Source organism: Pyrus communis, chromosome 11 (assembly GCF_041283825.1).
Source record: "Pyrus communis isolate YQ-2024b chromosome 11, ASM4128382v1, whole genome shotgun sequence".
Taxonomy (NCBI): Eukaryota; Viridiplantae; Streptophyta; class Magnoliopsida; order Rosales; family Rosaceae; genus Pyrus; species Pyrus communis.
In genome coordinates, this window is record NC_142575.1 from 8666642 (window position 1) to 8738730 (window position 72089).

At 35.4% G+C, this 72089-nt stretch overlaps 3 protein-coding genes and 1 long non-coding RNA gene across 10 annotated transcripts; 1 reads left to right on the forward strand and 3 right to left on the reverse strand.

Annotated features, from left to right (window-relative positions):
- Positions 1-2119: 2119 nt before the first annotated feature.
- On the forward strand, positions 2120-6236 carry LOC137743336 (ethylene-responsive transcription factor RAP2-7). Of its 4 annotated transcripts, none has more exons than XM_068483210.2 (10): positions 2120-3093; positions 3271-3296; positions 3420-3450; positions 3570-3657; positions 3753-3898; positions 4140-4184; positions 4297-4391; positions 4510-4634; positions 4962-5078; positions 5668-6236. In XM_068483210.2, the coding sequence occupies exons 1-10, from the start codon at positions 2558-2560 to the stop codon at positions 5905-5907; spliced, it is 1449 nt and encodes a 482-aa protein (XP_068339311.2). In that variant the 5' UTR covers positions 2120-2557; the 3' UTR covers positions 5908-6236. The 4 variants fall into 4 exon arrangements, with proteins under 4 accessions (XP_068339311.2, XP_068339310.2, XP_088536491.1 ...); XM_068483209.2 differs by having other exon boundaries at positions 2125-3093; positions 4297-4400; XM_088680365.1 differs by lacking the exon at positions 4140-4184 and having other exon boundaries at positions 2140-3093.
- Positions 6237-10058: 3822 nt separating this feature from the next.
- On the reverse strand, positions 10059-19666 carry LOC137741661 (uncharacterized). Of its 4 annotated transcripts, none has more exons than XM_068481359.2 (14): positions 19517-19666; positions 18298-18396; positions 16951-17078; positions 16676-16829; positions 16464-16573; positions 15692-15775; positions 15564-15612; positions 15368-15459; positions 14646-14778; positions 14280-14359; positions 12714-14194; positions 11650-11763; positions 10809-11553; positions 10059-10387 (listed from the first exon to the last, which is right to left on the reverse strand). In XM_068481359.2, the coding sequence occupies exons 2-13, from the start codon at positions 18388-18390 to the stop codon at positions 10982-10984; spliced, it is 3090 nt and encodes a 1029-aa protein (XP_068337460.2). In that variant the 5' UTR covers positions 18391-18396; positions 19517-19666; the 3' UTR covers positions 10059-10387; positions 10809-10981. The 4 variants fall into 4 exon arrangements, with proteins under 4 accessions (XP_068337460.2, XP_088535441.1, XP_068337458.2 ...); XM_088679315.1 differs by having other exon boundaries at positions 12714-14197; XM_068481357.2 differs by having other exon boundaries at positions 14646-14784.
- Positions 19667-49986: 30320 nt separating this feature from the next.
- Positions 49987-50746, reverse strand: LOC148692846 (uncharacterized). The gene is made up of 3 exons (XR_015953191.1): positions 50541-50746; positions 50387-50454; positions 49987-50278 (listed from the first exon to the last, which is right to left on the reverse strand). It is a non-coding gene; the product is annotated as an uncharacterized LOC148692846 (long non-coding RNA).
- Positions 50747-61894: 11148 nt separating this feature from the next.
- Positions 61895-68334, reverse strand: LOC137709212 (uncharacterized). Its single transcript, XM_088679039.1, is given in 10 exon segments — positions 61895-62568; positions 62570-62625; positions 63044-63516; positions 63625-63678; positions 65497-65628; positions 66661-66810; positions 66902-67408; positions 67511-67600; positions 67741-68057; positions 68144-68334. Coding segments are annotated over 10 exon segments (2376 nt in total). The 5' UTR covers positions 68200-68334; the 3' UTR covers positions 61895-62027.
- Positions 68335-72089: the final 3755 nt, after the last annotated feature.

Genomic DNA, 72089 nt, shown 5'->3' on the forward strand with positions numbered 1-72089 from the left:
TGCTTCAAGTAACACATTGCATGTACATTAGATTTGATTAGTGGTCTCACCGTCCTCACCAAAAACCAATTGTCCTCCGTTTTTTCAGTCATCAATAGCCTTTGAGTCGAATAGGAGCAAAGTTTAACTGTTATTTTTTATCACGATGCGTCACAAATATATATTAACTACTCATGCCCTTTATGCAAAGGGGTCCTCATTTATTTTTTCAAAAAATAGGGATTATGTGTGGGACCCACTTCATATCGAATTTTAACGATCCGATTCATAGATTATCCTTATAAAAATTCAATTCAATCCGAAACCATTTGCCTATTTAATTATCAAAATAAAATTTCATTGTTTCTTATATAACAAGTATTCAATAATTTTTTTGAATCCAATTATATGTCTTAAATATTTATGATTTGATTAATATTTTGCAAGGATGATCTATAAGGTACAACTTGAAACTAGACGGTTCAGATCATTAAAGTTTGATGTGGTGTGGACCCCACAACTAATCCTTATTTTTATATAAAAAAAATGGGGATCCCTTCCTTAAAGGCTTCCATTAACTATTGGCATATGTCACGGGAATATTTTTTATTTTTGTTTTTAAAATGGAAATGAGAGAGGTAGAAAGAGAAAACGTAGAAATGGGGAGAGGGATTTTTCCTTTTATTTTTTTATTTTTAAATTAGAGATACGTTAGGATCACATATGGATAAGGCTTTAAACAAAAAAAAAACAAAATATAGTTTGTGCGAAGTTACTTTCCTACCCATGATTTTATTTTGTGATAAAAGACTAAATTGTATTTTCACCCTCTTTTGGTTGACAAATAAGGTTTTATTAGATAACAAATGCAATAATTTTCTTTTTAACGAATGATATTATCTATAATAAGGGGAAGGGGTGGGCTTAGCCTTATAATACGCTAGCGATAATGTGGTTTAAATTCACATTTGGCGAGAACCGAACATAAGATCTGTTACTTACAAGTAAAGATGAATATCATTAGACTGTAATAATAAGTGACAAAACTTTTACGAAATCATGTTTCTCAATGATATAAAATTACTCCAGCTACCTCTCAATCTAACTCTAAGAATTAATATTTCTCTTTCATAATATTAGACTAGATAATAAAAAGGGAACTTTAACGAAAAATTATATTTTTACACTAAAAAGTCAATCATGATACTATTCACTTTACTCTTTATTTTATCTTTATCGTTAAAACTTAAAGTTTTCATGCATTTTTCATTAATTTTCCTTAATAAAAATCCACGTGTCACATTCATTGACATTTAAACGACGTCAAGAATTGCCAATGCATTTAAGCTATTAATATGCACGCGAAAAGACGTAAACGTAAAAACATATATAGGCCCCACTCTACATAGTGTCGAATGTGGTTTTGAATACTTAAACTGTTAGAAAATAGTAAATAATAACAATGGTTCTTCAACTAAAAATTCATTTCCATTAGTCCCTTTACTCATCAAAACGTATAGCTATGGTCATTTTCTTCAACTTCGTCATAATTTTGTCAAAATGAGTTATGTTGGAATGACCATTGCTATAATTGAGTTATAATTGAGGGATCATTTCTCTAATTGAGTTAAAGTTGAGGGACCATCGGTAATGGATTTTTATTCGAGGGACTATAGATGCACGTTTTGATGAGTTGAGAGACCAATGGTAATAAATTTTTAGTTGATGGACCATTACTCTAATTGAGTTAAAATTGATGAATCATTGCTACAATTTACTCGTTGAAAAATAAGCAAACAATGCAAACAATCAACAATATCAACATAATACATTAGAATAACTTTTACTCTAATTAAACATGTAACACAATAATCGAATGCAATGTTCATAGAACAAAAGCACACATGGTAAAAAGCTATATATTTACTATTTACTATTTTAACGAGGTGGGCAGCGGGCAATGGGTAGTTGTTGGTTATTAGACTCGTAGACGGGTGTTCCCACGTATGAGACACCGGAACGATAGTAGAGAGAGAAAATATCTCTTGGCGCATCAAAGTGACCGGCCACCGAGGTAACCGGTTGATAAAAAAATTAAAAAATTGTTAAAATATATATCCCATCCGCTTAAAATGGGTCTGAAATGTTCCCTCACCGGTCCTATCAACACGCACTCTCTCTGTGAGCGTATGATGTTCTCAGACTCTATGCCTCTCTAGCTTATGGTTATGGAATCACAACACACACAGCTCAAACGACGCCGTTGAGATTTCCATTCAACCCCTCAATCGCCGCCGACTAATGGAAATTACTAGTCCACTGGCTTAGAAAACGACGGCGTTACCAGCTTCCTGTTTTACTTTCTCCGGCGATCGCCGACGCACCGTCGACTCTTTCTGTATTTCACGTTTGAGCTCCGATCACGTGCTTCCCGGTGTATTTTAGTGGTGTCTGATTCGGTCCATATCCGCAGTCCGATTAGAGTCGGTGATCGACGGTCAGCTGAGTGGGGAGGGCTGAAAGTGTAGAGCCGGAGCTAAATTTGGAAGGACCAAATTTGATATAGATAAGAGGAGCTATGTTGGATCTTAATCTGAACGTCGTCGTTTCGGGGCCAAACGACGTCGAGTCGTGCGGCACTCAAATGGACGAGTCGGGGACGTCCAACTCGTCCGTTGTCAATGCCGACGCTTCCAGCACCAACGACGACTCGTGCTCCACACGCGCCGCCAGAAACGACGCCGTCACAACCTTCAACTTCGGTATTCTCAAGGTCCAGGGCGGAGACGAAGAAGAAAACGACGACGTTGTCGTGACCAAGGAGCTCTTTCCGGTCACCGGAGGTTTGAACAATTGGTCGGGGCAGGCTCACGGGCATGGGCAGTCCTCTTCATCGTCGCTTTTGGTGAGGAAGAATCTGATGGAGCTTGGGTTCGATCTTGGCGGCTCCGGGGAGGTCAGGTTGGTTCAACAGAAGCAACAACAACAACCGGCTGCGCCGCCGCCGCAGCAGCAACAGGCGAAGAAGAGCAGGAGAGGGCCGAGGTCGCGTAGCTCTCAGTACAGAGGAGTCACCTTCTACAGAAGAACTGGTAGATGGGAATCGCACATTTGGTTAGTCCAGTTTTGATTTACTTTATTTGGGTTTACTTAATTTAATTTAATTTTTGATGGGTTGGTTCCTTTTGAGTTGATTTCTTCAATTTGAATGCAATTATGCAAATGAATTTTTCCACATTTGGTATTAATCCGATGTGTTAATTTGTTTTATTAAATTTTTATTGGGTGCAGGGACTGTGGGAAACAAGTGTATTTGGGTATGGATTTTTAACCTTGTCTATTTGATTGACTTGGATTAGTGTTACTAATCCCATTATTTGTCATGATTTTCTGTTTGGAATCTTTTTGATGAAAATTAAGTGTTGGATTTTGACATATAGGTGGATTTGACACTGCTCATGCTGCGGCTAGGTAAAAAGCCTTACTCATTTGTTTTGCTTGGATTTTCTTACTGTTTGGGAATTTAAATAATTTGATTATTGTGGGAACTGTTTGTATTATTGTTCTTAAATTGGGTTTTCCCAATTTAGAGCCTACGACCGAGCTGCGATTAAGTTCAGGGGAGTTGATGCTGATATCAATTACAACCTAAGTGATTATGAGGATGATATGAAACAGGTTGGATGATGAATATGTTTCTTTGTTAAATTTTGATTAATTTCGAATGGGGAGTGGGATCCGGTTTTAATCTTTTTTTCTTAACCAATGAGCAGATGAAGAATTTGACCAAGGAAGAATTCGTGCACATACTACGTCGGCAGAGCACTGGCTTCTCAAGAGGCAGCTCCAGATATAGAGGGGTTACGCTGCACAAATGTGGTCGATGGGAAGCTCGAATGGGACAGTTCCTCGGAAAAAAGTGAGGAATCATTTTTATGGAGTTTTCAATTTTGTACTGAATAGTTTGGGTCTAGACCTTATAAGCATAGTGGCTTGGTTTGAACTTTGAGCTGAGAATTGGTTTCGAATTAATTCTCAATCAGTTGTCAGTCTTCTCTTTTCGTTGTCTGAAAAAAAAGTCCAAGTGCATATTTCAAAGAAAAAAAATAAACATTGTGGGGACGGTGGTTTCATCATGGAGGTTACAATGCTTCATGCAGGTATATATATCTTGGGCTATTCGACAGTGAAGTAGAAGCTGCAAGGTCCTAATGTCATGAATTACACTCTACCTGATTGAATTTATTACCCTGAATTCTCAACCTCATTAAGGTTCCATCCAACACATCTCTCCCTTTTGATTTTTCTGGAAATTAGGGCTTATGACAAGGCAGCGATCAAATGTAATGGAAGGGAAGCGATCACCAACTTTGAGCCAAGCACATATGAAGGGGAGATGATGTCTGAGGCTGGTAATGAAGGTATAGTTTTACAAGTATTTTTGCAGTAGTTGATTTATTGTTGTCAGAAAAAAGTTAAAAAATTTGTCTTCGTGGGATTGTACTTGATTTTTTTGTTCCTATAAAGCAGATGGCAATCACAATCTTGATCTAAATTTGGGGATATCTCCCCCCTCATTTAGCACTGGTCAAAAGGAAGGCGAAGGGCGTCTTCAGTTCCACTCCAACCCTTTTGATGTGCACAATGGAAAAAGGGTAAGATATAATTAGTTTGATACATCAGTTCCCAAAAAAAAGATAGTTTCATCTTGAGAAGCCCCTAGTTCATAAAGTTCTTGAAGGGGCGGCCCTCTTGAAGGTTTTGAGGTTAGACAGTAAAATATCTTGTTGCCTATCTTAAACGTTTCTGAAATTCACTCGAATGAACTTGGAAAGTGAAAGAGGAGTTGTGATAGAGGTCATCTGTTTTCTTTCTCCTAGCAGTCAATTTTTGGCTCTCCCTTTCTAAACATGCTTGGTAATGCTGCAGCATTTCACCCATATCTTGATGCTAAAACTAAACATTCTCTTCTGACTTTGCAGATGGAGCACAACGTGAATGTAACGATGAGTGATCCACCTTTTAGAGGGCTAGTAATGACATCAGATCACCCACCACCATTGTGGAATGGTGTATATCCTAGTTACTTTCCCAATCAGGTGAGTTTAAATGCTTTGTCTATAATGACACAACTTAAGTCCGATTCGATTAGCTTTATGACTTTGTTTTAATCCTTGGACCCTACAGGTACCCTTTTCCAAATAACCATCGTAGCTCAACCTGTACATAAAATGTCATATTGATAGGTGAACATAACCAATGAAGTTACCAGAGAACACAACTTTGTAGCTAAGTTTAACTATGCTATTGTGCAAACATAGTATATAGTAGGTTTGGACGGTTTGTATTCTATGTTCTATAAGAGACGGTAACTAATAACATGGCTACAGCGTACCTGTTGTAAATGTTCATAGTTTCGTGGTCTATACAATATCAAAAACTTGGTATGGTAAATGCTGAACTGTCTCAACTGACGCTGCTGAAATAAGAATCAAAACTCTCTTTCATGTAAAGAGTGCCTTTTCCTGTTTAGGTCCTGTTTATGTGTGGCATGAGAGGAAGTTGCATTTCGTAATTGTATGAGATCTTATAGTAAATTGGGGAATGAGGATGAAGATATTTTTTCGTTACATAAAATATGAGGAAGTTTCTAACGAACAATTTGCTCTTGAATAATTTTTTTGTCAGGAAGGAGCAACAGAGAAGAGACTTGCATTAGGATCTCAAGGACCCCTCAACTGGGCTTGGCAAATGGATGGCCAGGTTACCCCAATGCCACTGTTCTCAACTGCAGCATCATCAGGATTCTCATTTTCAGCTAACGCTCCAGCCGCTGCTGTTCACCCCTTACAACCCTCGAACCCAACAGCCGTCAATCTCTGTTTTGCTTTGCCAGCCACGGCTGCCACCCACACATCTCAACAATAACATCACCAAGCAAAAGCCGCGGCAGCCTAAGTTCCCTTCAAATTCAGAGACCAACCATAACAACGGGTGTCCTTGAGATTTTTTGTATGATCCAAATAGAGATTCATACATACACTGCAACTCGAATTCTGACTCTCTTTCATGTCTTTACCACTCAGTTGGATATATCGGTTCTGTTCCGCTCCATTGATTTGTATTTGTTCTCAGAAATATTTGAACTAACTTGAGCTCTCATGTAAAGTATCAAGTGGTTATTGTGGTACTTAAATCTAAAACTACTCTTGTTGAGAAAGAGATTCTTAATAGTGAACTCTTTTAAGATTGTTGTAGTCCAAGGTTTGTAACTTCTCTAGCTTACAGGGATTTTTGCTACGAACAGTCGTCCACACGCCCTAAAGATGCGTGCACAGTCAAGATACCCTCTACGCCAAAAGTGTGATGGCGGTCTGTAGAAGTACGGCTTATGCATTGGACATTCTTAGTGATAGTTCTGTACATAATGCTTGATAGTGGGAAGAGGAACAAAATCGAGAGGGGGAATTATTTCCCGTTGCTTTGTGGTGAAAGCCAAAGCTTGTGAAAAAGTTGACATGAAACTTCAGCGCATCTCCTTTGCATATGCTTCTTCGTGAACTCTTTACAATTTACAACAATCCTTTGTAACAAATGTACATCTGGAGATGTTCTAATATAGTCTTGTCTCTTCATCAAATTGCTTTAGCATATGCTAATATATGTTGACGTGCGTACAACTTGGTTCGGTTGACGACAACAAAGTTCATTAAGTGTTCGATAAAATATGTCAGAGAATAAACTAAATTTCTTTTGTATGCTTGGTGCACTGTTTTTATCTAAAAAATTTGAACTTCCAACATTCAACTTTTGGATTCGCCACTCATCGTAACCATCTCTTTTTTGGTTTTTGGTTTTTTTTTTTTTTTTTTCCGTGTTTTGTTTAATATGTCTAGACAAAAAAGAAAAGAAAAAGAAAAAGTAAGTGGACATGCGAGTCACATGAGAAGACAGAAAATTGGCCATCAAAGCACATGTCGAATGATGTTGCTGCTGCAGCGCACAGGTGTCTGTCTATCCTTCAATGAAACTAGTGTTTTGTAAAAGACAACACACTTTTTGCAGAAAATGAAAAGACAACACTGCCCACCCCATATAGGCATATACTATGTAGTTTGGACAAAAGCAAAAATGAGCATATTGTTGTTATATTATATGATCATCATTGTATGCTTTGCGTTGGAAGCCCTGCCTCCCTCCACTTGTACAAGATAAGCATCCCATCTTCCTCTCCCTCACAACCACCAAAATAGCACCCCAAAACTCATTATCATTTGCATTTTAGTATAAGAACTTCGACATTAAATATGCTTTTTGAAAACCAAAAGCGTTTCTCATTGTGTTTGACAAAAAAACCTAGAAGTGCTCCCAAATTATACCTTTGCTTCCTGGAGAAGCACTTCTAACTGCTTTCCATGAAGTACTTGAATCCTTAATAGATGTCGATATTTTTTCAAAAAAGAGCGCTTATAAACAAAAGTACTTCTTATAAAAGCAACCTTAAATAGACTAGTTAGTCTTAATTAGTTACTGCTAGAGATGGCAATGGGGTAGATTGGGTTCGGATGTGCCATCCTCATACCCGAACCCGTAGAATCCCTGAACGGGTTTTCCCCATAACCGAACCCATCGGGTAATGGATTTTTGATCAGGGAACAGTTTTGCCCATTATGATATTTATATGTTTATTTATATTATTAACTAAATGATATTAAATAAATTGCTATCATTGATACAATTGATACAATGCATCTAATAAGTAATATTAAAAATTTATATTATTAAGAATACATTTACATTCTTAAAAATTATAAGCATATAATTCCTATTATTAATGATATCAAAGTAAATAATTAATTTCATATTTAATATTTTTTTTATTCATAGATGAAATGGTTCTGTTTCGAGTATAGGTTTGGGGTGGATACCCCAATAACCAAAATCAAACCCAAAACCGAAAATTTTACCCGACGGTTACCCATGATCATAAAATACTTGAAATTTTATACCCGAAACCGAACCATTCAGATCGGTTACTTAAGGGGATCATATTTGACGGATTAAATTGCCATCCCTAATTACTACAACGTGCTTACTGCTACAGCTAAGATCAAGTTTTTGTATCCATAAATTAGATTAGAATATCGCTTTTCAAAACCTTCATTTCTTTCTCACATCAAAGTTTGCGCCAAAGTGGAGGACCCAACTGGGTTCTTACGACTATGATCTACTGTCCCACCTAAATTTGGTCGATTTGAAATGTTGGGTTAATTGGCAAGTGACTTTTAACTTATTTGGCCAAGAGCATTTATCTTTATGTCTAAAATTATACGCTGTGTTCAACTTTCCTAATGTAGATATCTTATTGTTTGTTAGGAAAAAAATAAATAAATAAAGGAAATGTTGGGTGCTCTTAGACAAACACTAAATACGTGGCATTGAGTAGGACAACCCACTTGGTGGAAGACTGTCGATGCTTGTGGGGCTTGGTGGGTGAGATTTCACTTTCCAAAAACAAAGAGACCAAAAAAAAACGAAGAGCATACGTGCTGAGATCGTAGAGGTACTGTTGAGGAATAGTTAAAGTACATGTCATCTTTCTCAAAATTATCCAAAATGATTGATTGTGGTCCGCCTGCCACTTGCTAAATATACTCCAAGATACATGTGTGCCGACACAATTTCTAACAGTTTTGTACCTGCCAAAAACGAGTCTAATACTTAAATTATTACCGACATACCGTATAAAGAATAGAAAAGTACCAAGGAGACTCTCTCAAGGACTCTCTATAGACTCTTCGCCACCTCATACTTTTGACACACTTTTCTTGTTAACATTATAAAATATTGTCGCAAAAATATGCGATGACAAAGATTCTACGGAAAGTCTCACTTAAAGAGTCTCCTTAACATTTCTCTAATGAATATAATAAGAACAATTTAGTCTCTATAATTCTCTCTCGTTTCAATTTTGACAATTTGGTGCCTGTAATTTTCTAATTGTTATTAGTTAAATAAACAAAAGATTTAACCACAACAAGTGACCCATTGATAAGAGCGTGTATTCTGCCTCCTAAAAATACAAAAAAAACAAGGAGATCCTGGGTTCAAGGCTCTATGCTTGTAAGTCTTCTTGATTGTGGCTAGAGAGAGGCTGAAGTGCCTCTTTAAGTCTTCCCGACCTCCAAAAGAAGTGGATCACCGGTGGTTTTGCCACCAGTTATCCCCTTTAAAAAAAAAAAAAAAAAAAAAAAAAAAAAAAAAAAAAAAAAAGAAGAACAATTAGATTTAATCCCCCTATTTTTACAACTCCCCTTCCCTTCCGTTGATAAAACAAAATAAAAATCGAAGGCATCAACGCAAAATAAACAACCCTCCTTGTTCCACACACACTAGTATCTTACTCACCAAGCAATCATCTAACAGTCGAATACAGTCAGCAACAATTCCTAACAATATAACCGACTACTAACTAATCTAGCCATCTTGGCCGTACATTTGGACAACCCTGATGATGCCACCTGGCATCATAACATAAATCAGCGTTTATAAGTAGAGCCAAAGGCTTTTACTAGCTGGTTGATTACATGGGCAACACTCAATAACATGTCAATGAGCTTGTCCTCATTGTCCACACCTGACCACATCGAACGCCGAACGGCCACAAAGTGACTGAGGAGGCCGTCTCATGTAAAAATAGGCCACAAAGTAGGCAGGCTGGAAGAGAATTCCGACCAGTAGTTGTACCACAACCTCGAATCAGCCCAAAAGCTGCAGCACAAGCGGATCGAAGATAGTACCGCAGCTTCTAGTGACAAAAGGTACAAACACATCTATCTTCCATTCTAGATCACATGTACGGGAAAATATGTCGATATCCCAGCAACAAACTGCTGCATCAAAACCCACATCATGAACTAGAGAAGGAAAAGAAAGCTCTACTTATATGCAACTCAATCAACAAAATATAACTACAAAGCTTTCTATTTTGTTCAGAAAATCACCAACCAGAATAAGTTTATATACCGAATTTCGTTGGTAACCTTAGTTACAGCACACACCCCAAACTCGGAATATAATTGGACGAAACGAATTACCTTTTAATTCCAATCACTCATAATTTCTGGTCTCAACTTTGCAACACACAATACAAACAGAAAAGCAAAAGGAGAAGGAACAAATAAAAAAGGTGTGATTTATTTATATCCGTTTTATCATGTTAAACAGTTAACGCGGTATTAAACTCCCAAAAAGGGTCAGATTTCATCCATCCAGTTGTGAGAGCAACAATCAAATATCAGTACAGCAGGGAGTTGAATACTCATCATCGGGATGATCAGCCGATCGGAAATTGACCATATACAGCAACCCACAATACAATCTTAGCATCAAGCATTTATCGCCCCACCTGCAAAATGCATAGAGGGTAGAATCCAAACTCAATACAAGATTAACCAATCCACACCAATTTATAACGCAGCACTTCTACAAACAGAAACAAAGGCAGGCTTGCAGGCCACAGATTCTCACCGCAACAAAGAACGCGAGCATCTCTGGTTGCAATTGAAAACAAAGTGTAAAAGGAAACCACTGAAAAACAATAACAAAGTGTGCAGCAATTACCCTTTTAAAGTACACAGGGCCCTCTAGAATTATAGGTTACTATTTAAGGAAGAAAAAAATAGATGGACACAACCGACCACATAACCCTGCCAGCGAAAAATTAGTTCCATGCCCCTACTCTAGGTGCCCATGGTAACCAAGTAACCAACTAGTACAATTAAATCTGTTTAGATACCAAAAAAAAACCTCAAGTATTTAATTCTTACCTGCAGGATTACAGACCCCAAAAGTACGGGAGTTTGACCCTACATTACGCTGCGGAGAGCAAGACCAGTTATGAGTCAGTCCCATCCTTGAGCACAAGGTCACAACACCACACAGCCCTCGGTTCCTCCACTTGAACATTCCCCAAGCCATGGAAAGCTATTATTTTGCATTATTACATCCCAAATGTTCTGTTATACAGATCGCCTGAACTGGGCATCCGAAACTTTGATTCTTCATAACCAGAATAAAACTTGTTGAATCCTAGTCTCTCATTTCTCAGGAGCTCTGCCATACTTGCATTGCTTCGACCCTGGACCTCATTCCACCCATCCCAGTGGCCATTTGACATGACCCGGTTTCTGGACTGTTGGAGGGACATTTGAGAAAAAGGAGAAAGATTGCTAGCATGGGACTGCTCCAACAGCCTTGAGGAGATCCCATAAGAATCATTGACGTGAGAAAAACCATCCCCAAAATCAGGATATCTAAGGTTTTGTTGTGGGGCGAGTGATCTTTGCATCAATAGTTGAAGCCTTGCATCGTTTTCATACCCACTCAACTGCGAAGGAAAATTTGATCTCATTTCTAGGCCTGGGTTGTTAAGCCCACCTTGCAGTCTCCCCTTACCAACTGCCAATATAGCAGGATCCATAAACTCAATATCTGCAGAGCTCCCAATATTTCCATTTGCCTGAGGTTGATATGCGTTTCTCAACAAAGATGAAGTACCATACATATGATTCCCTGAGAAGTAGATAATGAGATCAACACTTAAACTGTTAAACATGTACAAGGAAATGCATTAGTAAGACTAAAACTAAAATGTATTTGTTAACCAACCAGACAGAGTGTCAAAATCCTGATCCACTCTCTCATGGGAAGTAAAGCCTGGAGGTGGCGCCTTGCTTGGCACAGAGAATCCAGGAGGAGCAGATATTTGAGCCCTTGAAACCGCTGAAAGATACAAATAGGGTCAGAAACCAAACTAAGCATTAGAATGACCTCGGGGGCAGCACAAAAGAACAAAGTAAAATAGAACCACAATAACAACAATCAGCACAGACAACTAAGGTTAAACCCAATTTCAAGTATTAGCAGAATAAAATAAAAAAATAATAATTTGCACAAAAAAACCAGAACTGTCAATCAACACCACTGACATATTAGAGCATGTATAATGTGTTGGGCAAGGGCTGGAGTCTAGAACCAAAATCTAGCCCCTCAAAATGATGATATAACCTACCAATATATTTTGGTTCTAGAATTGAAGGGCTAGAGACTAGGATTCAAAATGTTAAGTTGGCTCCACACTGCCCAAGGCTTGGGCTTGGGCAAGTTTGGCTTCACAAGGTGCTTAGGCTTCAATTTGACCAGGCAACTTTTGTTGGCAACTTGGGCTAGAAGTCGTTTTTTTTTTTTTCAATTTTGGGCAAGATTATCAATTTGCCTAGGCCATGAGGCTCCCATTAGATATGCTCTTAGACAATGCAAAGGTCTGAATATGGACTTTAAAAGAATTTCAATTGCTAAACAGTCAAGGATCTACTTTCTCACAACACTATTGAAGATGGAAACAATAGACCACACAATAAGTACAAAAGATAAACCAAAAAAGAAACACTCTCAGATATTAGCAAAAAGGACTTGGCCAGAGTGTTAGAAGGCGGGATAAAAATATATCAATGAGTGACATGGGAGAGCAGATGATGAAAGGGATCAATAACCATAAGATATGCCGACCCAACAAAATCTTTAACATTATATGAGGCACAAAAAGAAACACATGACAAACCAAATGAAAGGCAGCAAATAACGTAACAAACCAAATGGAAGGCAGCAAATAACGTGAAGCTCAATAAATATGAAATAGAAGAGAGTTTTCCATAAATCCAGACAATACTCACCAGAATGCTTGTTAGAAGAGAATGCTAAATGATTTCTGGCATGACTTTCAGATTCTTCAAAAGTACTAGATGGGAAACCATTACCAATTCCTAGATTATCCAAATATAGATCTCTATTTTCAGAAAGGCCCTGATGGAATGACTGGTTATTAGAAAACTGCCCATCAACATTCAGAGATGACTGTAAATCAAATGCTTGATTTTTAGCATCCTCCTGTCTTGCAAAAGAGAATCTGGACTGATTATTATTTTGTAGTTTCCAAGGACTTGACATTTTGAGCGCTCCAGACTGTCTATCAGTTTCACCCAACAATTTGGAGAAATGCTGTGGTGATGTTAGTGAGTCATCCCATGTGTCAAAGTCCATCGATAATATATTTGAGATTATGCTACTCTCTCCCTTGTCAGCAGCAGTACTGAAATCAGGATTTGCTGCATCATCCAGGAATCTTCCAGTGTGCTTCCCTGGGACTTCATTTGGAAGAGGATAGGGATGCTCCAATGGCCTCCCTGAACCAGAAGATCTGGTTACCATGTTTTCAGGGTAACCATTAGATAAAAGTGAACTATCCCTAACTTTGTTATCTACAAATAGACAATCAGCATTGGAATAAACTGCACCATATGCCTCATTATGCAACAAAGGGGGCCTAGAGTGATTTGGAGCATGTACTGTATTAGGCAAATACGTTGACCGACCCACTTCTGGATCCTTGAGTCTTTGATTGTCAAAAGACAGCACATCCTCCTCGACTTCAGAAGATGTACTTGGCACTAGTTGGGGTTGTGACTCTAACATCCAGTTGGATTGTTCCTTTGTAATACACACCCCATTAACCGATGTAACAGCTTTCTCACCAGTTGATGGAGGATCTCTAGACTGCTCAGCACAATATTGTTGGTCCTGAGGTGATTTAATAAAGGAGTTATCTGAAGGTGAACTATTAGATCTGGCTACACTGGAATTTTCAAACTTGGCATTTCTATCAATGCTCATTAAAGGGATATCAGAGCATAAGTTTTGGACCACTTCTTCAGTGGAAACAATGTTTTCTTTTTCATGAGAGGAACTGTATGATAGATGGTTGGTAGGATTGCTAATGTTTGGCTGCATGCTACTGCCTCTATCATCTTCCTTGGATACAGATGTCGCAAATAACTGGTTGCTAACAATCGCAGAAGCAGAACCTTCATCAGGTGCAGCAGGTACGTCAGACAGATCATTTTGACAATCCACACCACTATGCTGTTTCACAATCTTCAATAATTCTGGTTTACATTTAGCATGCAAAGTCTGACTTTCTTCATTTAATGCTGACCTCTTTCCTCCTTCACTATGCACTGTAGATAACTGAACAGAAGCACCAGTTGCTGCAGAATATGGCAATGTGCTTCTGACTGTATCAGGTTTCTGTTTAGAATGTCCATTTGAACTTATTATATGTGTAGCTGGTTGTTGGCAGTTTGAACCACGTGTTCCCCTGCAATGTGCATTCAGTACATTTAGAATTTTTTATTACAATCATAAAACAATGTGAAGGCCAAAAACAAATAACCAAATACTACCATGAGGCTGCAGCTGGGAGAGCAATAGATCTACCAGAGCTTCCATTTGGAGGAGAACCTCTAATAAGACTTCCGGTATTCTGCCAAGTTAAGAGAGAGGAGGGGAGATCAGAACAAGGAAATATGACTCAAACTTGCGACTTTTAACCAGCTATTACTGAATCTTATATATCCAAAAAGCCTAAACTTGGAAACTTGTCGAATTCACTACCCCAGAAACCCATAAAATATATCAACTATATCAAGATACACATGGATTTTCAGGTCAATCAGGATAAAAAAAAAAAAAAAAAAAAGCCAATAGTAATGATGCCAACCAGCTTATTATTACAATCCATAAGTTTCCAACGTAAATATGACACTTACACTTGATCCATTTTTAATAATTGGTCCTGCGGCAGTAGCAGAACTGGTGTTGCAATAATCATCTAGTGGTGGAGGCAAAACACTCCCCGAACGCCGTTGCACACTGTTTGCTGTACCAGTAATTTGTTGTACCCTACTCCTTCAAACAGTTATGCAATTATTAATCATCCAAGGAAAACACCATGTAAAGTTTATTCGAAAACACAGATCAAGAGAAAATATATATAAATAAAAGTTGGAAGGAAATGTTGGAAGCTATTAGAGCTATTTAAGGTATAATATATTTCTCACATTCAGTTCCACATATATCTTCAGTGATCATATGATGAATGAACTTTTGAATTTCAATGCAGTGAAAGAAGGGCCTATATCAATATTTATGGGATGGGTTTATATGTGAATGCTCATCATTCGTATAAACACCACGAAAAGCATTAAGCTAAATAAAGGCGTTTATGTACAAAAGAGATCGTAGATTAATATTCTAGACTTGTTGCAAGTGTTATAGCTTCAGAAGAGCATACGCATTGTACCCCACAACTTTTTTTAATGCCTCTTGAGGAAAAGAAAGATTTTTTAAGGCTCATCTCATCGATAACATACTTCTAGCATAAGCTTTGGAAAATTAATACAAAACTCTTCCAAAAACCTCTTGATAGACTATAAAATCAACAACGGCAGAAATTAACAAAAAAGATTGGTCAGGGTAGAGAACTAAATACCTAGTGTATGCAGAAATTATTTCATCTTTAGTGAAACTATCCTCCTGAGACCCAACCTCATGCAGATACAAACAATCAGGATTGGTGCAAGGCTGGAAATAACAAAAAGTCAATCCTCAACTAGATTGTTTCAAATTCAACCGAGTTACATGACACAAAATTCCATAAGACAGATAGACCAAGTAATGATTCATACCACATTCCTCAGCCATGCATGACAATATTTTGTGGTCCCAAAGCAAGCCCTGGAAAAAACATATAAGGATTAATATAATGCCAACTTGTTGAGAGAACAAATTTAAATTACTCTAAGCATGCATGTACCTCAAAGATCTACCATCCAAGAGGAACCCATGTACATTTTGAATACAACGAACCGCTTCCTCCTCTTTTGAGTATGTAATATATCTGCACATAAAGAAACATTGAGAAAAGACACTAAGCACATAGGCTATCAGAAGAGTGCAAAAACTCAATGCTAAATTGGAGATAGGACATCAAAAATCAAACATTACATCAGTTAAACCAAAAGACACTTGCTGAATGTACTTTACATCAGAGGGGAACTAACACTGACTGTAAACAAGCATGTTAACATAGCATTAAATTCAATTTAAACAAAAAATATTTTCGATATTAGGAATCGATCAGATTGTATTCACTCATTTAGTTTTAGGTAACAGTTAAATGTAAAACTGGAGACCAAAATACTAAAAAATTGCTATTAAAAAAAAAAAAAATAAATACCACTTTGTTTTCTATTAAAGGGAAAATGGTAAGTTCGGTTTTTGAAACGCCAAAAAAATTGTTTTAAGTTATTAACTGAAACTAAAACATAAAGCACTATTGATTAGACTAAAACTGAGAAGAGGATCGTTACACTTCCAAATTTCAATAAGTTTTTGTAACCTGCTCTAAATTTCTTAAGTAACAAGTACATCATTAAAAAACAAACTTCTGAGCTAACTGCAGAAATAGGAGGATGAGCTGTATAAACAAACTCTATAAGACGTGTGAATGGACAAAAATTAACCAAAGATCATTTATGCAACAAAAGTACTTTAGGGCCAGACATGATTAAAACAGGTTTACTTACACACTACATGTATTGTTTGGAAATTGCTGAATGACGCCAGCTGCTGTTCGAGACATAGAAACTTTTTGAACCTTCCCATACTGACCAAAATATTCTCTGCGCTGCAGAAGCTGCATAACAGATGCTTAAAAAATAGTGAGTCTTTGCAAGCCAAAACAAAGAAATGAGCTAGCAGCGCACTAACATGTCCAACAGCGAGAGAGGGAAATTACATCTTCATCTGCCAGATTAAGAGGCAACCCAACTATGTAAACGAGGTTCCGTTGAATCACTCGCACAGTAGTGAGCTGCTTCCGCCCTTCAGTAGATTTGACTTTTGCCTTCTGAGACTTCATCTTTTTCTCGCTGTTGATTTCTAAAACCAGCCTGTGGGCAAAGATAGATTGAGAAAGGTACAAGCAATAGAAATACAGATGTTTCTTATCACAATAAAATTGGAAGCAATTATCTATCTAATGAAATAAAAGATGCTTCCTGGATTAACAACCTCTCACACTTTCCAGCTGTTCCTACAATCTTTTCCTTGTCATAAGGATTGCGGCATGCAGGACACCGCCCATCTGTCTCATCCTTCTCAGCCATGTCCATTATGTGGTGCCAACACCAAACACAAATCTGTGATCAAGTAGAAAGTTTCTACATTATGCAATCACGAGAATACACAACGTGCAAAACTTACACCTCTCAAAGTACACAAAAAGAAACATAGATTCACAATTACAATTTCAAACACGCATTTACAATTCAGAATCCACAGAAGCAAAGCACGGCGGGAGGAACGGATCATCCAAAATATCAATGGCACAAATTTGGAATAGGTTCAGGCCTTCAGAATAAATAAATAAATAAAAACACACACTGACCAATCATACAAGTAAGGGGAAAGCAACCCTCAAACAGCCAAATCTGTCCAACTTTGAAAGGAAATGAGGAGGGATGGCAAAAAGCAAAGTTTGATACTTTAACGCTGTCCTCAATCCAACTACTCAAGAGGGTTACATAAGGTGAATTATATTTTTGTTCTTCATCCCCTTCCATCAAATTTCATCCCTTTATCTTCCCTAAGGTTCTATCCTGTACATCCATTCCAACAAACAAATTGTGAAAGATTAACTTTATCAAAAGAAACTGTTTACTTCTCCAACAGTGGAAAAAAGAGTTTCAAATATCACTGAATCAAGATGAAGGGTACACTGCATATACAGGAACACTCACATTACTAGAACTTCCTCCACTAAAGCCACGAAACAACAAAGACCACTTCTTAAGTTTGGAAAGGAGGGACCAACACAGATTCCAGAAAACGTTTCTACAGAAGCATAAGACATTTGTGGAACATAGCCAAATAAAAAACCCGAACAAATACTAAAGTTGGATAAACAGAATTTACACATTGAAGAACTGGACCCAATCTAGTGGGGTCAAATGTTTTTCATTAGTATTAGTGGTCGACTATACAGAGACTCAATAATGCCTTGCATCTCCATGTTCAGGAATTATCTTATAAATTCCTTCATCTTGCCACTAAACTTCTGAACTGGTAAACTCACATAGGGCTGTTATGTTATGTGGCAGAAAGAGATCACAATTAGTTAATCAAATAGATTAGAACTTCAAAAGCTTAAATGATTATTCAATCAGAAGTGAATAGTCAAATGACAATGAGTAATGATGCAGTTCAAAATCCATCAAAGGCACTATCTAGAAAACGGGAACAATTATCCCCCAAACCTCCCTCCAACACCCAGAGATATACACACACACACACACACAGAGAGAGAGAGAGAGAGAGAGAGAGAGAGAGAGAGAGAGAGTGAGGGTTAGTGTCCCAGACCTCATAACCACATTTGCAAGGCTTCAATTGCTGATCTGTCAAATCCATCTCCTCCGCACAAAGAGGGCAAGTCTTTTCTCCCTGGTCACTCATGATTACCTTAAAAATATTTCAAAACAGTGTTAGTAGAAAAACAAATGGACAAGACTCAATGCAACCATATCACAGAGACATATAATAGTGGGCATGCCAAATAAAAAGCAAAAGAGACATCAGAAATTGCAAATAAATTCAAGGGTGGTGCTACTTACACAACCCTCTCAATTTTCGGCTATTGGATCGAATTCATTCAAGTGAATTGAAGAAGATCAATGAACAAAAATTAATAAGGGTGTGTGGGAGGTAAAAGGGGGTGTTTGAATAACACTACTCTAAATTCAAATGTTTAAATGCAAGAAAAAATTAAGCAGAAGGTATGTTATAAATATGACAACGAGGAACCTGACAGAGAAGGACTCCACACAAACACAATTAAAAAATTTCCAGTAATTACTTTTCCAACCATGAAAAATGAAGCAAACGTTGAATGTAGCAGCTCAAAGTCACACATGCACATTATTTTACAACACGAGTTTGCATCGTGGTAGAAGAATCACTCACTCATTCATTTATCTGTATTCACATTGCGGACACAGCCATATACAAGTAGCAATTACTTAAACAAAATCAGAAAACTGGCAAAAACCTAGAAAAATCCCAATCACAGTAAACCAGAATAGCATAATTGAGCTCGCAACAGTCTGCAAAATCCCCAAACTGAAACCCTACAACCCGATTAATCCATCTAGCGCCATTTTTACATTAACAAACTCAAAATTCAAATCAGTCCCCAAAACTCAAATCAGATCGGAATCCACAGCAAAGCAGATCAAAATCCTGTACCAATTACAACAAAAAAAAAACACAAAATTTGAAAAACACTAATACAAACACACACAATAATCATCAAATTACAGAAAAATACACAATTAAAAACCTAATCGGAATCGTTGACATGCAACAGAAGGAAAGACGCAAATGGACATCAATCAGACAGCTATAGCCACCGACGAATCAACCAAACAAACTAATTTCAAAAGAAAAATCGAAAATTTAATCCATTTTTATATAAATGATAAAAACAATTAGGGATCTGGGAGATTGAACGGAATAATGATCAGAGGGAGGAAATTAGGGTTAGAGAAGAGAGAGAAAGAGCGAGCAGAGAGAGGAGACTTACAGTTCGGATCGAGAAGAAGAGGACGAATCTGTAAGGATGAGATTGTGGTGTGAGGATCGCAACGCAGCAAGAGAGGGAAGGGGGGAGAGAGAGAGAGAGAGAGAGAGAGATAGAGAGAGAAGAGCTTGTTTGGATGATGGGATATCTGGCAGCTCTGCGCGTCGCTGTCAATTAAATATTATCGAGTTCGGAAAAATGCCCTCGGATTTTGATTTAACTACCGACATTGACCTTTCCTTTGTTTCCTGGACCCCAACGTTGGCTTTTTGTTTTGCTCTTACTTTTCCGGTTTTGTCGAACTTTGGGTTGGGAACCTCCCTTCTTCTATTCATCTTTTTATTTTATTATTAATTTTTTAAACGATATTATCCACATTGAAAGGTGGATAGTGAGCTAGATTTCAAAAAAAATTAGTAACAATGTAATTTAAATTTGTCGAATATCGAACATAAAACCTCGCATAACAAGTGGAGAGAAAAAACAGTACTAAGTGGTTGTTCATCTTTTTATTTATTTTTTTTTCTTTTCAGTTTTTGTTTTTTTTTTTTTTTTTTTAATTAGGTTGTGTGTTGGATTTTTAGCATGTATGTATTTGGCATTTATCCACCCAATAAGATTCTACTTATTTTGTTTACATTTCTAGTTCTTTTGGTACGTTACAAAATGAAAATATGACATTTGGAATCCTTTCCTTCCTAACAAAAATTCAGCGAATTGAATCATCTCAAAGTGTAGAAAATGTTATTTTGAGATCTTCACTTATAGATGCATAAGTCATTTGTAAGTTACATATTACATGTACAAAGTAAACTTGACGTGCTTTGTGTTGACTGGATTTTGAACACGAGATGTGGCAGTTAAGTCTTCAACTTCATCACTTAGTTTGGTAGAACCGTAAAGGCCTCTTCATATATGTTCAATAAATGATTACTCATTCTAGCTCATTTTAAACACTCTGTCCTCTAAGTTGAAATAGTGGACTGACCATATCTCTAGTGATACAAAAACACGATTAGCATTAGTTTTATTTTGAAGGGAGAATCGATCTAAATCTAATCATGGGAGTTGTTATTAGCACTCTTTTGTAGATAATGTATAATATTGTCAACGTCTGTAATTTCAATTCGTTTTTTTAAATATTGAGTTTAAAGTGTTTTTCTACAGCTTGACTTAAGTAAAGACAATGACTTTGATGGGGTATGAAAATCTATCAACAATTTGGTGGCAAGGATTAATCCTCACTTTTAAGAGTGATTAGCTCCTTGATCTTTCAGTATAATTGAAGTTTTATGGTCCAAGATCTCAGTTGTCCCACTTCATCAGCATAGTATAACATTTTCACAAAATATTTGTAGAAATCTCATGGAATGCAGATTCGGCCGAAATGGTGTGATCCAAAACTCAAATTTTATGTATGGTAACCAAATTTCACCGGCCCAAAAAGGACGCTAAGGCCATCTCCAACCGAAGGCTGGCCAGAGCTCCAAGAAATTAATATTTTAATGAACAGTATAGGGCCATATTTCTTAGACCATCTCCAACCGAAGGATCCAAAGGGCCAGAGGGTCGAAAATAACTCGAAAACTGTCTCCAACTAAAGACCAGAGCAAAGGACTAGTGGACCCCACTGGACAAAAAATGGCCAACCGGCCTGCCCAAATAAGCCAGCTAGGTGGCCCTGGGCAGGGCCACGATTCAAAAAACCAAAGGTTAGCTGCTGACATCAGCTAGCCGTTTTTTTTTTTTTTTTTCAAATTATTTTAAATTATTTTTTTTTTCCTATAATTTCTCAAGCCATTATACAACATTAAATAACATTAACCAACATAAAAATTATACAACATAAAAAAACATTTAACAACATGAAACTTAAACAACATTTTTAAAAACATTTAACAATATAAAACTTAAACGCCTACTCCATGCTTCTTTTGGCCCAAAGATGTGCAACAAGATCCTATTGTGGGTACTTGTTTGTGGCACGAGAACATATCATCCTATAACGCCTCATATACTCATTTATAGAAATACTACTAGTTCTTGGATTGAAAGGAAAATTAGGTCCATCATATATTTTTCCACGAGCCTTTCTTGACCTATTTAGATCCTCTTGGTCGTTATCCAACTCTCCATCAATATACTCATCTCGCTCATCCTCCACAATTATGTTGTGTAATATGATGCAAGATATCATGATGGAGTCCAAATTTTCTCGACTCCACCCTCTTGCCGGTTTCTTGATGATCTTCCACTGTGCTTGTAGAACACCAAAAGCTCTCTCAACGTCTTTTCGATATGCCTCTTGGTGTAAGGTAAAACATTTTTTGGTGTCATTTTTAGGGTTTGAAATTGCTTGGATAAGTGTTGCCCACTTTGGGTAGATGTCATCTGCCAAGTAATACCTCATATTGTACTGATTGTTGTTGATGTAGTAATCAAGTTGAGGTGATTTACCTTCCTTCAGATTATTGAAGAGAAGTGAACGCCCAAGAACTGTAATGTCATTTTAGGATCCATAGACTCCAAAGAAAGCATGCAAAATCCATGTGTCATACGAGGCAACCGTCTCTAACACAATAGTTGGGTTTCTCAACCTTCCGCTAAAGCCTCATTGCCATCCGATGGGACAATTCCTCCAATTCCAATGCATGCAGTCTAATGACCTTATCATGCCCGAAAACCCACGGTCTTCAGTTTTGCAAATGAGCCAATCCAGATCTTCTTGATTTGGCTTGCGGAGGTACTCCTTTTTGTAAAGTTGAACAATTGTGTTGCATAATTCAGCAAGAGTATCAAGTCATTTATACATAGATATATCATGGGTTTCATCCATCGAATTAGCTGAGGAGGCATAGGCCATCATTCGTAGTGCAACAGTAACCTTCTGATAAAGTGAGAAACCAGGGCACCTTGCTCTGTCCAGCTTCTGTTGAAAGTGTGGATTAACCTGATGGACATCATGAAGTAAACACTCAAAGACATGACGCTTCATCCGAAAGTGACATTTGAAATCATCTTTTTTTTTGTACACCGAGTTGGGGTTGAAGTAGTTGTTCATCAGATTGGCGTGTGTCATCGCTTGTTTCGTGGTTTGTAAGAATGACCAACAATAGAGCCACCCCATTGAGGTTGTTCCTCAGTTAACTCACACATCATGGTCGCAGCCATGGCTGCCACATATTGTGTGCTACGCCATGCTTCATCTTCTTCATAAGACTCCCCATCTTCTTGTCTTATTTGCACCCATTTTTCTTCTAATTCAGAATTGGATAAGGACCCCCAATTGGAATTCGAAGAGGATCCAAAGTTGGAATTCATTGTAAACTTGAATTGAAAGAAATTGAATTGAAAAAGATTGAAATGAAATAAATTGAATTCAAAGGTATGTGAATTATAACCCAATATCCATCCTATTTATAGCCAAAAAAATTCAAATCCAACGGCTAACTGACGTCATGTTGACATCAACTAGCTGTTGGATTTGAATTTGAATTTTTTTGGCCAAAATTTGTAAAAAAATATTAAAAAAATTCTCAATTTTTTCCTATAAATTTAAGTTGTTGTAGTTTTTAAATTTAATTTGTATTTTTTAAATTTAATTTGTAGTTTTTAAACATAAGTTGTAGTTTTTAAATTTAAGTTGTTGTAGTTTTTAAATTTAAATAATAAATTATGTTTGGCCTTATGGCCCTTTGGCCCTCGGTTGAAGACGATTTTTTGTAACAGGGCTAAAATGAGAGGGTCGAAAATAGCTCGAAAATTGGCTCCAACCAGGGGCTAGGCTAAAGGGCTCGTGGGCCCCACTGGACAAAAAAAGGCCAAAGGGCCAACCGGCTAGCCCAACTCAACCAGCCAACCAGCTCCAGGCTGGGTCAGAATTTTCATTATTCATGTTGGTTATACCCGACAACAGTGTACTTATTCCTGTCGATTATATCTAACAAGAATGGTCGGCCAAAATTTCAAATACAACGGCTAGTTACTCTTGGTTTCAATTTTTTTTTTTTTTTTTTTTTTTGGGTCAAGTTTTTTTTTTTATTTTTTTTTTTATGAATTTAATTTGTAGTTTTTAAATTTAAATTGTAGTTTTTAAATTTAATTTGTTGTTGTTTTTAAATTTAAGTTGTTGTAGTTTTTAAATTTAAATAATAAATTATGTTTGGCCCTATAACCCTTTGGCCCTTGGTTGGAGACGATTTTTTGTGATTGGGCTAAACTAGTCCTATGGCCCTCGGTTGGAGATGGAGGCAAATATAACCATGTATTGTTCATTAAAATATTAATATCTTGGAGGGCCAAAGAGCTAAAACGAGCCCTCTAGCTAGCCTTCGATTGGAGATGGCCTAAGACCATCTCTAACCGAACGAGTGCCAGAGGGCTCGTTTTAGCCCTTTGGCCTTCCAAGATATTAATATTTTAATGAACAGTGCAATGTCATATTTTTTACCATCTCCAACCGATAGCCATATGGCTCGTTTTAGCACTGTCACAAAAAACCGTCTCCAACCAAGGGTCATAGAGCCAAACATAATTTATTATTTAAATTTAAAAACTACAACAACTTAAATTTAATAACTACAACAATTTAAATTTAATATCTATAATCTTCATGATCTTCATCATCCACCATTGTAGAAATATAGTCAGAGGTAAACAATTGTCTGGTCATATTTTCTTCTTTTTTACCTATCAAAATAGGCCTCACTTATTGGACTGTAATTTGAAGTGTTCATTTTCATATTCTTATCATTCATTTCTTCTTGTATTTGTCTGGTCGGTTCTTCATGCCTACGATTCCTTTCTTCCGCGGCAAAGGCATTTTGCTCCGCCATTAATCGTAATGAGGCCGCCACTTCCTGTTGAGCGTCTTAATCATCATTTTCCTTGCCCTTTTCCTATTTTGTTGCATAGCCCTAGGTATGGAACTTTCACCCGAAGACGGATTTTCTACCCTTGTTTGTTGAATGGTAGGAGATCCATCATCATCCATATCTACAACTGAAGATGCAGTTCTAAACACCGCCGTAAGACCTCCTTTATGTTGATGTGGATCTTCAAATAACACCCACCTTTTACAATTTTCCTAACAACTATGATGCTGAAAGGTTTTTCGAGCTGCCCTTCATATATAATTCCTCCGCTTGGCGTACCTAGAAAATATAATTATAGAAATTAAAGGAAATTAATTTATGAAATTAAATGTAATATAATTAAATATAAGTACAAAAATTAAAAGAAATTAGCTTATGAAATTAAAAGTAATATAATTAAATATTTAAAATAAATTGTGAAAACACTTACTTAGCCATAGTAATTGGCGCTGCTTTCTTGTCTACTTACGGCTACTAATAGTGCTTGATGCCATTTGTTCAAATTTGGTTGAAGATGTTTCTTTATTCTTGAAGAACAACTTTCGTGGTTTTAGGTATTCGGTGGAGTGGTGCCTTTGTAGAACTCTAAGTATTTTTTGGACACACGAGTCCAAACACCATCACTTGTTTGAGAACTCCCCCTTACACTATCTTCCGAGGCCCATCTATAAGCCCTGCAAAGAGCTTCATCTTCGTTTCAGGTCCAAGCCCTACCTTTCATTGCAGATGAAACCATTTGAAAATTATTGAAAAAATTGAAGGAAAGATTATTGGAAGAGGTAAGAAAATATGAGAATTGAAATGGTGTAGGAATTGTCACATCCTGGCCCAGGGAGGATCACTTCCCGGGCCCGCTCCACCACCGTAGCACTATATTGTCCGCTTTGGGCCCCGACCACGCCCTCACGGTTTTGTTTCTGGGAACTCACACGAAGCCAGTGAGCTCCCAAAAGGCCACGTGCTAGGTAGGGATGGGAATATACATTTAAGGATCACTTTCCTGGGCGATGTGGGATGTTACAGGAATGGTGAAAATTTTGTGAGGAATGATGTAGGAATGAATTAGGTATTTATAGGAAAAATGAAAATTTTTTAGAATTTTTTTAAAAAATATTGGCCCAAAAAAATAAAATAAAAAAACCAATGGTAACTAACATTAGCTAACGTCAACTAGCCGTTGGGGATTCAAATTTGAGCCCAGCCCGGGGTTAGCTGGTTGGTTCTTTGGTCCTTTGTTTGTCCAGTGGGGCACACGAACCCTTTGGCCTGGCACTCAATTGGAGACGGTTTTCGGGCCATTTTCAGCCCTCTAGACCCTTCAGTTAAAGATGTCCATCTCCAACCGAAATGACTAGAAAGCTCGTTTTAGCCCTCTAGCCCTCTAAGATATTAATATTTTAATGTGACACACCCCGACTCGGAATGTATATTAGGACTCTGAATCGAGTCGTGCTGGCCGACACCTGGAAGGTGACGAAGCCATAAAGTGTAGTGATATGGAAAATGTGAATAAACTAAAAGTGCCTAAATACGAGAGCGCACTGTGAGCGGAAATGAACCTGACGTCAGAGTATAAGTAAAGTACAGTAGAGTGGATTGAAAATCATACCATCGAAGGTAATCTCTAATACCAAGACTTGCCACGAATCCTTGTTGATACGAAAGCTCTGCTACTAGACATGGAGGGATAAAAACAAGAGTGAGTGGGGCAAAAAATAAAGCTTTAATAAAGACCTTCTAAACGATATAATCCCTCGCTATAATACCTGTATAGGCTCCAGGAAATCATACCACATATAAGTATGAAATCAAATATAAATCAACATTAAATCCAAGAATATTCTAAAATCATTACATATCGGCAACAACATAGTAAATCAAGTGTTCGTCAATCTATGAGAACACACTAGTCAAAGTTGCCTAACGCAACCTGTACGACTCATAAATCAATCCATGATAACACCTGAGTCAGAGTTGCCTAATACAACCTGTATGACTCATAGACAACATGTACGACAGTGTCGAAGTTACCTATTACAACATGTACGACAGTGTCAGAGTTGCCTATCATTGCAACCTATACGACAGTGTCAAAGTTGCCTATTATTGCAGATGCCTATCATTGCAACATGTACGACAGAGTCGGAGTTGCCTATTATTGTAGTTGCCGATATGTAGTGATTTGGAATATTCTTGGATTTAATGTTGATTTACATTTGATTTCATACTTATATGTAGTATGACTTCCTGGAACCTATACAGGTATTATAGCGAGGGATTATATCGTTTAGAAGGTTTAAAGCTTTATTTTATGGCCTACTCACTCTTATTTTTATCCCTCCAGGTCTAGTAGCAGAGCTTTCGAATCGACAAGGATTCGTGGCAAGTCTTGGTATTGGAGATTACCTTCAATGGTATGATTTTCAATCCACTCTACTGTACTTTACTTATGCTTTGACGTCACGTCTGAAATGGATTCAGTTCCGCTCACAACGCACTCTCGTATTTAGGCACTTTTAAGTTTAAATTTATTCACATTTTCCATATCACTACACTTTATGGATTCGTCACCTTCCAGGTGTTGGCCAGCACGACTCGATTCGGAGTCCTATTATACATTACGGGTCGGGATGTGTCATTTTAGTATCAGAGCCAATCTTTGGCCTGAAGTGTGCCAACGAGGATGTCAGGCTCCTAAAAGGGGTGGATTGTTAGATCTCACATCGCTCAAGGAAGTGGATCATCTATGCCTTATATGTACATACCCACCTTCATATAGCACGAGGCCTTTTGGAAGCTCACTGGCTTAGGAGTTCATAGGAACTCCAAAGTTATACGAGATTAGGTGACCCACTGGGAAGTTGGTCATGAGTTCCCAGAAACAAAACCGTGAGGGCGTGGTGGAGGGCCCAAAGCGGACAATATCGTGCTATGGTGGAGTCGAGCTCGGGATGTGGTGGGGTCTTGGGCCGGGATGTGACATAATGAACAATACAGGGTCATATTTGCCTCTATCTCCAACCTAGGGCCAAAGGGCTATAAGGCTCGTTTTAGTACTGTAACAAAAAACCGTCTCCAACCGAAGACTAAAAGGCTAGAGGGCCAAACATAATTTATTATTTAAATTTAAAAACTACAACAACTTAAATTTAAAAAGGGTGAAAATTATGTGAAAAATGGTGTATGAATGACTTAAGTATTTATATGGAAAAAAAAAAAGAATTAAAAATATATTAAAAAAAAAAAAGAAAATTTGGCCCAAAAAAAAAAAAAAAAAAAGAAAAAATGACAATATTGTCGGCTATATCCGACACTAAAGAGGACAATATTGTCAGATATATCTGACAGAAAATGTTAATGACAAATTCAGCTTGGCCCGAGGCTAGCTGGATTGGGCCAACCGGTTAGCCCTTTTGCCTCTTTTTTGTCCCATGAGGCCCACGAGCCATTTGGCCTAGCCCTCGATTGAAGACAGTTTTCGGGCTATTTTTTGTCCTCTAGACCCTTCAGTTAGAGATGACTTTACCGTATCCAACCGAGGGCCAAAAGGCCATAGGGCTCGTTTTAGCCCTATCACTAAAAATTATCTCCAATCGAGGGCTATAGTGTTAAACCTCACCCCCAATTATATGTATAATTTCATAAATTCCCAAAAACTTAATGGAATTATCAATTTAGTCCCTAGTTCATTACCCAATCCGGATCTAAAAGTGAGATATCATCTCCACTCACAAGCTGCCACATGGTAGCACCCTAACTCTCCCCATCTCTCTCTTCTTCCCTTCCCAAACCCTTTTAGATTTTTTTTTTCTATCTTTCTCTGCACTCACTCTCTATCCTTTTTTTTTTTCACAGCTTAACTTTATCTCTCTCATTCATCCCTGATATACATGCACACCCACACGCAGACCACCAACTCTCTCTGTTATTCCTTATACGTCATCACCTCTCTCATCCCTCTAACTCATCTGCAAGTGCAAACACCGGGATCTCTATCGCTACGATCGTAGGTCGATGAAATTGACAAGTTTCACCTATTTTCAGCTAGGTAAGCCTTGAGATTCCCTCTCTGTGTTTTAGGTTGATGATTGATTTCGATTGTTGAGAGATATACTCGTTGTTGTCAAGGTTTAACACGAAATCGGCTCGGGGAAGCTAAACCCAGATTTTCGGCATGAATGCCATGATTTCCAGGCAATTTCCGACCACCTCCGACATTTTTACGGTAAATCTCAGGTACCAACTCCTTCCTCTCACCTTCATTTTCATTTTGGCACCTAGATCGGAGCCTAGGGTTCACGTTTGCCATCAGCCGGAGCTAGGAAAACTCCAGAGTCCACCCCCGGCCAGATAAACCTTTTAGGCCAGTTCAAGCCCTTGGGCCTTAGGCCCGTTATGAACCCAGCCCAAAACCCATTTTTCCTTTTATTTTATTTTTAGTTTATTTTCCTAAAAACCTTAAGGCCTTTGGGACATTTTCTTTAGGGCCTTAGGCCCGTGCACCTTAAAACCCAAGCCTTTAAAAGCTTAAGGCCTTCGAGCTGTTTCTGTTCGCCACAGGCCTATGACCTTTGAGGCCAGGCCCTAAGCCCGAATTCCTTAAGCTTTTTTTCCCTAAACCCAACCCGCCTATTAACTACCCCACGGCCCAAACCTTTAGGGCCCGACCCGGTCCAACCCTAACCTTAAACCCGGTTTGACCCGACCGTTAAGTTTGACCTGGATCTTTTGACTTTGACTTTGACCATTGACTTTTCAGGTTGACTTTTTGGGTCTTCGTCTAGGACCCCTCCTAGGCTAAATTCGACTTCTTGGACCTGTTTTTAATGTTTGTTTTCCCAAATTCAATCGTTTAAGTATAGTTATGGTACTCGTACTCTTTATGCGCTTAGGTGAAATTAATAGCTGCGATTCCGCTATTACTATTTGTACGGATGTGCACCAACGGTGTAAGGTGAGTGGACCCCTTCTAAAATGCATGTTTTAATAGTAGAAATGCATACATGAAAAGCATGATTTAATGATTACATTTTATGAAACGTTTTATGAGATAACATGCTTATTGAGGCTAGTTTAAATTATTACTATTTTTCCTATAACCCGTGTTCCTTATAGAAAATTTGATGGATGATGATATAATATTTAGAACATGTTTCGAACACCTCTTTATAGTATAGATGATGGATGACTTTATACTATGAAGTTGCTTTTCAAATATATGTATGTTTAATGGTTTTGTACTTACCTAGTGGTTCCTATTCTGCTACGGGGCGAGTGATAGATTCCGTCACGGGCGAGGTTACAGTGTTGGCATATGCCCTGAAGAAATAATCCCTAGCTACGGGCTGAAAGACACGGGAAGCTGGCACGGGGCCTGAATGTGATTTTCCTCTGCCAATTGGCACATGGACGGGGAGCTGGCACGAGGCACGGAGTGAGATTGGACATTCACTAGCGATTACTATATATACGAGATATGTTTTGAGACATTGCACGGCATGCTAGGTTTCGGAAAGCCTATTTTATTTATCATGCTATATGTGTTTTCATAAAACCTGGGGGTTAGTATGTTGATAACCATTTTATTATATCTATATCAACTTGGTCCACTCATGTTTGTTTTGTGGCCCCTTCAGGATATAGGAACGAGGAATACAATCTGCGTTATGAGGCATTCCCCTACCAATGATATCGTGCTATATTCTCTCTACTTTGGCATCTATTGTGCACTTCTCTATCTTAAATTCCGCTTGTACTTTGTATTAGATGGATGCTCTGAACATGTCATGCATTATCTTAATAATTAATTGTTGTAATTATATCTTATTGCATCATGAATAGTCACATCCTGGACTCTAATCACAATTTTATGCATGTTTCACATGTTCTCAGCATTTGCATTAATTAAATGGCTTTTGTCACCCTTAGGTGTCGGCCAGCACGTGCCTATCCTGGTGTTCGTGGAATATCGGGATCGAGGCCTGTCATATAGGGCCAAACATAATTTATTATTTAAATTTAAAAACTACAACAATTTAAATTTAAAAACTACAACTAAATTTTAAAAAATACAACTTATATATTTCAAGTCAAATGTGAGAGGTTTTATTTAGAGTATAAAAAAAAAGGGAAGTGGGTGGGAGAGTCCCACATCGGCTGTGGGAGAGGAAGTAGAAGGAAAAGAAAAGAAAAGGAAGTGGGTGGGAAAGTCCCACATCGGCTGTGGGAGAGGAAGTAAAAAAAAAAAAAATGGAAGTGGGTGGGAGTCCCACATCGGCGTGGGAGGGATTTGAGCAAGCTCTAAAGCTTATAAAAAGAATACCAAACATACTTTCTGGGCCTATTATTAAACAAATTTTGTTAAAAAAAAAAAAAAAAGATTGTTAAATTTTTTTTTTTAAATAATGGCTAGCTGACCGTTGCTTTTTGAATTCTAGCCTGGCCCAGGGCCGCTCGGTTGGCCCTTTGGTCCTTTTTTGTCCAGTGGGGTCCACGAGCCCTATGGCCTAACCCTCGATTAGAGATGGTTTTAGAGCTATTTTCGACCCTCTAGCCCTCTGGACCCTTCGGTTAGAAATGGCCTAAGGAATGGACACTACTTGTAGGGCTCACTTTATATTGGATATCAACAACCAAATTGTCTATTCTTCAAGTCTTTGTTCATAGATCGTTCTAACGAAAATTTAATTCGAAACAATTTACCCATTTGATTCTCGTGATAAGTTTTTAATGTTTCCTAGAACATCACAATAAGATGCCTTAATCAGTTCGATAAGATTAATGTTTTTCAAGGATGCTGTAAAGTTAAATTTAAAAAATGGACAGTTCTAATTGTTGAAATTTAATATAGGATTGCCCTCAAAGTAGTTTCAATTTCTTCTAAAAATGGAGATCTCTTTCCTTAAATGAGCTAGCAAGATATAATTCATAAATCATGGAGTGACTCATTTTACATGTGGTCCAATATCCTAGCTGATAAAATGTTGGATTTCTACTCATGCGTTTCGAAACTCCCCATCTCCTAAATTATTGTAACAGTTTCGAACCATTCTCCTTCACCTTAATAATAATATAAATATAAAAACGAATGCAGAGACTCATTTTGCATTGAATCACAAATAATGTGGCATATGTAGTGTAATGGTCCTACTACTCGAGAGTATATACAGTTCTTGACCTAACCCCAAGGCCTTGTAGCATCATATAGAGATAAGCATTCATTTTAACTAATTTGGCTACGTCCACATCTTGCTAAAAATAGGTGTGAAAACCATTATTTGTTATGTACATGCATGTCAGTTGAAGATCCCATATATGGTCCATAGTTTCCAATTACAAAATCCAGAACAAGACCCCATGAAATGGATATTTGCAATCTCATCAAAATCGTGACATTTGGCCAAACCAGCCAAATTTTCAATGAATTAGGGATCGATGAGCAAGTCGCACCAAAAAACATGGCATTAATTGGCATACATGTTCACCCTTGGACTTTCGATTTCTCTGTGGCTGTAGGTGAGCAGTCGCCACGCATCACAGTATTGCCACCGAGGATGCTTAATTTGTCGAGACCATGCTTAACTTAGAATTCTTATCATGCCATGTTGGTTTCTTCGAAAGTCCAAGCTTCAAACCTATGATCACACAATGGTTGTGTTACTTGTTTAAGAACGTATTTTTGAATCTTGACTCATAAGAATAATGTTTGTGTCCTCTTACGTAGGATTAACGAACCGTTACCGTTTGAACATCCTAATCGGAATTATTCATTCTATTTATCATATATATAATAAATCATTCGATTTGGATATTTTTTAGCCATTCATATCAAGTTTTCAAATATTGATTTTTACAGAAATATTGATAGCTCAATTTACAGATATATCAACGGATATTTCGATGTCAATGAATATTTTGAGGAAGTGCTTTTTTATAAGAAACTAGTATATGCCCACACATAAAGTGTGTAAATTTTTTTACTTTCGTTGTTAAAATTGAAGGAGTGAGGAAAGAGGGAGATAGGGAGAGAGGTTGTTTTTTTTTCCTTTTATTTTTTTAAAGATGATAAAATTACATGTAGATGAGGTTTAAAAAAAAAAAAGCAAAATTTTATTTTGTGAAATTACCTTACCACCCTTAATTTTTTTGTTGCAATGGAAGACAAAGATGTATTTTCACTGTCTTTTAGTTGATAAAAAGGGTTTTATTAATGTAGTTTTAGATAAGATACCTTGCGTAAGAATTAGATGGTATGTGCATACTAAAAAGCATATGGTATTTCATTGGTTGAAATAAAAAACTGAAAAAATGTGGTATTCATCTATTAGAAACTATAGTATTCAAATCACAAAAATGGAAAGGCTTCCTTGAGATTAGTATAATACCTTACTTTAATTCTTGAGATTTAAAATCGATATAACTAATTCCAAATTTTGTTAACCATCAATCATTCCAGTCATATCGGGAGAAATCTCCGTCAAATAATGTGAAAATAACAAAAATACCCTTAATTTTGTCATATCCTTTTGGCCCATTTTATTAAATTAGGAGTATTTTTGTCATTTTGGTTTCTTATTTAACATAAAATCTTTATAAAATTACTAAAATGATTTAGATGAACAAAATTAAGAACTACTTCTATTAATTCAAATTTTAAAGATTAGATTAAAAACTTATGCTAGTCACAATAACGATTTTAACTAAAATGCCAAACGGAAAATAGAGTATTTTATTTTATTTTTTAATCGCCTAAAAGTATGAAAGTATATGTGTACTGGGTGTCAAGTCGTTTCAATAAAATGCCGGTAAGAAAAGTATTTTGCGTGTACCTCACAAAAAGTAAGAAAAGTATTTTATTTTACTTTTGTTTAAATCACAAGTCGTTTCATTATAAAAAGGCAGTAAGGCCCATTAGTAAAACCGCGTCGTGGGACTCAAATATTGAGAGAAGGTTTCCAAGTCGGTCTATTTATCGTGAGTTTATCTTCGGCATCCAATTTATGTACGATCATTTTGTGGTTGCTATCATTGATTAACATATGTTTATACATTTTTATTTTTATTGTCATAAATTTAACATGTATTATTAAATGATAGGTCACAAAGAGACCACACAATATAAGTGCAGAGTGTATTTTTGCTCATCATCATTTAGTGTGATGTATGCTCACTATACTATTTATCATTGTTACATGAGTTTGAATTTTAAGATTTGTGCTTATTCACTACACAAATCTCGAAATTCAAACTCATCTAACGATGATAAATAAGATGGTTAGCATACCCCACACTAAATGGTGGTGAACAGAAATACTCTCATGCAGAAGATTTGAACTCCTTCCTTGTGAGCCTCTACAACCCATTCTCTACATTTTCAGTAAATTTGTTTCAAACTTTTGGACATTCCCACTCAAATTTGGCCGATACATTGCCAATTTCTACGATAAATCACCGATTGTACTAATATTAATTGGATATGTGGAAGTATCAAAGACAGAGGGTGAAGAAATATGCTTCCTCCTATCTATCTCGATGGTCTTAAATTCTAATATATCAGCTAATATATTATCGAAATTAACGATTTTAAAAATCATGATTCATATATATAAAACAAATAGATAATTCATCATAAAGATACTACTTGTTATCAAAATTATTGATTGATTTAACATAATAGATGTTACTTGTTACCAAAATGGTTTACAGAACAACAAGAAGTAGTTGTTGCTGGCGGGCAACATCATTTCTCTTTTCGACAAACTTTCTTTTGTGGGTTTTACTATTTTGGATAAGTTACATAAGGAAAAGTGTTGAAAGTTGAAATAAGTTTTGAAGGTAGTAAGAGTTCAAAATTAAAACAAATGAAACTTTAGTGGTAATGCCCCATGCATATCTCAAACCTACGACCTTCGCGTTATTGAGGCTCTAACCAAATTTTTATTGTCATTTTTGACTCCTTCAGAATTTAGTAATCCGGTACTTGTTAATTTAATAATATTTATTATCATCCAGTGAAATTTTTTCTTAATTTCTTATTTTGTCTAATCTTTTTCAATGGCTATATGACGTATATATTGTCAAATACATGCAATATATTGTCAAGATTTCCCTATCGAAGGTCACATTTCATGACAAATCTTTCAATTTTTTATTGATATGCATGCCACTAAGGGCTAGTTGGTATTATTGAGCTTGAAAAAAAAAAAAAAACAGTTTATACTCTGTTGTGAGAATAAACAGCTATAAAATAAAACAATAAAATATTTGGTAAACTATAATTGTAAAAATGCTTTTCATAAAAAAAATAATGTTACAGTATTTGGCAAATATTTATGTAAAACGGCTGTAATTTGTAAAATGACAAAAAAGAAGCAAAAAATATATGGGCTTTTCTTTATTTTCTCCGCCTTTCTTCCTTTTTCCTTTTATCTTTTTTCCTTTTCTTTCTATCATAAGATTCTCGGCTTTTCTACCTTATCCTGTCTTCTCTCTCAGTCACATCTCGGACTGGTTCCGTCATAGCACGATATTGTCTATTTTAGGTTTACCATTTCCTCACGATTTTGTTTCTAGGAACTCAGTATGAAAACTTCCCAGTGGGTCTTCACCCCCTTTCTGTTGGTTAATGTGGGGTGTTACATCTCTCTTTCTTTCCCTCTCTTTATCAAAACGTTTTCAACCACACTCACTCCAGTTTTCATTTCCACATTTCAATCAGGCAAAAAAATTTTAACGCGCTTTCGTTGTGTTTCAAGATCGAAGAAAAACGTTTTCTATGTCTCTTTGCGTCATCCATGTTATGTCCCTGAAGTAGAGGGTCAATGTGTTGTTTGGTGTGATGGTCAACATTTAGCTTCAAATGACCCCTTAACTTTGAAAAAAAGCAGGTTTCCCTTTGTTTACCAAGCACTAAAGAGCCTTTAGTTTTTTTGGTACCTACTGTTTTTTTTTTTTTCCCTTTAACTGTACCAAACTGGTACCAAACATGAGGACTTGGAACATTGACTCATGGTCACCTATGTAAGTCACAGCGGATAAGTTTAGAAACGGCTTTTTTAGAAAACACGTTTACTCATAAACGTTTTTTTTTAAAGTGCCTTTATTAAAAGTACTTAAAAAAGTAGTTTAAAAATCCAAGTCTTCCTCAAAATACATTGAAAAGTTTTATTTTAGAAAAATGCTTTCATGACCCATAAGCACCTTAGCAGTATCTTCAACATTATATTAAGTGAGAGTGAGTTTTAACTTTGTATTTGACAATGAAGATCGAAGGCCGTTCTCCAATAGATCTTGAAAGATTACGGCCCCCTGACCAGTTGACACCGGTCTCAAAATTCAAGCGCCCAAATGGAACTCTCCGTTCACCACAAAACTCAACAATGATGCAAAAACCATTCTAGCTTTGATCAATATATTACATTGTTTGTTTGGTGCCAAATTCGACTGTTACCTCATAAAATTATCTGAAAATATAACTTTAGCCCTTAAAACTTAATTTTCTCTACATAAAACCCGACATAAGTTTTTTTCTTGAATAAAACCCATTAACTAGATTCCACATCAGCAAATTCATTAATTATATTTGACTTCACACATTAAAAATTTTCGGATGCCTAAAATACCCAATATTTTTTTTTATAAACCCTATTTTGAATGTTTGTTGTACATAATTAATGCCATGCAGATAGATGGTAAGGGAGAATTAATGATTTTACAGAAAAAAAAACAATAATGTTATAATTAAATTCATTGCCTAATATATAATAACATAAAACATGTCTAATATATGTTATTATACAAGCTTAATTAATTCCATAAAATTATATTTTACATATTAATGTAGGTAAATTATTTCTCACACACACACACACACATATATATAAATGCTTGATATATGCAAAATTCATGCAAAATAATTTACCTGCAAAAAAAAAAAAAAAAAAAAACAACATTTGATTCAAATAGTGCACCTACTATTAAAATTTTAAAATGTTAGATTGCTTAAAAAAAGAAAAATAATATACCCAGTATATGTAAAATACATGAAAAATAATTTACCTACATAATAACAAACCCATATATGCAAAATACATAAAAACTAATTTACCTTATAGATTCATTTTTTAATTTTTAAAAGAAACAATGTTTCTACTAGTTTATTTATTTATTTTTTCCAAAAAGAAAGTACCTATAATTCAATTTTTACCAAAATTGTGTACCTATTGTGTAATTTAAAAAAAAATAAATTACACATTGTTTATTTTTTTTATGAAAAAAATGTAACTATTTGTTTAGTTTTTTCAAGAAACAATGTATCTACAAGTTTATTTTTACCTGTTTTTTTTTTTTTTTTTTGAATTTTCACAAGTTAATGTATCTACTTTTTCAATAGAACGTATATTGAACTAATTAGATTTGGATTAGGCGATTTCACATAAAAGAAGAAAAGAACTTCTTTTTTTTGTTTTTTAAAATTAAAAGCAAAAAAAACTTGAATTAATTGAATGTTGTTGACAAACAAAAGACAATAAATTAAAAGTCTACAAAAAAACCGTAATAGCCATATTAATGTTGGTGGCATGGTGTTGTAAATAAATTTAAATGTATGGACATCTTTTATCTTACATGACATCAAATTTAAAATTTGGGTTTTATTTAGATATTTTAATATAGGTGGGTTTATGTCTAGAGTTCAATAGTTGTAAGGGGCTAAATCTAAAGCACCCTAAAATTATTGCAAAAACCAAAAACAAAGTTGTACAAGGCCGTAAACTACACCTTGTCAAAGCTTTTTGCTCAACCCGAGAATTCAAATGATGGGTTACAGGTAACATCCATGGTTGTCAATGGCCAAGCAGTATCAAAGTTCATGAGAAGGATCCGTTTTGCCTTTCAAAGACTCAAATTAATTTCATAATTCATCTTATCAATGACAACAAAGCTGGATCTACTTCATCTATAAACAGTAAATCAACTATCAATTCCATAGTTGATGCATCTGCAGAAAAACTCCTCTCCACCGCTGTTTATGTCTCATTGTTATTGATAAATCCTCGGATAAGTGCACTTCACAAAGTGATGATTAAATGTTGCTCCAAAAGAAATAATTTACTCTAATGAATAAAGAAAGCAACCATGAAAACGAAAATATATTACAAACATGAGGCTGTTGTTGTGCAAATGCAGTTAGCTTCTCCTCTTCATCTTTGAGTAATGTAAGTGACATCCCACATCACCCAGGGGTGTGATCCTTATATGTATATTCTCATCTCTACCTAGCCCGAGGCCTTTTGGGAGCTCACTGGCTTCGGGTTCCGTAGGAACTCCGAAGTTAAGCGAGAAGGGGGCTAGAGCAATCCCATGATGGGTGACCCACTAGGAAGTTGCTCGTAAGTTCCCAAATACAAAACCGTGAGGGAATGGTAAGCCCAAAGCGGACAATATCGTGCTACGGTGGTGGAGCGGGTCCTGGAAGTGGTCCCGTCCAGGTCGGGATGTGACAATGCATATGGTGGAGGCGCGAACAAGTCAATAGTTGCAGTTAAAGCTAAAAGGCCCAGTCCCTGCAAAGGGCTAATGTGTTCAACCACAAGATTTCATGTGCCTATGCCCCCCATATAATATGTACTGTCGTAGGGCAGCATTACTGTCAATACATATTGTCGATAAAGAGTATGTATAAAGTCGATCCATCACTATTATGACACAAACAATTGTCAGTACAACTTCTCGAATTGTTCTTTCTACACCAATCTTTCAATTAATATACAGTTGCTTCATGGTCAAAACATAGTCGATAAACTATCAATATGTTTAGTAAACAAAAGGTAAGAAAAGTCTGAAAATACTGAAGTGTACTGCCTATTACTGAAGTGTACTGCCTATTAGAAAAAGGCAGTAAGCTCATTAGTGAAACGGCGGGAGCTCAAATATAGAGTTAAGGTTTCCAAGTCGGTCTCTTTCCCGCAAGCCTCAGCAACCCAGTCCCTACGTTTTCAGTAAATTTGTTTGAAGCTTTTGGACATTCTCACTCAAATTTAACCATAAGTCGCCGACTTTATCGATATTAAGTAGATATGTGGAAGCATCGGAGACAGGGTGAAGAAATAGGCTTCACCCCTCCTATCTATGCCGGTGGTCTGAATTCTGATATCTCTAGTATGGGACAAATCTGTGAAGGAAAATATGCATGATTTGGATCTTGCTGGTTATATTTTTGACCTGCATTCAGCTGGGTTCTCTGGCGAGGCACAATCAAGGCGGTGATGCATCGTCGTCATCAAATATCTGAGTCCGTGAACTACAGATCACCGTCAGCTTTGTCATCGGCCTCTTTCGTTTTTTGCTTTCTCAGTTTGATTATGAAAACAAGTTGATATTTCATACTTCTTTCAGATTCTTACGATTTTTCCAATGAGTAATTGGTTTTGAATATTAAAGATATACTGTATCTAGAAATATTATTGATTATTCGAGAAATACTATTCGAATTCGCACGTATATTTGCCCTACTTCCACTACATATTCCAGGAAAATTTACCCTTAAGGTTAGCCTTAAAGATGCTAGTCAATAGTTTCTCTATGCCATTCACTAATTGCTCCGCTTCATATCTCGAAAGTCCGTCCCTCCAACCCGAATCCCATGTCCCGTTCACCACCTCAGCACATTATTGTCTATCTCCAACATCGAATACAGACTGTCTGTAAGCCTCTCGCCGGCATTTCTCAGATTGACGGTTTGCGAATCATGAACGCTTTTGTACTCGATGAGCTCGTTTGTGACAAGAGTATTGAATCCACCACAAATCTCTCCAACACATCTGCTGTCCAACCGTGGTCCCACCATTCTCTTCATATTGTTTTATGTAAATAATCAAGAGTTATTAGTTACTTTTTATCTTGCATCAATATGATAAACAAATGATCAAGAAATTTATTCATAATACACAACTGCTTCTCCCTGCTCTTCTCTTTCTGCCACTATCTATTTCTCTACAGTTTGCGCAACCTATAAATAGTCTTCTGTCGGATTCTCCAAAAACTGCAGATGGAAGATGTCTGTAAGATTGTAGAGCTATTCATGTTACAATCAAAAAGCTCATCCGCAAATCAGAACAGGGAATGTTACCCTCTTGTTTTCCTCATCAGCTTGGACATATTTAATGGTTTGAAAATGTTAAAACATTACAAAATCCATTGATAAATATAAAACATTGAAGAAGGAAATTACCAAACCTACTCGCAGCACCACCCACCCTCCCAGTCACCACAACCCACAACACCTCCACCCCTTCCATCCACCGCAACCAGCCCCAGTCCCGCATTCTTGTCTTGTCACTAGTTTTCGCAGCCTCATCGGCAACAATTCTTTTCGGCCTCTTATCTCTTTGGTGCGCAATATTGATTCTGTCAAGGGATCCATATATGGTAGGAATGGATGGGGTGGGGGCAAAAAAATAGTACACAGTGCATTCCTTGAACTTCATCCCGTCGTACTGCCCCGAAATCACCAACCCAAACACCCACCATTACCATTCCAAACACAAATATAAACCATCAACCTTCCCCAAACAAAACTTCGAAAAATTCAAGAGCATTATAATTTCACCCTGGCTCAATGCTTAATTAATTTTGAACTATATATCTATGTTTCTGTAAGAACAATAGTTAGTAAAACACGGGAATGGGTATAGTACGTGAATTATTTGGCAACTTTGCTATAAACTATTTTGACAAATTCGGCCTTTTTAAATTTTTCTTTATTTTTTTTTTATCAACAATAGATAAAAAGATATGTGTAGAATATGTGAATTTTATATATGTATTATTGCAAACGTGTCAAAACAACATATATTAAATGTGAGTAAATGTGAAAAGTACATATGTGTATGGTACATTCAATTTTTAAAGCTTGTAATAGAATGAGTCATTAAGAAGCGTAAAAAGAAAAACAAAAGTATTCTTGAAAAATACATATACATGTATAATACACAAATTTCCCGACTATGCTAACCTTCTTGAAATCCGTCTAAAGTTCGCACATTGAGTTTTTTTGCTTCAACCAAATAATATTCTTATTGAATATCAATTAACCATTGATTCCATTATTTTGAAATACAAATTGTGGTTTTAGCTGTGAAATTTGTTTGTAACTGTTTTCCTCTCCAATTTTTGTGGCTTTATCGGGTGGTGCGTAGAGCTCCAGCTCGGTGTTTACACCACCACTATCCCGTTGTTTGCTATTTTCTGCAATGTTGCTTGTGGGATTTCCCACTGGCTTCCTTTCCTTGGTGGATTCGGATTGAATCTTTGTGGTTCTTGTTACAGGTATATGGTGTCTTCTTCTTCTCGTTTCTGGGTGTTGCCTTGTTGGATCTTCGGCGTTTGCAAGGGAAGCTGGTTGGTAGTGGTCCAGTGGATAGTTGGTGCTCCAGCGGCGATAGAGGAACTGGCTACTAGGATTTGTTGGTTTTGTGCTTTCCTGTTTTGGGCTCCAAAGTTTGGGTGGGCTCATTTTTATGTTACTATCGAGGTTTATATATTTATTTTGTGCTTTCATTGTCTGCGTAAATGTCTCTGCTTGGTAATACAGTTTACCTTTGTTCACAAAAAATAAAAATAAAAAAAAGAGATAGGGAGAGAGATGGAAGGTATCGTTTGGTATACAGACGGGATGGGAAAGAAAGGAATGGGACGGGACGGGACAGGACGGAACGGAACGGAGTAGAAGCAAAGATGAAATTAGGAAGAAGAAGGAGATGGAGAGGTTATAATTTTGTGTTCCACAGATGTGGAATGAGTCGTTCCAGGGAGGTGAGGTGGAACGAAAATTCACCCAAAACTCGTTCCGTGGAACAGCTCGTTCCACCCGTTTTAGGCGCACCAAACGTGAGACGGAACATCTTGTCCCACTCTGTTCCATCCTGTCCCACGTACCAAACGGTACCGAAAGGACGGTGGGCTGTCCGCGTGGAAGGTTTGTGTAGCAAGAAGGGGACGAGAGAGACGTACATGGGGTTTTGTCGTTTTCTTTTTTACTTTTGCTAAAAATAATTAACATATTAGTTAGGTGCATGCAGACATTGAAATTGGAAGTTGGTAGAGAATTCTACCAAGGAATTTTAAATGTCTTCCTAGGTTCAATTATGGATGGTGATTAATGCATGTATTATGGCACTTGTGGGGAGAGATTTTTGAGTGAAATACGAGTTGATACATTACGTGTTAATGTGTTATAATGAATTCATTTCTTCAAATGTTGATAACTAGTAAATCATCTTCTTAAAGTCCAAATATTTTTTGATGTACTTGTAATTTTCAATATGATGTCTTTGGTTTTGGTCCTGTCATGCGATGGATTACCACGTCTTCTGGTGTTTTAATTGTTGACTCACAGTCCCTTTTACTGCTCCTTTGTATGCATGTATGGCTTAGGTTTTTTTTTTTTTTTTTTTTTTTTGGTGTGAAGGCAACGACTCAATTCAATATATTAATTTTGAAGAAAAGTCAGATACAAAATCAAGCTAGGAAAAAGACACCAACAGCTTAGGGCCTGTTTGATATCAAACTTTAGAATGGAACTCAAAATTTTGATTTTGATTTTTTTTAAAAACCCATGTTTTGATTTAAAAATTTTAAATTCAAAACCTTGTGCATCTTCTCAAAACTAATTCAAAACAGGAAAAATCAAACACCCAAGCCAGACCAATTTCCTAACCACCTCATCCCTCCCTTCCCCGGCGACCCCTTTTGCTATTTACCGACTCTTTCCTCCAACCTTGTGCTGACAGACCAAGGCTGGTGATGTCGGTGATCTCAAATTTGAGATCCAGCGACCTCCAAAACCAATAACTATTTGTTGTCGTCGATTTATCTCGGCTGAAGGAAGAAGGATAGAGGTGGTGGCTATGGTGGATGCAAGTGGGAAGAGATTGAAGAGGCAACATAGAAGAGAGTATGGAGAGAAAGGTAAGGGAGAGAGAAGAGAGGAGAGAGAAGAGAGACAGAGAGGAGAGAGAGAAGGAGAGAGAGGGGGAGCGAGTGGTAGAGAGAGACAGAAGGGAGTTTGGTGAATCCCAAAAAAAAAAAGGAAAAAAAAAAAAAAAAACCAAAAATGAAAAAAGAAGGTCTAAAAACATACCTTTTGTGTTTTCAACAAATAAGCTTTGTTTTCAAAGCTTGACAATCTTACCATTCCATAAATTATCATTGCGGGCAGCCCAAATGGACCACCAAATCATTAGGCACAGCTCGAAATTGTGCTGATTAGGGTCACTTGCCAAGGAACAAACCCACTCCAGCATAGAGAAACCCGCTGGACCAGGAGGTGGAGATCCAAGAGGGGATGACATCCACACATAGATAGCAAAACAGTATGGCTTAGTTTTGTTAGTCTCTACTTGTTGTTGGGTTATGTTTTTCCCAACTTGAGTTAACACCAAATATTGTCATTGTATAGTAGGGTATATAAGTTATTTAATATTAAATTTTAATGTGGAGTTTATTCAAAATTATGTGGGATGTTAATAAAAAAGCCAAAGATAAATTGAAGTTGGAATTTTATTTTAAAAGCACATACATAATTGTCAAATAGAAAGCGCATACATTGGCTTCTCCTTACAAGTTTCTCAAAAAGTAGCAAATCCAAACCTAACTAAAGATAAAATAGGAATTCAAAACAAATTTTTCTGCTTCCTATCAAATATTCATTTAATATTAAATTTTAATGTGGAGTTTATTCAAAATTATGTGGGATGTTAATAAAAAAGCCAAAGATAAATTGAAGTTGGAATTTTATTTTAAAAGCACATACATAATTGTCAAATAGAAAGCGCATACATTGGCTTCTCCTTACAAGTTTCTCAAAAAGTAGCAAATCCAAACCTAACTAAAGATAAAATAGGAATTCAAAACAAATTTTTCTGCTTCCTATCAAATATTCCCCTTCCAAAAGTAGAAATGAATAACTCAACAAGCAACAGAGATTGCATCCATATGAACGAGGTAACTAGAACACCCAAAATACTTGGTATAACAATTGATGATTTCCCATCAAACATAATGTAAAGGCCGCAAGAAAAAAACGATCATCATGGTAGTGATAGAAAAAAAGAGGGTGAAAAGGCCCATTATCATTTTTGCGGGCAAGGATTTGTAGAAATCATCTTTAGAATAACGTGACGTGAGAATGCCCAGAAACATGATAATTTAAGTTGTTGAAGAAAAGAGCAAGATTGCATTTGAAACAATAAAAGTTGTGAATACCTTTGGAAGACTTGTCTTTATATCATTTCCACCAAGAAATGTGAATGCTGCAGCAAACATTATGGTGATAATGAGTGCACCTACAACTGTACAAGAAGTTGTTGTATCCTTCATTGAAGTTTCTACCTCTTTCAAAATTTCTTGGTGATCATTTGCAAATACTTCTCGTGGTGTCATATTGTCTTTATTTACAGATTCACAATTTGCAATGCTTTCCACCTCCTGCATTTTTTGCAACAAAATTATTTATGGATGTGCCTATGAAATCTTTATCTCTTAATATAAATCCTTGAACTTTTGTCATTTGAGACACCACAAAACCCAAAATCATTAGTTAAGCACATAGGATCATGGTATAGTACGTACTTAAATAATAATGTTTTCCTTTTTTTAATTTTAATTTTCCCCCTTGTGCTTGTGCATGTCGACAAACTTTTTGTTTTTTATTTTTATTTTTAAAGAGAGTAATGTCTACATTTTCTTTTTATTTTTTTTCTTTGAAATTGAATAAATAAAATAATAAAAATACGTGGAGGAGTAAGGAGAAAATAAGGGTAAAATTATAGCCACAAAAATACATATAAACAACATATAAACAAAATATTTCATAATAGTTTTTTATTTTTAAAGAGAGTAATTTGTCACATCCCGGTCCGGAGCGGATCATTTCTCGGGCCTGCTCCATCATCGTAGCATGATATTGTCCGCTTTGGGCTTACCATTCCCTCACGGTTTTGTTTTTGGGAACTCACGAGCAACTTCCCAGTGGGTCATCAATCATGGGATTGCTCTAGCCCCCTTCTCGCTTAACTTTAGAGTTCATACGGAATTTGAAGCCAGTGAGCTCCCAAAAGGCCTCGTGCTAGGTAGGGATGGAAATATACATATAAGGATCACTCCCCTGGACGATGTGGGATGTTACAATCCACCCCCCTTAGGGGCCTGACGTCATCGTCGGCACACCACGACCAGTGTTAGGCTCTGATACCAAATTGTCACATCCCGGCCCAGGCGGGACCACTTCCTGGGCCCGCTCCACCACCGTAGCACGATATTGTCCACTTTGGAACTCGACTACGCCTTCGCGGTTTTGTTTTTGGGAACTCACACGAGAACTTCCCGATAGGTCACCCATCCTGGGAATGCTCTCGCGCGCTACTCGCTTAACTTCGGAGTTCCCATGGAACCCGAAGCCAGTGAGCTCCCAAAAGGCCTCGTGCTAGGTAGGGATGAGAATATACATATAAGGATTACTCCCCTGGGTGATGTGGGATGTCACAATCCACCCCCTTAGGGGCCCGACATCCTCGTCGGCACACCACGACCAGGGTTAGGCTCTGATACCAAATTGTCACATCCCCGCCCGAGGCGGATCACTTCCCGGGCCCGCTCCACCACCGTAGCACGATATTGTCCGCTTTGGGTTTACCATTCCCTCACGGTTTTGTTTTTGAGAACTCACGAGCAACTTCCCAGTGGATCACCCATCATGAGATTGCTCTAGCCCCCTTCTCGCTTAACTTCGGAGTTCATACGGAACCCAAAGCCAGTGAGCTCCTAAAAGGCCTTGTGCTAGGTAGGGATGAGAATATACATATAAGGATCACTCCCTTGGGCGATGTGGGATGTTACAAATTTCTACATGTTTTTTCTTTGAAATTGAATAAATAAAATAACAAAAATATGTGGAGTAGGGGAAAATGAGAGTAAAATTATAGCCACAAGAATACATATAAACAACATATAAGCAAAATATTTCATAATAGTTTTTATTTTATTTTTAAAGAGAGTAGTTTCTACATTTTTTTTCCTTTGAAATTGAATAAATAAAATAACAAAAATATGTGGAGGAGTAGGAGAAAATGAGAGTAAAATTATAGCCACAAAACTACATATAAACAACCTATAAGCAAAATATTTCATAATAGAAATATTTTCAAAATATTACATATAAACAACATATAAGCAAAATATTTCATAATAGATAGATAGATAGATAGATCATCACCTTAAACCATTGTAGTTCTCTTTACATTTGAAAAGCTACACCTTGAATGTCATAAATTTGTGACAATGGGCTAATAGTTGCCCCAGTAAGTAGCGTATTATTGCCAAAGTCATCTTTCTTCCTCACTATTTTCGACTTTTCTAATTTTTGGTGGACATGCATATTTGTTTTTTTTTTTTTTTTTTTTGCACAACTCATCGAGCACATATATAAGATTATAAACTTTGTGGTAACAGTAATCAGCGGTAACTTGGAACAAGTTCTAATCTTTTTCATTATTCCAGTCAAATACGGAATATGAGGAATCCTTAAGAAAATGATTAATACACAATATATACTCCCCATACCCTCGTTCTGCTGCCACCAACACTGCTTTGGTCAACTGATCTATTGTATGATTGTTGATATATTCTCGACGGATAGCTTTACACATAAGAGGTAGAAACTGAAGGACCCGCTCATGCATCAATTTCATCTCATATAAACGTTTGTTTCCTAAGTTCATTTAAAGCAAGTACAAAATTACAATCATTTAAAATTAATATTGACTATTAATAAAACAATCATAAAAAATAAAAAAAAATCAATTAACGATATGAATGTGTATCTGGCCTACCCAAATAGGAAATTCGTCATTAGTCCTCGGAATAAAAGCATTCCTGCATTACAAGTCAAATTTGGTGAAAAACAGAGAAAAAAAAAATTATTTACCATTAATATGATAATCTTCATACTATGTTAGTTTCTGACATACTCACGTATGTGTATTATTTTTCTTTTTTCTGTTTTCTTACAAATATGTTATTTGTATCATATTTTTCTTATATCACATTTGTATCAGCTTTCTAATTAAAATAAAACGCATTTGGAACACTGGGCCTACCTGAGCAATTGAGATGCCTTTGATTCTCTTTTGTCTGACAGATGCCCTTGATCACTTTTCTCACTTTCTTGTGTTTTCCTTGTTGATGAAAAGAGGTTTTATGCGAATAACTCCACAATGTCACAAACCAAACATTGTTAAACATTCCCAAGTAACTCAGCCCGCAAACCAAACATATAACAATGAATTTTCTTAATTAGCTATGGTGAATTTCTTAATTAGCTATAAATTATCACTTAATATTACGGTTTAGTGGTATTTTTTGTCAAAGTTAAAGGTTATATGTTCGAATCTCATAAATTTGTGTGAAATTACTTTTATATATGCTCCTTATTTTTTTTTTTTTTCTAATATCTATGACACAAGTAGATAAACACCACCGAATTCCACAAAGTTAAGAAGACTACCATTTGTGTTTCCTTTTTTTTTTCTTTTTTTTTTTTTTTTTTTTGAGAAGCACTACCATTTGTTTTGTAAAATATATATATATATATATATATATATATATATATCCTACCATTCCGTGCCATTCCCTTTCACTTTACCAACATGAAGTTTGAACCCAGCAAGCACCAAACGAGATTTCAAAGTAGCAGTGGTTTTGAAGGAGAAAGACGAACAGAAAATAAAAAACAAACTATGCAGACGAACACAAAATCAAAGTTTGAATGAGCAAATGATGTCAAGCAAGGGAGCTATAGAAGACAGAGACACCGTATTTTCTACGGGTGAGTTGAAATTGCGGGATTAGTTCAACTGTACAATTAATGAATTCGTTCAACTAGTAATCCTATAATTAAGGGATTATGTGCAGTTACACGTTTATAACAATTTATAATCTTGGGGGTATATTGATAGACCAATTTTTCCCATGATTTGAGTCACTTTCCACTTTTGAATGCAAAATGGTTACCGGCCAATGTTACTAAGGGGATATTCCCGTTGCGGTCTCTATTCATAGCCAATATTGGATAACGTTGAATCAAATCCCGTTCAATATCTATATATAATTTAACAGAACTGTAAAAAAATAACATTTTACGTACGCAGACAAATTTTTTAACAAAAATCACACTGAGAAAAATTGTACCAATTTTTTTTTTTTTGATAAAAACTGTCAGAAATAAGTTAAGCGGTATCGGAAACTTTTAGTGTTTCGGGTGGAGTGAGGATATAGATCCAGGCAGCCATTCGTTCCGCTTTTGTCGTCTCTTGGGCCACGACAACTAGAGGCGCACTGTCGCGAGGAGGTAAAATAGTAAGTAAATTGTGGTTCTTATTAACCATGCATTCAGCTACTTCAACCCTTTCTGGATAATATATTATTGTATAATAAAGAGCTGTGTAACCGAGTTTGTCTTGTATTTCTAAGTCTTCCCTTGCCATTAACTTCACCAACTCTTGTATAACGCGCACGCTGCAACTCTTCTCGATTGCGTAGTGAAGAGCTGTACCGCCATCCAATGGAAATCTATAACTTCCTGCCTGGGGATGATGGCGAAGAAACTTGATCGCCTTATCCCAATCATTAGACTTCACATATTCGGGGAAAGTTTCTACATGCCATGTTTGTTAATTTCTAAATTTCCCAATATATATATATATATATATAATTAAGGGAGACTCCACTCCTAAATTCCTAATGAAAATCACAGAGGTTTATCGGTGATATTAGTAGTTTGCTATACTAGACCTACAAATTTATCATTAATCACTATTAAATAGAATTATATACATATATTAATTTGTGAGGATACCTCCAAGGTGCCCATCTCCCAATGCCGGCTCTCGCGTAGTATCATGATCAGTCGGAGTTAGATACGCTTCATGATCTGAAAATGAAAATTTTGATGTTAAGATGACAGATATCATTCAGTTCTTAATTTTCTTTTTGCTTTTCCTGCATACAAATGCCTATTCTTGTGAAATGAGACTAATAATTACATTTTTCAAACCAAGTATAAAATCTCCTCGCCAACTGTCGCAAACTATCAAAGCCAGCGAAGCCTGCATGAACTGTCGGAGTTGAATGCGCTTGATGAGGGTCTGAAAATGAAAATTATGAATTTCAGATGACAGATCTTATCAGTCCTGCATGCCATGTTTGTTAATTGCTGAATTTCCCATAATTGCGTGAAATAATTGATACAATTTGAAAACAAATGGGAAAATTAATTGAAAATATACCAAAATAATCCTACATCGGAAAATATAACGAAAATTAATATACAAAATATGTGAAATAATTGATACAATTTGAAAACAAATGGGAAATTTAATTGAAAATATACCAAAATAATCCTACATCGGAAAATATAATGAAAATTAATATACAAAATATATGAGAATCCACCCTTAATAAATATCACAGAGAGACATCAATGATGTTAGTGGTAAGCAATAATGGACCTAAAAGTTTATCATCATGTAATTACCTATTAAATATAATGGGTGCATTTTTGCTCACCCACACTAACTATAGGTATGCTCACCACCCATTCCAATGCTTGTCATATGTAATCCACACTAACTCTAGTTAAGCCTTTTTTTTTTTTTTTTTTCTTCTTTTTTTGCTTTAATTTATAGGAGAGAGAATCCTAATTTTACTCATTTACTTTCATATATGTCCTTTCTTTCTAAATATTTTGTTAAAACTTAAAACTCCCATTTTTGAATACAAACAGACTCAACTAATTCCAATTTAAAAAACATAAACATAAACTTCAAACCCCAATGTCGATTACACCTTTGTAGTCGTTGTTTTCTGTAAACTTCCATGACTTGGATCTTTACTATTGTATGATCATGTAAGGAGTTTTTATCATAAATAGGATCTGTAACTAGTTGGAGATTATGGTAATCAAAATATGTGTAAATTTTTTTTTATGGTAATTAAAATATGCGAGCTTGATCTTCCATCTGCATATATGATTCTAACCTTATATGGATATACGAATCATATCAAATCACTTCGTCAATATCCAACAAAAACTAGTTTCAGTGACAAAACTAATAAGACAAATGATGTCATTCAAAATACAATTGTTTTAAAACTCGTCAAAATAAAATTGTACAAAAAGCTAGTCCAAAAAAATACAATTGTTTGAGATGAAACTCGTCAATATCCAACAAAATACAATTGTTTGAGATGAAACTCGTCAAAATAAAATTGTACAAAAGGCTAGTCCAAAAAATACAATTGTTTGAGATGAAACTCATCAAAATAAAATTGTACAAAGCTAATGGGATGAATATTCTCCACTTCAAAGGATGTCGTTCCAAAAATTTTCTGTAAATTCTATAACAACTTGATCTAAGATGTTGATGGATTTGAAAATTTCAGTTCATGAGTGGTTCCCAGAGGCATTCGTTGAATGTTTGATGTTGATGGATTTGAAAAATTTAGTTGAGGAGTGGTTCCCAAAGATAGTGGTTGAATGTTTTCCTGCAAATTAATAAAAAGAAAAAAATTACTTATGAAACTAGAGAACAAAAATATAGTACACTATATATATAGTACATTCAGTGAAGATACAAACCCGAGGATTCATAAATGAGTAATTGGACATCATGGGACTTATAGCTTGAAATCCAGGTTAGTGATTTTGAATCCCTTGAACTGGCTGCTTTTGAATCCCTTGAACACAAGGAACAATTGGAAATCCATAAGGAAAATGTGTGACTTGACTTACGGGTGCCATATTGAATTGGTTTTGACTCAGCATTCCAATATGTCCCTAGATACCAATTCCAATTGATCCATCAGAAATAGATTAAAACAATGCTAATGAACAAAAATATAAATAAATAAAACATCCATGACAAAAAATTGCTAAACTTTAAACCTGAGTTTGTGCATATCTTGTTGATGGTCCGTTCATCTCATATGCATTTGAATTGGATTCTTTAAAAGCTATTAAACAATTAAAATAATAATTACATTGACAAATGCAAATTGTGAATCAAATAGTAAATAAAAACAAGTCAAATATGTGCAACCTTTTCTCTTGTATGGATCTTTCTTTTTAGGTTGATTAGATTCCAAAGCACTCTTCATTCTACCTTTGCCCTGATCTTTGGACTTCTGAACTTTTGAATCTTGGATCTTAAGATTTTTCTCAGCTTCAGTCACATGCTTAAAATAATTTACATCATTTGTTCCATCATCTTGTTCTCCAAAATTGACATGCTTTTCCAATTTTTTCTCCAACTTTAACAACTCTGAATTCAAAAAACTACATTTTTGGCTATTTTTTGCACTTTTGCTATGATTCTTTGTGCTATATTAGATAGCTCGCTATATTGAACCAAGGAAGATGAGTCTAAATTACTCACAGCCAGTTCGCCATAAGAATCAAATCCAATACTACATTTAGCATCCTTGCTCCATCTTTTCAAATAATAATTGGATGGTATACTTGACAAATCTAAATCATAGTATAACTTTAGAGCATGTGCACAAAGAATCCCCTCAAACTCAAACTTTTTGCAATTGCACAATACTGTTTGATTTGCAAGGTCATACATAAGTGTTCTATTAATTCCTCGTTTTCCTGAGTTCATTACTGTGTATGTACGTGTTAGTCCATCATCACTTTCTAATTTTAGTGGCCTCAAATTTAAAACTTTCTTAACCTTGTCTTGGAAACAATAAAAAATCTTACTTGTATACTGCTTTGTTGTTTCAATCTCCACATTCCAATCAAAATACAAACTACGCCATTTCTGTTTAGTTGCATTTTCTACTTGCCTTTCCTTTTCTTTTTGATTCGTCACTGCTTTATCATATTGGATGACGAACTCTTGCAGAAGGAGGTTTCGAGCAAAATACTTTTTCAAAAACTTGTTCATGCTCTCAATTCTTTGTGTTGTTGTCATACCTAAGAAAAAAAATGGAAATTGATCACAATATAGTGGAAAAAGAAACTTGTGAATAATATGTAAAAATAATATAATAGGAATTGGTCAAGAGTAATACTTGCACAAAAGTGGTCTCGACCATAAACTTGTGCCCATTTCTCACATAATAGATATATCCCTTCTAGCCAATCTTTACCTCTCAATTCATAATCATCAAGTAACTTATTCCAACTTGATTCAAATTCTTCAACAGTCTTTGGATCATACATGCATCTTTTGAAATCCTGTGTAAATGATTTAAACTCACTGAAAACATGATTCAAGTTCCACGCAACATTCTGATATATGTGCCACAAACAAAGTCGGCGGTGGCAATTAGGAAATACTTCACTAATAGCAGCAGTGATTGATTAGGATTGATCTGTAAATATGGTTCCTGGTGCTTTTCCATCTATGGCTTGTAAAAAGGCCTTAGAACAACCACTCACATGCATCTGTTGTCTCTCCATCTAGCAAACCACATCCGAAAAGTATGGTTTGATCATGATTATGGATACCAACTACTGGGGCACACACCATATTATATCTATTCGTTTTGAATGTCGTATCAAAACACACAACATCACCAAATATAGTATAATCACGCGTCGAATTTCTATCACAAAAAAAACAACCACTTATTTCATTCTCCTCGTTTGTTTGAAGAGAATAGAAAAATGACTTGTCTTCAGTTTTCTTTTTCTTAAATAATTCAAGCAAACATTCTGAGTCGCCCTTTTTAAGAACCTCGATGTGCTTTCTCATTATCAAATTGTTACAATCAGACTGAATCAAAATTTAGTTTTTGAGACCTTCCTGCTTCTGTGGTAAAGTATGAGAAGATTTGAGATGGCTGTAGTCCGGCAGAATGCATTTGTTGATCTATCAATTTTTCTTGAGAAGGCTCTATTAATCGTTGTGACCTCAATAAATGGGAACTTGATGCCGGAACAAGAACATGACTATGTTCAGCAACAAAATTTGTCACAACAAACTTCCTTTCTAAATTAAGTTTGATTTCAAGCATTGCCTTGTAGCCACATCTTGTTTCTTTTCTTTTCTTCTTTGGAGTTCTTTTATTTTTATTTTTTTTATTTTTATAAAAACCTTCACAAGAACAACAAAATTGTTTTTTCTTTAGCACACCTGACCTGTCCTTATTCTCTCTGTTCTTTCTCACACTAAATCCAACCCTTCTACCATATGCAATGTAGTAATTATATGCATCATCCTCATTATCAAAAGTCATCCCCAGTGAAATATCAACAACTTTGCTTGTAAATTCTCCTTTTTCTTCATTTTGATCCAAGACTTCAAAGGTTTCGGAATCTAAATCTAAGTGTATACCATCAACTGATTCTTTGGCATCACTGGAAGATGGAGTATGAAACTCATCATCTTGGTGCTCCATTTGCATAAGTATCAAATTACTTAATATTGAATTAAATTGACACCCTGAAGTGATCCGTCCCGGGCCGGGATGTGACAAAGCATATATATTGACATCCTATAATAATCCTAAAAGGCAATTAAATGGGAGTTGCATACCTTTTTCTAGTTGGAGAAAAATGGCAGATGGAAAACCCAGAAGATGCGTGCGTAGGGTTGAGTTCGTTTGTATTTAAAAAGGGGAGTTTTAAGTTTTAATAAAATATTTAAAAAGAAATGATATATATGGAAGTAACTGAGTAAAAATAGGATTCTCTCTCCTATTAATTAAAGCAAAAAAAAAAAAAATTAGGCTTAACTAGAGTTAGTGTGGATTACACATGGCAAACATTGGAATGGGTGGTGAGCATACCCTATAGTTAGTGTGGGTGAGCAAAAATGCACCCAAATATAATTATATACATAGGGATGGCAACGATTTGGTTTTGTGATGAAAATGCAATATCAATCACCATAACCACAAAAATTAATCACATCCATAACCACAAGTTAACTATCGAGGATTATTCATAACCATATTCACCGAGTAACGGATTCTCTATCGGTTGATGGTTATATTCATCTTCGTAATACCAAAAATATATTCATTCAGTTGACGCATTATAATATAATAAATATTAATTTTGTTAATAAACCTTTATGCTTTTTGTAGCTGTTCATGATAAGCCAAATATGATAAATTGGTCCATGAAAAAAGAAAATGATGACAAAAGCAAATACATCAACCACTAAAGAAGAAAGAGAAAAACAAATTATCAAATAATTATAAAATTTGCGACATACAAAATTAGAACATTGAATTTAAAAATTAGAGCATTGAATTTAAAACATTGTGACGTTGGCTGATCTTTGATCTCTCCCATAAGCATCATTGAATTCTCATTGGTTTTTATTCCAAACTTTCACAAAATGCAACTTTTGTAATTCTCAAGGCTGAATATACATATATTATACAATTATATTATATATAATATTATTATTCGGGTCACATTCTGTGACGGATACGGATCGGAGATCCCTTTAACCATATATGAAATCATAACCGAATAATTTTTCCCCATATCCCAAACATATCTGAATTTTTATCCCCAAATCCGTGTCATTTGAACAACACAATTATCGGATTTAACGGTTTGAATTGTCATTCCCATATATACAAGTATTAATTTGTGAGGATACCTCCAAGGCGCCCATCTTCCATTGCCGACTCTGGTGTAACATCATTCCTATATACACAAGTATTAATTTGTGAGGTAGAGGTTTTGAGAGATGGACGGAGTAAAAAAATAAAAAATAGAAAAAAGATAAATAAGATAATTTTTTATTAATTTTTTTAAAGGTTATCACAAATTAAATTTTAATACCACTTGTCCGGACAATTTATTTTATAGGATGGATATAAACTTGGGCAATTACTATTCACTTATCTTCCCATTTTCCCATTTTTACTTTTACTCATGCAACGTATATTACACTAGCACGTAAAACTAAAATTTAATTACTTTTTAGTTGACAAACTAAAATTTTAATTACATTAAAAAAGGAATAAAAATAGTGAAATTTTAAAGTAATTAGTTAGAATCCCCTACATTATTTGCAAGCTGGAAAAGCAACAACAAAAAGCCCAAGGTAAAGTCAAAACTCAAGGTCCAAAGAAGATGATATTCTTAAGCACTAAAGCCGACCGCTGACTAACTCAGCCTAACTAGGTTATGTAAAGTGTTTCTCAACTATTAGAGGCACATGAGCAATCTGACAACTTTATACTATAACGTGAGGTTTTAGGACCGGCATACATCAATCAGGCCACATGACGACTCGCACGTAGGAGCAGAGACTTAGGGTAGGGCATAAAAGTGGTCGAGACATTGCTCGGATAGACATGGTTGGATAACCAAAGTTGAGCAAGCTACTTGGCACGCATTACTATGAAAAGGCGTGCCATTTCAACTGAGCACTTGTCACCTCATTGCCGAATACCCAGTTGATAGGTAACGAGGTTTTAGTAAGCTAGTCTCCATAGGTAGAGCATTAAATGTCTGATTGAAGAAACCCAAGGCTTCTGGTTCATTAAGGGCCTATATAAAGGGGTGAGATCCTCTTGTGAAGGGGCTAGACGACTGAGAATTTAAAGAGTTCATGTAATTAGCTAAACGCTATTTGTAGTATTGAAATCAATACAATAAGAGCAACAAGATAGATGTAGCCCAATGTTGAAGGGTGAACCATTTAAATCTTGAAGCCCATTTCATTTTAGTCCATATCCTAATTATTGTTTAATTTATTAGTCTGCAAGTTTTGAGCGTTAACATGACCAATTGTCAACTCAACACTTTTCTATTTATTTAATATATATCCACTTAAGCCGCTAGCAACCAATTTTCTACAATCTTGACATTTTAAATTCGTGGTTTATTTTGTTAAAAATGTTAATTTAACTAATTGCTCATTATCACTTAAAAAAAAGAGAGAATTTTTTATTTCTATTATTATATTTAATTAATCTCTTCCTTAAATTTTAAAAAGTCAATAATACTTTCATAAGAAAACTTCATTAATTTGTTAAATTTACGTATTGTTATATAGAAAAATGTATTTAAAACTTATGATACATTTGAAAATAAACATACCGACTTTACATTGATTCTACATATACCAAGAAACAAAATGTGATAGCCTGTTCTGGAATTTTCAAACCGTAAGTGTGAAATGACGATTTTGCCCCTAGTGTGAATTTTCGTTGTGTGGTTGTTTTTGAGCTTGGTTTGGCTAGTTGTGGACCACACACATTTCCCCACACACACCCTCACCCTTCCCTGCCCTGCACCCCTGTCCCAAGCCATTTCTCTCTCCTATTTCCATTCCCATTTGTACGGACATACCCCAATACCCTCCAAATCTTCACAGATCGAAGAAACAAAGTATATATTCTTGCTCATGAGGTCCGTAGAAGTTCAACCATACCCATTTCAAGTAAGGATGCCTTCGTTTTCACGTCGAACTCGGGATACCCCGATTTTGTCACTGTTCATGCACACGTTAATTCTTGTGTTTTTGGGAATTTCAAGCTTGTAGGAAGCTTGGTGAGGTCGTTAGGAGACTCGGGGTGGTTCGTTTGAAGGTTTTGGACGTCGGGATCGTGAGTTACAAGGTTGGCCGGAGTTGGTGGTGTTTTCCCAGCGAGATTCCATGGATTTTAGAACTTGAAAGTGGTATGGATTTGTTCCTCTCATTGTAAGCTTCATTTTGGTACCAATTTTGTGAAATTTGGTTGAAAAACGAAGAAGATATGAAGGTTTGAAATTTTTGCGATTTTCCGGCGCCAGCGACGGCGCCGGAGCCTTGCAGGAGAAGACGACGGAATATTCCGTCAATTTGGACGGAATATTCCTAACGGCGTTAATGGAATCCGTTAAAGTTAACAAAATATTCCTGACGGCGTTAACTGACGCCGTCAGCGTGCCTGCGCGTAGGCCTGGCAAACGGGTCGTGTATATCGTGTTCGTGTCATTTTCGTGTAACACCTGTTATCTTAACGGGTCGTGTCGTGTCACACCCGTTATCTTAACGGGTCCTTAACAGGTCGTGTCACTTTACCCAACGGGTAAAGTGACCCGACCCGTTATGACCCGTTAAGAAAAAAATATATTTTTTTAAAATTTGCACATACCACACATTGCCACATAAATATTACTTCAAAACATTAAAACATTTCTTGTTCAAGTACTATACCTACACTCGAAAATAAAAGCCTAATAAAAAAAATAATACATGCACTACTAATCTATTACAAATATTAAATGTGCAAGGATAAAGAGTTTTTGTTTTTAAGATTGTAAGTCTTTCTCAAAAGTTTACACCTCCATTTACAAAATCGTCAATTTACATCGAACTTAATGAGAGAGAACTTCTGTTTTTGAGTAATAGCCTACACAATGGACGGCTGAGATTAAATCTCAGCCGATCCAATGGTTATCAATTTTTTTAATTTAATAAAATATATATATATAATTATGTGAAATGGACGGCTGAGATTTAATCTCAACCGATCCAATGTCATCAATTTTTAAATTTAATTTAATATATATAATTATTATAGTTTTTACTTTTTAGGGATATAAAATTATTAAATTAATGTATATAATTATTAATATTATAGTTGATTCATACTTTTATTAAGTATATAAATTATAACATAAGATTTTGTGATATCCGCATCCACTAGTGTAAATATTTTAAATTGAAGATCAAATTCATTCTTTGTATTCATATAGGGTCAAGGAGTGTAGCTGTAAAAATTCATCAAAATCAGAGTTAAAATAACCGTTAAATCTTGATTTTTCGTTTATAACCGTCGAAAAGCTTTGTCCCGTTACTTGATCTCTGAATGTTTTTTTTTTGTGATTTTTTGCTGATGTGATCTCCAAGCATATACAAACAATTTTGACGGTTTGGATCGTTGAAATTAGTTTTGGAGAATTCGTAAAACGATAGATTGACTAACACTTAGAGTTTATTTATACTTTCATTAAGTATAACATAAGATTTTGTGGTATCCACTTGTGTAAATATTTTAAATTGAAGATCGAATTCATTCATTGTATTCATATAGGGTCAAGGAGTGTAGTTATAAAAAATCATCAAAATCGGAGTTAAAATAACCGTTAAATCGTGATTTTTCGTTTATAACCGTTGAAAAGCTTTGTCTCGTTACTTGATCTCTGAATGTTTTTTTTTTGTGATTTTTTGCTAATGTGATCTCCAAGCATATACAAACAATTTTGACGGTTTGGATCGTTGAAATTAGTTCTGGAGAATTCGTAAAACGATAGATTGACTAACACTTAGAGTTTATTTATATTTTCATTAAGTATAACATAAGATTTTGTGGTATCCACTTGTGTAAATATTTTAAATTGAAGATCGAATTCATTCATTGTATTCATATAGGGTCAAGGAGTGTAGTTATAAAAAATCATCAAAATCGGAGTTAAAATAACCGTTAAATCGTGATTTTTCGTTTATAACCGTTGAAAAGCTTTGTCCCGTTACTTGATCTCTGAATGTTTTTCTTTTGTGATTTTTTGCTGATGTGATCTCCAAGCATATACAAACAATTTTGGCGGTTTGGATCGTTGAAATTAGTTCTGGAGAATTCGTAAAACGATAGATTGACTAACACTTAGAGTTTATTTATACTTTTATTAAGTATAACATAAGATTTTGTGGTATCCACTTGTGTAAATATTTTAAATTGAAGATCGAATTCATTCATTGTATTCATATAGGGTCAAGGAGTGTACTTATAAAAAATCATCAAAATCGGAGTTAAAATAACCGTTAAATCGTGATTTTTCGTTTATAACCGTTGAAAAGCTTTGTCCCGTTACTTGATCTTTGAATGTTTTTTTTTTGTGATTTTTTGCTGATGTGATCTCCAAGCATATACAAACAATTTTGACGGTTTGGATCGTTGAAATTAGTTTTGGAGAATTCGTAAAACGATAGATTGACTAACACTTAGAGTTTATTTATACTTTCATTAAGTATAACATAAGATTTTGTGGTATCCACTTGTGTAAATATTTTAAATTGAAGATCGAATTCATTCATTGTATTCATATAGGGTCAATGAGTGTAGTTATAAAAAATCATCAAAATCGGAGTTAAAATAACCGTTAAATCGTGATTTTTCGTTTATAACCGTTGAAAAACTTTGTCCCGTTACTTGATCTCTGAATGTTTTTTTTTTTTGTGATTTTTTGCTGATGTGATCTCCAAGCATATACAAACAATTTTGACGGTTTGGATCGTTGAAATTAGTTTTGGAGAATTCGTAAAACGATAGATTGACTAACACTTAGAGTTTATTTATACTTTCATTAAGTATAACATAAGATTTTGTGGTATCCACTTGTGTAAATATTTTAAATTGAAGATCGAATTCATTCATTGTATTCATATAGGGTCAAGGAGTGTAGTTATAAAAAATCATCAAAATCGGAGTTAAAATAACCGTTAAATCGTGATTTTTCGTTTATAACCGTTGAAAAGCTTTGTCCCGTTACTTGATCTCTGAATGTTTATTTTTTATGATTTTTTGTTGATGTGATCTCAAAGCATATACAAACAAGTTTGACGGTTGGGATCGTTGAAATTAGTTTTGGAGAATTCGTATGCCATCAATCAAGTTCCGTGTGTGTGTGTGTGTATATATATATTTATTAAGTAGATTTAAATCTATTTATTTTGTACGTATAAATTATAATTGACTGACTGGTACACGAAATAGTACATACATCACGTGTCACGTGTGTCATTATAAAAATAGTGAGATATGTCATGACAGTTATGTGTGTGATAAAAGGTTAATAACTTAAAAAAAAAAAAAAAAAAAAAAAATTTCTCACCACTTCTATTAATTTTCATTTTTCCCTCTCATTTTTGTTTCCTTTTCAACTTTTTCTTATCATTTTCACTTTTCCCTCCAACATCTTTCCCTAATTCCCTCACTTTTTTGTTTCATTTTCAAATTTTCTTAACATTTTCATTTTCCCTCCATTTTTTTTTTTTCAAAAATGGCGGCAAGTTGGCAACGGCAAGAAATTGATTATTGAAATTTGAATGGAAACAAATCACATCAAATTTCAATGGATGCAAAATCATGCAATGCATCATGCATATTAAATTATTAATTAATAATTATTATAATTTTTATAAAATTTAATATATATATATATATAATTATTATAGATAGACTTAATATTTTGGGGGTATAATTATTATAGTATATATAATTATTATAATTATTATAAATTTTATAGTTAATTTAATATATATATATATATTTATTTATTATAATTTTTAGGGGTATAAAATTGTAAAATTAATGTATATAATTATTACAGTATTTTTTTAGGGTTATAAAATTATCAAAATAATATTCTGCTTATCGTGTATCGTGTTACCCACGTGTATACCCGAACTAACCCGTTATCTTAACAGGTGCTTATCGGGTTACCCGATAACGACCCGATTCGTTATCGTGTCGACCCAAACACCTGTTAATTTCGTGTCGTGTCGTGTCGGGTTATCGGGTCGTGTCAGAAATTGCCAGGCCTACCTGCGCGTGGCCGGCGCTTGTGGCTGTGCCTTGGCCGACGCGTGGGGGCGCGTGCGACGGTGGAAATTTTTTCTAAAAATATGGGGATGTTCCTGAGGTTGAGTAGATCACGTTGGTGTATTTATACACCCCATTTGAGCATTGTATGAGAAGTTATTTCATAAGGTTGGTTATGTGCTTTAAAATTAACGTTTTTATAGTTGTTTCGCATATAGGTGATACCTATCCCGAGGACGAGCGCGGTCACTCGAGGCAAGGGGTTACGACCCTTCTACATACCAGTGAGTGGCTTTTGGTTTTCCGTATATACCTATATACTTATATTTTTCCCAGAAATTGATTTGAAACGTTTATACGTTTATATGTCATGCCTATTATTTGCCATTTAGTTACGCATTATGAGTCGCATATGTTTATATATGTTTGGTGCTGCGGACGCACAGGTAAGTGCCAGGTAAGTTATGATTTATGTTTACGTTCAGTAGTGATTTGAGATGCATAGAGAGCTCATAACCTGCACCCCCGGTGTTAGTGCTCCAGCCCAGAGTTGGGCACAATCCTTCACGTGATGTTCACCTCCCGCACCACACGCTCATCTTGGATCCAAGTTAGGTGCACAGTCCTGTCGTACAGACCACTTTAGGTGGTTCCGACTCGTAGGTGACCCGCGATTATTCGCCCAGCCTTCACGTGATCGTAGCACTTGAGCGTACTTATATTACACCCAGTCCTGTCGTACAGACCACTTTAGGTGGTTCCGACTCGTGTGCAGGTATAGTTAGAGAGATGGAGATTTGAGCTCTAGATTCAGCCGTACAGGTCACGTTAGGTGACTCCGACTGACAGCTTATATGGCATTGACTTGATATTCCTGAGCACTTGCATTCTATTTAGAGACATGTGACATGGCATATTTTGGAGCATGATTTTTATATATATATATGTATGTATGTATGTAAGTATATTCTATTTTTCTGGGAAGTATACAGGTTTTACGGCGAGGGGTTAGAATCTTGTTTATGAAATGGTTTTTGAAAAGCTTTGTTTTTGCCCACTCACACATTTTGTTTTGCGCCCCTCCAGGTTCTAGTTGGCTAGCACTCTTGGTGGCTTCCCGGAGGATTTCCCCGACATGTCTGACAGATTATTACCAGTGTAGGACTACCTTCGGGTGTGCTTTTGTTGTGTCGTTTCCTCCCGGACTACATTAGGTCTTCGTGCTCTGAACTTTGTGTTCACACTTACGTTTGCACATGTTTGTTATTACTTTGTGTAAAGCTAGATTTTATTTATACGTACTATTTTATTATTATTATTTTATTAGCTTCCGCACTGTGCACATGGTTACGTCACTTCCACGTGACGGCTAGCATGCCCTGATCTTGATCGGGGTGTGTCACAAAATGTATCAAAAATTCAAATGTACCATAAAACTTAATGTCAATGAACAATATTCTGCTATAGTATTCCAACCTTATCACTTGTCCATGCTCTACTTGTCTTTCATGTTAAGTGTTATGTCGGTAGGAAAACTTCTTGATATCTTACATTTCTCTGCTCACGTCTACCTCCCATATTGTTATTTTCAAGACCTTAAAACTCATAAGATAACTAGTCGTTGTGAAAGAATTGGGGTTTTCTATATTTTGACTATAGAGGATATAGTTCTTTTAGGTTCAAGTAATCATCAAATTCTAAAAATGTAAAATAAATAATAATAAATTTCGGAACAAAATATCATACAAACATTGTTATACTTTTCCGCTTTTTGGCTTGCTTCAAGGAATTCATTTTATTGACCAAAACATAGAGCCTATGTAGAGAGTTTGTTTTAGTCACTAACTCAAAATACAAATCCACCTAAAAAGAAAACTCAAAAATATAAATTGAAGCTCGAATTTTCTTTTAGAATTGAAAGCGAATATATTATTGTCAAATAGAAAGCACATTGGCTTCTCTTTACAAGTTTCTTAAAAAGTAGCAAATCCAAACCTAATTAAAGATAACATAGGAATTCAAAACAAAATTTTCTGCTTCCTATCAAATATTCCAGGTCCAAAAGTATTAATGAATAACTCAACAAACAATGGAAATTGCATCAATATGAACGAGGTAACTGGAACACTGGCAAGCAAAATGCTTGGAATAACAATTGATGACTTCCCCTCAAGCATAATGTAAAGACCTGAAGAAAAGACAATCATCATGGTGGCAATGGATAAAAAGAGGGTGAAAAGGCCTATTATCATTTTTGTGGGCAATGATTTGTAGAAATCATCTTCAGAATAACGTGACGTGAGAATGCCTAAAAACATGATAACCGAAGTTGTTGAAGAAAAGAGTGAGATTGCATCTGAAACTATAAAAGTGGTGAGTACACTATTAGTCAAGAATGTACGACGACCTGCCTTTTCATCATTTTCACCAGGAACTATGAATGCTGCAGCAAACATTATGGTGACAATAAGAGCACCTACAACTGTACAAGAAGTTGTTGTTTCCTTCATTGACTTTTCCGCCTCTTTCCCCAATTCTTTGTGATTCTCCATAAATACTTTTCTTGTCTTTGTTTATAGATTCACAATCCTTAGGATGTACAATGCTCTCCACCTCCTGCATTTTTTGGCAACAAAATTATTCATGGATGAGACTCTTAAATATTGTCTCTTCATATAAATCCTTGAACTTTTGTCGTTTGAGACACCACGTAACCCAAAATCATTAGTTAAGCATGTAGAATGATAATATATTACGTAGTTAAACCATAATAATTTTTTCCTTTTAGTTTCATTTTTTTTTTTCAATTATGCTTGTGCATGTTGACAAACTTTTTATTTTTATTTTTTTTATTTTAAAGAGAATAATTTTAGTATTCTCTTTTTTCTTTGAAATTGAATAAATATAAAGTAACAAAAATATGTGGAGTGGGAGAAAATGAGGGTAGAATAATAGCCAGAAAAATTATATAAACAACATATAGGCAAAATATTTTATAATTATAAGCTATATAGATAGGTAGATAAGTAGTCACCTTAAACCATTGTAGTTCTCTCTGCATTTGCAAAGCTGCACCTTGAATGTGATTAATTTGTGACAATGGGGTAATACTTGCTACCGTATGTAGCAAATTATTGCCAAATTGATCTCTCGTCCTCACTCTTGCTCGTATTTCATCGGCATGATCGAGGCCAGGTATATTTTCCTTTTTGCGCAACTGATTGGAGACATGTATTAGATTATAAATTTTGTGGTGACGACATTCAGCGGCAATTTGCAACAGGTTCTGGTCCTTTTTGTTCGTAACTAAATTTATAGGATATGATGAATTTCTAAGAAAATGAGTAATATACTCCACATGCCCTCGTTCTGCTGCTACACACAATGCTGTGTTCAATTTCATTCGTTGATATTTACTCATATCTCCTTCATTCGCTTTAAACATGAGAGGTAAAAATTGCGCAACCCACTCATGCACCAATTTCATCTGATATATATGATTGATTCCTACATTAAAAACAAATACAAATTTACAATCATTTAAAAATAATATTCACTATTAATAAAACAATCATAGAAAAATCAATTAACAATATGATTGTGTATGTGGCCTACCCAAAAGTGTTTGGAGATTTGACACTAGTCTTGGGGATAAACCCATTGCCATTCCTGCATTGCAATTCAAATTTGATGACAAATAAATAAATAAATACACACACACACACCATAAATGGGCCATTCTTCGTACCATGTTGGTTTTTGTCAAACTCACGCATGTGTATTACTTAGCTTTTTTTATGTTTTCTTTACAAAATTATTACTTTTCTCACATTTTTCATATTACAAATTAAAGTGAGATATATTTATATCAATGAGCTTACCTTTATTAAAGAGATAGTACCAGTAGCCGAGCCAGGTTTTTAATGTATCAGCCGATATAGAAACCAAAGGGAAAAAAACTCTCAACTTTTTAACCTTGTAGAAAAAAATCATAAACTTGTATTTATGGAACAACAAAATTCATATTCTATATTATGAAAAAAAAAAAAAATCATATTTTATGCACAAAACATATAACTCATTGTTAAAGAAACTTCAAAATTTAATAACTTTTTGAACAATGTAAAGGCAAAATATTATAAAAATATAATTTCAACTTACCAGTAACTAATTCAAAATTCTGAGGCAAGTAATAATTAGAAAACGATTTTTCCTTTGGTTTTCCTGTGCTGTAGTGCGAACTTCTTGTTGAACTTTAGTACTTTATCATTAGCTGAAGGATATACATTTATTTTTATTTTTATTATGTTCCTCGTTTCCTGCCTTTTTTAACCTTTATAATCATATTGGTGGGGTCACTTAATACTATGGTTTGTTGGTAATTCTCTTCATTCACTTGTAAGTGAAATACATTAGGTTTGATTGTCGTCATTAACCAATTCGAACCAAATTATTATGGCTAATCCATTATGAGATTTAGTCCACAATATCTCCAAAAGAAGCTATAAAACCACTAAGGAGGTTATTTAATTGAGATTTTGTGGGATTTTAATTCTTTTAATGAATCTAGGGGCATTCAATCAAGATTTTAAGTGATTCTCTAAAATTCAAATTGTACTCAATCAAAATTTTAAGTAGTTTATTAAAATCATTAGAAATCTGGGTGTATTCAATTAGAATTTTAAAGAAGTGTATAGCATTCCAGTGTATTCAATTAGATATTGATTTTAAAGAAGTGTATAACATTCCATATGTATTCAATTATAAATTGATTTTAAAGAATTTGAAAAATTTTAAGGAATTCGAGAAAATAAAAGAGATTTCATAGCGTATTTTAAACATCTACAAATCTCTTATCCACATGTATCCTCTCTCTCCCCTTCCTCTCTTTCACACCGCAATAACAGCCCATTAGAGACGAGCCCTTATCTATTTCGGTTTTAAGATTCACTATAATCTGCCCATTTTGTTTATGTTTTGTGTTTTAAGTATTTTGTTAAGGGGTGCATTCAATTGAGAATTTGAAAGGTTTTAATGGTTTTATCATTTCCCTCGAAATCTCATTGGAAAAGATGAGATTTGTGGATGCATAAAATATAATACGAATCTCCAATTCCCTCTAATTCCTCAACTTTTTCAAATTCTTTAAAATCAATTTCTAATTGAATACACTTGAAATGTTATAATTTTTTTTTCAAATTTTAGTTGAATACACCCAGATTTCTAAGAATTTTAATATACTATCTCAAAATCTTGATTGAATACACTTTGAATTTCAGATAATCCCTTAAAATCCTGATTGAATACCCCTAGATTCATTAAAAGAATTAAAATCCATTAAAATCTCAATTGAATACACTTTCCTAAATCAACGTGACTATATTTAATATAAAATAAAGATGTTCTTATATTCTTGTAGTAGCATTATGGAACAAATTTATGATGGCATTAACAAAAACCAAATTGGATTGCAGACATGTAAATTACCTGCGAAAATGAGATGCCCTTTATTCTCCTTTTGGTCTGAGAGATGCCCTTGATCACTTTGGCCACTTTTATGTTTTTCAACATTTATATGACTATCCTTGTTGATTGGAGGAAGACGTTTTATACGTATAACTATCAAGATAAAGAGCACAAGCTCAGTCCTTAATAAAAAATACTCTTCTCAAGTTTTTATTTTTATTTTATTTTATTTTTATTTTAAGTTATATTTCTCATGTTAATTGTTATCAAATCATTGTTTTGTACCATACACAGAAATAACTAAATGTCTTTTACGAGTATCATTAATGAGAGGGAGAAGTTTTCTGTTAAATCATTTTTATGCCCATTATTTTACTTTTCTAATATCTTTATTGAATTGTGAATAAAGGATTAAATTGTTCACTCAAAAGGTCTTTTGGTTAACCAAGAAAGTTTTGTTAATAAATAACTAATATATGCTCATACAGAAAGTGTGTATGAATTTTTTTTAGTTTAGTTTTTAAAATGGAGGGGAGAGAGAGAGAGAGAGAGAGAGAGAGAGAGAGAGAGAGAGAGAGAGAGAGAGAGAGAGAGAGAAAGAGAGAGAGAGAGAGAGAGAGAGAGAGAGAGAGAACGTGAGAGTGGGGAATGGAGAGAGGTTTATTTATTTTTATTTTTTTTATGTTTTTATTTTTTAAAATTAGAGAGGTTAAAAGTACATGAAAGTGAAGCCTAAACAAAAAAAAGAGTAAAATTTTGTTTTGTAAAATTATGTTACTGTCCTTTACTATTTTGTTGGAATAGAAGACTAAATAATCTTTTCACCATCTTTCGGTTGATAAAGTGGATTCTATTAATATATAGTTTACATATAAGTATGATAGATTAATAATAATATATATATATATATATATATATATATGATACAAGTAGATAAACACCAACGAATGCCACAAAATTAAGAAGACTACCATATGATTTTTAAGAAGAAAAAAAAAAAAATGTAAATACTGCCATTCCCTGCCGTGCCCCCTTTCAGTTTACCAACATGAAGTTTGAACCCAGCAAGCCCCACACGAGATTTCAAACTAGCAATGGTGTTGAAGAAGAAAGATGAACATAAAATAAAAAACAAACGATACAGACCAACACAAAATCAAAGTTTGAAGGAGCAAATGTACTAACCATAATAGATCAATTTTTTCCATAAATTGAGCTGGCTTCCACTGAAGAATGCAAAACGGTTATTGGCCAATGTTACTACAGGGATATTCATGTTGCGGTCTATAGCCATTGCCAACTTTGGATAACGTTGAATCAAATCCCACGCAATATCTATATATAATACAAATGTAAAAAAAGAACATTGTTAGTATACAGACAACATATTAATAAATAAAAAATTCTTACACGGGAAAAAATCTACCAAATCTGTTGTGATAGAAACCGTCAGAAATAAGTTGAGCAGCATCGGAAACTTTTAGCGTTTCGTGTGGAGTGAGGGAATAGAAATAGCGAGCCAATGCTCCCCCTTTCGTCCTCTCTTGGGCCACGACAACAAGAGGCCCCTCGACCCAACGAGGTAAAATGGTAAGTAAATTATTGTTCTTTTTAACCATGCATTCAGCTGCTTGAACCCTGTCTGGACAATAATTTATTATACAATAAAGTGCAGTGTAACCGAAATCGTCTGTTATTTCCAAGTCTTCCGTTGCCGTTAAATCCACCAACTGTTGTATAATGTGCACGCTGCAGCTCATGAAATTTTTGCTTGCATAGTGAAGAGCTGTACCATGCCGCACAAATGGAAGTCTGGCTTTTCCTTCCTGGGGATATTGGCGAAGAATCTTGATCGCATTATCCCAATCATTATGCTTGACATAGTTGGCGAAAGTTTTATGGATATCGTTGGCATTGCTCTCATGATCATGTCCTGCATGTTAGTGGTTAGCTACTGGACCTAAAAGTTTATCAGCATTTCATTACTATTAAATAGAATTATATACAAGTATTAATTTGTGAGTATACATCATACCTCCAGTGTGGCCTTCTTCCATTGCCGACTGTGGCGTAGCATCATCATCATCAGTCTGAGTTGGATACGCTTCAAGAACTGACCTCGTCTCTGAAAATGAAAACTTTGATGTTAAGATACGTCTTAATCAACACATCAAATGAGACTAATAACACGGTACAACCATACAAACACTGCCGTATGTTTATCAGCTTTTCTTTTTTCCTTCAACTTTTCATGTATATACGTACCTTTTTCATCTGGTGGTTCATCTGGCTTCAATGTTGTTAACAAAGTATACCATGCTTCACTGGCCGTGGTTTTGTCCTTGATAATTTGATAAGTATCACCCCTGCAAGAACTCTGGATTGCATATAAGGCCTTGGCATCCTTCTTCCCCCAAGCCTTATCATCAATTTTACCGTCTTCTCCTATAGGAGATTCATAGGTGCCATCGACAACGTCCCAAAGATCTTCGGCCAACAAGTAGATATGAATCCGAGAACTCCAATCATCATAGTTCTCACGGTCAAGAACTACAGGAACAACTGTAGCTGTCATGTTCACCCTGCCCATTTATTCAACGAGATTTTATGTTAGTCGAGCATATGTTAAAAAAAAAAAAAAAAAAAAGTCAAAGCTGTCTAACACCACTTGAGGAGGACTAGTGCCTTAGTGGAAATCAAGCACCCCCTTGTGGCCCTCCTCATCCAAATTCGAGGCTCCCTTTTCCCCTCAAGACTCCACTTAACTATTGACAAAAAAACGACACTACCCTATATAAATGCTAAGAACAAACGAAGAAATCATAGTATGTGTGTTTATATTTCGAAAACAAGGGAAGCAACAAGATCAAAGAACGAAAACAAACCAAGTCCTGATTTGACGAGGAATAACCTGTAATCCAAAATACACACAAATTTGAAAATGTATGTCTCCAAAATGGTTACAAGATTTGGAAGATGAAAAGGGAAAATGAAATCAAATGAGAGAAGTGGAGAGAAGTTTATAGAAATCAAAAGAATCTCATTCTGACATGGGATGAAAATTTTGAACAACTGTCAAGACAAGTAAGAATCTCATTCACAAAAGAAAAAGACCAAAAGAAAGTATAAAACCGGGTAAGTCATCAATGTTACGCATCATTCAATGTTACGGGTGTTATAGTCATTAGTTTTGATTTCCACAAGTATTTAAATCTTTTGCGAAAGATGTGACATGCATATATGTACAGCCTTCTTGGACACATTTGATAAGTGGAGCCTTCTTTGCTCCTCCCACCATGCGTACGGCCGGTTTGATTTTCCTCTTTTGAGTAATAGCATTTCTAATGGTGTAGGCGATTGAATAGGGGTGAGTCATGTAGGTCAAAATTAACTTCAATGGTATAGGCAATTGTTGCCTGCTCCTGAAAAGTAGGCCAAACTGAAAATCTTTACTAAAAAGCAAAAGCAGAGCTTGCTATTTAGAATTTACTAATTTAGATCATAAAACGCATTTGCAACAAATAAAACGACCATGACAATCAAAAAGTGAAAGAAGTTGAATGCAGCAAAAGCTAAAGCAAAGTGCGCAGGGTTAATTATATCTAAAGTAACTCAGTAGATTCTAACGCACATACATCCCTTCAAGCAAAGTGTGCAGGAACATCGACCAGAAGATTCTAAAGCACATGCATGCCTTAAACTGAAGAATCGCACCACGTTCAACATCAACATCAATGCTATATCAGTTTCTATAGTCGCTTGCTTGTCAATTGTTGATTTTACAAAGTGAATGTCTGCCGAAAAGCACAAGGAAAAGCACCCAAATGAATTGTGTTTTCTTCAAATCCTTTTTGAAGGGCAGCTCATCGGCTCCACCAATACTCAAACAAAACCTGGACACCAAGGAAAGAACCCAAATGAATGAATTCACAGGTCCTACGACTCAGGAAACAAAAAAAAAAAAAAAAAAGACAGAACATCGACTAGAAGATTGAAAAGCACATACATCCCTTCAAACTCAAGAATCGCACCACGTTCAACATCATCATCATCAATGCTATATCAGTTTGTGAGAGAGAGAGAGAGAGAGAGAGAGAGAGAATTTGTAAGTGTCGATTTGGCAATGTCTTTATGTGTAGAGAGGTACGAGTGCTATATCTGTTTCCAACTAAAGCAAAGTGTGGGCATATGCTAGTGAAAATCGAAAGAACGTAAAGACAAACCAAAACTGAAAATCTTAAATAGAAAGCAAAAACCAAAGCCTGCTATTTAGAATTCAGATCATAAAACGCATTTGCAACAAATAAAATGATCACGGCAATCAAAAAGTGAACAGTGTCCAAAGCAGCAACACTAAAGGGAAGTGCGCAGGTTTAGTCATCTCTTAAGGAACTCAGTAACCTGTTATAGCGAATAACGCCACAAAAGCAAATCCATTTGAAGGGCAGCTAATCAGCTCGAGCAATTCCCAAACAAAAACTGGATAAGAACCAAGGAAAGAACCCAAATGAATGAATTCACAGGTCCCACATGAAAACAAAAAGGAAAACAACGTGGGCTAGAAGATTCTAAAACACATACATCCTTTTAAATTGAAATATCGCACCACGACCGCATCTCTTGCACAGCTTCGTAAGGGCAGAGAAAATATTGAACATGCGAGCACATGCACATAATGTCCCTTCGCGCCAGGGGAAATGACAGACAAAAAAAGAAGAAAACAGATCAGAAGCGGGACTCAAAATAGTGCAGAGTGAAACAAAGCAAATTCATAACTACTCATACAATAAAATCCAACATGTATCAGATTATTCCTTGTGAAAAATAAAATGAATCCTAAATATCAATCATAAAGTAAGTTGAATATTGAAGATCAGCAGGATATAAATAGACATGTGTAAAGACAGAATGTTCTATTCCTTAGAACAATTCAAAAATAAAACTCATTAGGTGACTGAGAAACAATAAACCAAGAACTGAGAGTCAGATTAAGCTCAGCAAAAGCAGATAAAATTATTGAGATTACATATCGACAAGAAGTACAACCACCTTTTGAACAAGCTCATGTCTAGTGGAATCAGTGCTCAACAATGTCAATTTTTTTTGTTTCAAACAGTGCACATTTGCTTTAAATGATTTTTTTTTTTTTTTTTGGGAAGTATTTTGGATATGATAGCTTAATAGTATAATAATTTTGTTGTAATGAATATTTTTCAATTGCAAAGTTTCAAGCCAATACATTGATGTCTTGCAAGGGAAATGACTCTACGAAAATATAACCTTTGTTTTGGTTGATACAATGATTTGTTGCTCAGAATTTTTCTATTGATTGAATAATTTATTTTTAAAAATGCCCAAAATTTATGGGTTTGAATTAGAGTTTCAAAAATAAAATTGAGAATTGTTTAGTATGTAGGTTAGAAGTAAAAAAATGTGCAAAAAATGAAATGTCTAAAATACCCTTAAATTTAACAGTCCATTAACGAAAATTAGTAAAGTGAGACAAAAGAGTTGAAAATGTTAGTTTTAGGGGGCAAAGTGAGACAAAACCCGTTTCAAGGGGTAAACTGAGACTCAATAGTAGTTTAAGAGGGCATTTTGACTAATAAGCCTACTTTTTAAGCTACTAACACATGAATCGTCTTTTCAAAATTAACATTTTTGGATGTACATGTAATTTTCAAAAATATGATGTCTTTGAACTTGGTTCTTTTATGCGATAAATCAGGATGTCCTCCGGTATTTTAATTGTTATGGCTCGACAGTGGCTTCTATTGCCCTCCTTTTGTATGCATGTATGGCTTAGTTTTGTTAGTCTCTACTTGCTGGGTTATGTTTTTCCCTGCTTGAGATAACAGTGTAGTACATTTCCCCATTTGGGGTAGCTTCAATGAATTCATTATATTGACAAAAAAATAGAGCCTATACAGAACTTGTCTTAGTAACTAACTCAAAAAAAAAAAAAAAAAAAAAAATCACCAAAAAAGAAAACTCAAAAATATAAATTAAAGTTGAAAATTTCTTTTAGGATCAAAAGTGACACACCCCGACCGAGATCAGGGCGTGCTGGCCGTCACACGAAGGTGACGTAACCATGTGCGCGTGCGGAAGCTATTAAGATAGTAAAATAAAAGTACGAATAATTAAAAGCCTAAAAGCATACAAAGTACTAGTGTATGTGAGACACAATTTCAGAGTAAGTCTACAGCAGTCCAAAGGAAAAGATACGACATATTTACACCCGAAGGTGACCCTACAATGGTGAATGTCTGTCAGAAATGCCGGGACGCCCTCTGGGATAAATCACCGAACTTGCTAGGCCACTAGAACCTGGAGGGGCGCAAAAACAAAAGCGTGAGTGGGCAAAAACAAAGCTCTTTGAAAACTCTTTAGCAAAATACATTCTAACCCCTCGCCGTAAAACCTGTATACTTCCCAGAAAATGAACATATATACGTATGTATAGATATGTCAATCATGCTCCACAATATGCCATTCATGCTCAATAATATGTCATGCCGAAATCTCATAATAATATGCAAGTGCTCAGGTATAATCGTATCAATCATATGTAATCTGGCAGCCGGGAGTCACCTAACGTGACCTGTACGGCT

Coding starts and splice junctions, on each gene's coding strand:
- LOC137743336 (XM_068483209.2), top strand. CDS start 2,558: ATGTTGGATCTTAATCTGAACGTCGTCGTTTCGGGGCCAAACGACGTC. Junction 3,899..4,139: donor GGACAGTTCCTCGGAAAAAA/GTGAGGAATCAT, acceptor TGCTTCATGCAG/GTATATATATCTTGGGCTAT. Junction 4,635..4,961: donor ATGTGCACAATGGAAAAAGG/GTAAGATATAAT, acceptor CTGACTTTGCAG/ATGGAGCACAACGTGAATGT.
- LOC137741661 (XM_088679316.1), bottom strand. CDS start 18,390: ATGAGTGACCAGGGAGAAAAGACTTGCCCTCTTTGTGCGGAGGAGATG. Junction 16,574..16,675: donor TTAATCTGGCAGATGAAGAT/GTAATTTCCCTC, acceptor TCTGTTATGCAG/CTTCTGCAGCGCAGAGAATA. Junction 15,613..15,691: donor TTGGATGGTAGATCTTTGAG/GTACATGCATGC, acceptor TGTTTTTTCCAG/GGCTTGCTTTGGGACCACAA.